The sequence below is a fragment of the Bufo gargarizans genome, chromosome 4 (assembly GCF_014858855.1).
Source record: "Bufo gargarizans isolate SCDJY-AF-19 chromosome 4, ASM1485885v1, whole genome shotgun sequence".
NCBI classification, from domain to species: domain Eukaryota; kingdom Metazoa; phylum Chordata; class Amphibia; order Anura; family Bufonidae; genus Bufo; species Bufo gargarizans.
In genome coordinates, this window is record NC_058083.1 from 202,505,597 (window position 1) to 202,566,544 (window position 60,948).

At 42.1% G+C, this 60,948-nt stretch overlaps 1 protein-coding gene and 1 long non-coding RNA gene across 2 annotated transcripts; both read left to right on the forward strand.

Moving 5' to 3' along the window:
- Positions 1 to 11,688: 11,688 nt before the first annotated feature.
- On the forward strand, positions 11,689 to 58,633 carry LOC122936309 (receptor-transporting protein 3-like). Its single transcript, XM_044292460.1, has 4 exons — positions 11,689 to 11,730; positions 42,275 to 42,370; positions 52,364 to 52,549; positions 57,800 to 58,633. The coding sequence occupies exons 3-4, from the start codon at positions 52,368 to 52,370 to the stop codon at positions 58,146 to 58,148; spliced, it is 531 nt and encodes a 176-aa protein (XP_044148395.1). The 5' UTR covers positions 11,689 to 11,730; positions 42,275 to 42,370; positions 52,364 to 52,367; the 3' UTR covers positions 58,149 to 58,633.
- Positions 28,416 to 32,901, forward strand: LOC122936310. The gene is made up of 4 exons (XR_006388908.1): positions 28,416 to 28,474; positions 29,038 to 29,108; positions 31,224 to 31,268; positions 32,842 to 32,901. It is a non-coding gene; the product is annotated as an uncharacterized LOC122936310 (long non-coding RNA).
- Positions 58,634 to 60,948: the final 2,315 nt, after the last annotated feature.

Genomic DNA, 60,948 nt, shown 5'->3' on the forward strand with positions numbered 1-60,948 from the left:
GGTGAAAGTAGTGTAGTGCAGAAGTGTAAAAAGTGCTCTGGTCATGAAGGGGGTTTCAGCTAGCGGGGCTGAAGTGGTTAATACCGGTGTAACGTCTCTGTTGAGGTCATCCCATTCATACCAGCCCATTGTTCAACTGTGGATAACATGGACCCTACAGTATTATGTTAACAAGGGCCATCTATCAAGAGAGGTAGTGGAAAAACGCACAGTGGAAATCATCTAGGCCACTATAAGCTCCCCCCTGACCCTGAACCGTGAAAACATGTTGGCATATAAACACACACACTGTGAGGCAGCAGAGGGGTATACGTTACTTTGATGCTTTCAACGTGGTAGTGCCGCTGTCTGTACTCTCCTGGAGCAGAGGTCCCCTTGTTGATAGTGCCCCCAGACTTTACCAATTGTGCAACTATCTGTGGAAATAAAGCTGAAGTTAAAAGAATGTATAAATCAGAAATTCATACATACATCTCAACCAACGGTGGTTGGGTACATCACTTTAATAAAACAAATACTAGGATTATGTATAATAGTCCTATCACAGTGTGGAGGAAAAACAAGTCTCTGTTCAGTCAGTATAGTGTGCCTATTTTAAATTCTCTGTTAAGGCCTTTGGGTTCAAGTGTTTGCAGTTCAAATATCCACCTTAGGCTACTTTCACACCTGCGTTCAGGTGTCCGCTCGTGAGCTCCGTTTGAAGGGGCTCACAAGCGGCCCTGAACGCAGCCGTCTGGCCCTAATGCATTCTCAGTGGAGGCGGATCCACTGAGAATGCATCCGTCTGCCAGCGCTCAGCCTCCGCTCCGCTCAGTGAGCGGACACCTGAACGCTGCAAGCAGCGTTCGGGTGTCCGCCTAGCCGTGCGGAGGCGAGCGGATCCGTTCTGACTTACAATGTAAGTCAATGGGGACGGATCCGCTTGAAGATGACACCATATGGCTCAATCTTCAAGCGGATCCGTCCCCCATTGACTTTCAATGTAAAGTCTGAACGGATCCGCTCAGGCTACTTTCACACAGTTATAATGCAGACGGAGCCACCGTCTGCATTAATATGAGCGGATCCGTTCAGAACGGATCCGCTCGAACGCTAGTGTGAAAGTAGCCTTAGTTCTAACTTTTTCAATAGTCTTTCTCTATCACCTCCTCTTCTTTGTGGTAATATCCCATCAATCACCCGGAACCGAAGTTGGGAAACATTGTGTCTATGTTTCAAGAAATGTTCTGGTACCGGTTGTTCATTTTTCGGGGTGTCCTCCTGTCTCTCTCCTGAGAGTAGTTTACGTATAAGGTAGCGATGTTGGTTAACCCTATTCCTGAGTTCCTGCGTAGTCTCTCCTACATAGAGCAGCCCACAGGGACACTGTAGTGTATAGATTACGTATTCTGACCTGCATGTGTAATAGCCCTTTATCTGGTATACCTTGCCTGTTCTAGGGTGTGTAAAGCTGCTACCTTTAAGCATACAGGGAGTGCAGAATTATTAGGCAAATGAGTATTTTGACCACATCATCCTCTTTATGCATGTTGTCTTACTCCAAGCTGTATAGGCTCGAAAGCCTACTACCAATTAAGCATATTAGGTGATGTGCATCTCTGTAATGAGAAGGGGTGTGGTCTAATGACATCAACACCCTATATCAGGTGTGCATAATTATTAGGCAACTTCCTTTCCTTTGGCAAAATGGGTCAAAAGAAGGACTTGACAGGCTCAGAAAAGTCAAAAATAGTGAGATATCTTGCAGAGGGATGCAGCACTCTTAAAATTGCAAAGCTTCTGAAGCGTGATCATCGAACAATCAAGCGTTTCATTCAAAATAGTCAACAGGGTCGCAAGAAGCGTGTGGAAAAACCAAGGCGCAAAATAACTGCCCATGAACTGAGAAAAGTCAAGCGTGCAGCTGCCAAGATGCCACTTGCCACCAGTTTGGCCATATTTCAGAGCTGCAACATCACTGGAGTGCCCAAAAGCACAAGGTGTGCAATACTCAGAGACATGGCCAAGGTAAGAAAGGCTGAAAGACGACCACCACTGAACAAGACACACAAGCTGAAACGTCAAGACTGGGCCAAGAAATATCTCAAAACTGATTTTTCTAAGGTTTTATGGACTGATGAAATGAGAGTGAGTCTTGATGGGCCAGATGGATGGGCCCGTGGCTGGATTGGTAAAGTTCAGAGAGCTCCAGTCCGACTCAGACACCAGCAAGGTGGAGGTGGAGTACTGGTTTGGGCTGGTATCATCAAAGATGAGCTTGTGGGGCCTTTTCGGGTTGAGGATGGAGTCAAGCTCAACTCCCAGTCCTACTGCCAGTTTCTGGAAGACACCTTCTTCAAGCAGTGGTACAGGAAGAAGTCTGCATCCTTCAAGAAAAACATGATTTTCATGCAGGACAATGCTCCATCACACGCGTCCAAGTACTTCACAGCGTGGCTGGCAAGAAAGGGTATACAAGAAGAAAAACTAATGACATGGCCTCCTTGTTCACCTGATCTGAACCCCATTGAGAACCTGTGTTCCATCATCAAATGTGAGATTTACAAGGAGGGAAAACAGTACACCTCTCTGAACAGTGTCTGGGAGGCTGTGGTTGCTGCTGCACGCAATGTTGATGGTGAACAGATCAAAACACTGACAGAATCCATGGATGGCAGGCTTTTGAGTGTCCTTGCAAAGAAAGGTGGCTATATTGGTCACTGATTTGTTTTTGTTTTGTTTTTGAATGTCAGAAATGTATATTTGTGAATGTTGAGATGTTATATTGGTTTCACTGGTAAAAATAAATAATTGAAATGGGTATATATTAGTTTTTTGTTAAGTTGCCTAATAATTATGCACAGTAATAGTCACCTGCACACACAGATATCCCCCTAAAATAGCTAAAACTAAAAACAAACTAAAAACTACTTCCAAAAATATTCAGCTTTGATATTAATGAGTTTTTTGGGTTCATTGAGAACATGGTTGTTGTTCAATAATAAAATTTATCCTCAAAAATACAACTTGCCTAATAATTCTGCACTCCCTGTATTATTGCAGTTGCAGCAGCTCAAACAGGGGAAACAGCCTCTCTTCTTTACTTTGGGTAATACTGAGGGTTTTGTGTTGGCATGTATCAGTCTGTCCCCTAGATTATGCGACCTTCTGTACAAAAGGAGGGGAGTGTTGCGGAATTCTTCAATTCCAGGGAATGTCTGTGACAATATGTGCCAATTCTTTTTAAGGACCTGTGCTATTTGTGTACTTTGTGCCGTGTACGTGGAGACGAAGGGAATCCTTCTGTTTTCTTTTTTAGGTTTATTCTCATTCAGTAGTTCTTCACGTTTAGAGTTATTCACCCTATATTTATGCCTCTGTACCATTGCTTTTGGGTAACCTCTCTGTTCGAATTTGTTGATCCAATCTGGTCTCCAGTCTATCTTCCTCTGATACTATTCGTTTTACCCTCAGTAGTTGACTGTAGCGCAATGACTCCTTCATAAACTTAGGGTGGTCACTTTTAAATAGGAGCATGTTGTTCCTGTCCGTGGGCTTTACAAAAAGCTCAGTCCGTAATGTACCTTCGCTACCGTATACCGTAGTATCCAGGAATTGTAATCCTGTCTGTGTATGTACAGATGTAAATTGTAGCTCATCATATATAGAGTTAATATAGTGTCTGAACTCAAGGAGTCCCTCCAGTGTACCGGTCCATATGAAGAAAATGTCATCTATATACCTCATCCAGCCCTTCACTGAGGTGAAGTGGCTGGATGGGTATATGAAAGTCTCCTCAAACTTGCTCATATAGACATTAGCGTAAGTTGGGACCACATTAGATCCCATTGCGGTCCCCCGCTGCTGGACATAGAATGTATCCTCAAACATGAAATAGTTGCAGGTGAGTACTATTTCCAGAAGGGAGAGGATGAATAGTGCTTGTTCTTTTTCAACTTTGTCCTGATGTAGGGCCCACTCCACCGCTTCTAAGCCCTTTGTATGGTCAATGCTTGTATATAGACCTACAACATCAAAGGAGACCAGGAACTGGCCTTCTTCATATTGTAGTGTTTGTAGTCTCTTGAGGAAGTCGATGGTGTCCCTCACGTATGAATTAGCTGACAAGGCATACTTCCTGAGGTATTTATCCAAGAAGGTTGCTGGTGGAGAGAATACTGAGTTGATCCCTGATACTATTGGGCGTCCAGGAGGGTTTTCTAGGCTTTTGTGTATTTTGGGTAACACGTATAGTATAGGGGTGACCGGTCGTTCCACTAGTAGAAATCTGTGCAGTTTCTCATCGATCAGGTCTGTGGCAAAGGCATCATCAACAAGCAGTTTTATTTTGCGCATATTGGCAAATTTAGGGTCAGAGTCTACGGGTCTGTATACCTCTACATCATTCAGTTGTCTCTGTTTTTCTGCTTTGTATTTTGCAGTATCCATTATGACAATAGCCCCTCCCTTGTCAGCTTTTTTAATTGTAATGTCCTTCCTACTGCAAATCTTTTTAAGTGCCATCGTCTCACCCTTACCCATATTCTTTTTAATGTTGTGTGTGCCTGTTTGTAGTCTAATTTCCTCCACCCCTTTTCTCACTAGATTAATATAAGTGTTGATAGAATCTTTGACTATTAGGGGTTGAAAATCACTCTGTAAGTACAGTCCCATATCTGTTCATTTCAACATCCTTGGGTCACCAGTCTCCTGAGTACTGTTAGGTACGGTTGTCGCAGGTTTATCACCAAAGAAAACTTTCAGTTTGATAAGTCTGAAAAATTTGTGAAGGTCAATTTCACAGTTAAACCAATCTGTATCAGCAGTTGGACAAAAAGAGAGTCCCTTCTCTAGCAGAGATAATTCATCATTGGACAAATCTATAGAGGATATATTTACCACCAGTGTAGAATCTTTTCTCTCTAGTTCCGTTGTCCTTGTCTCTCCTGTTGTCTGGAGGTCCCCTGTACATCCCTGTTGTCCATTGGCGGTTTCCTTGACCTTGTCATCCTTGTGGCCTCGTTTCCTTTCCCTATGGTGCTTGCGTCCTCCTCTCCTGGTCGTTCTTTGCCTCCTTGGGCCGCCTTCTGTTCTAAAAAATGCCGTTCCTCGCTCATTTCTCCGGATGATTCAGTATCAGTGTTGTAGGGTTTTCTTCCCCGCTGTTTGGTGAACCTCTGTCGCCCCTGAGGTCTTTTCCTTTGGCTTCCTTCTATTGGGTTTTTATTATATATATCACCTTTCAGGTAGTCATCTTGGTCACGAAACCATTTCTGTCTTTTAGACGCCTCAATGTTTACACGGTAGCCCTGAAGATCCTTTTCTGATTGTTCTTTGGTTATGGTGAAGTCCTGGGTCGTCATCAGGGCTCGCAGTTGTAGTTCTAATCCCTCTATCCTTTTCTTACTTTCAATCAGTTCTTTCTGGAGGTATTCCATATTTAGTAATATGATGTCCATTGAGTAGCGGTTTGAGATCTGTTCAAATTTAGTACAAAATTCCAGATTCTTAGGTAATAAGATGGGTCTCAGGTATGTTCTTAAGCCTCTAGGTATTCGTTCAGCCATGTAGTATTCTCTCAGGGTAGAGAGATGTAGTTCATGACGCATCCAAGGGGGAACTTCTGACTGGCTCCCAAAACGGCTGGCACCACCACAAGATAAGACTTTAATTTTTCGTTGTGCTGCTATACGCATTTGTTCATATGGGAAAAGGTCTTATGGTCTGATGAAACCAAGGTTGATCGTTTTAGCCATAATTCCAAAAGATATGTTTGCTGCAAAAACAACACTGCACATCACCAAAAGAACACCATATCCACAGTGAAGCATGGTGGTGGCAGCATCATACTTTGGGGCTGTTTTTCTTCAGCTGGAACTGGGGCCTTAGTTAAGCTAGAGGGAATTATGAACAGTTCCAAATACCAGTCAATATTGGTACAAAACCTTCAGGCTTCTGCTAGAAAGCTGAACATGAAGAGGAACTTCATCTTTCATCATGACAACGACCCAAAGCATGCATCCAAATCAACAAACGAATGGCTTCACTAGAAGAAGATTATTTTGGAATGGCCGAGCCAGAGCCCAGACCTGAATCCGATTGAAAATCTGTGGGGTGATCTGAAGAGGACTGTGCACAGGGGATGCCCTTTCAATCGGACAAATTGCGAGTGTTTTTACCAAAAAGAGTGGGCAAATCTTGCCAAGTCAAAATGAGCCATGCTGATAGACTCATACCCAAAAAGACTGAGTGCTATAATAAAATCAAAAGGTGCTTCAACAAAGTATTCGTCTCAGGGTGTGCACACTTTATGCAACCATATTATTTTATTTTTATATTTTTTCTTTCCTCTACCTAAAAGATTTCAGTTTGTTTTCAGTTTATAGTTCACATTAAAGGTGGAAAAAGTTCTGAAATGATTTATCTTTGTCTTATTTTTTACATCACAGAAACCTGACATGTTAACAGGGGTCTGTAGACTTTTTATATCCACTGCATATATATATATATATATATATATATATATATATATGTGTGTATATATATATATATATATATATATATATACACAGTCTCTCACAAAAGTGAGTACACCCCTCACATTTTTATGTACTTCATACTAGCTTGTGTTAAGATATGACACTTTGATACAATGTAAAGTAACCAGGGTACAGCTTGTACAACAGTGTAAGGGCTCTTTCACACTTGAGTTCTTTTGTTCCGGCATAGAGTTCCGTCGTCGGGGCTCTATGCCGTAAGAATCCTGATCAGGATTATCCCCATGCATTCTGAATGGAGAGAAATCCGTTCAGGATGCATCAGGATGTCTTCAGTTTAGGACCGGAACGTTTTTTGGCCGGAGAAAATACCGCAGCATGCTGCGCTTTTTGCTCCGTCCAAAAATCCTGAACACTTGCCGCAAGGCCGGATCCGGAATTAATGCCCATTGAAAGGCATTAATCCGGATCCGTCCTTAAGCTAAACGTCGTTTCGGCGCATTGCCGGATCCGACATTTAGCTTTTTCTGAATGGTTACCATGGTAAAGTGTAGTGGGGAGCGGGGGAGCAGCATACTTACCATCCGTGCGGCTCCCGGGGCGCTCCAGAGTGACGTCAGGGCGCCCCACGCGCATGGATGAGGTGATCGCATGGACACGTCATCCATGCGCATGGGGCGCTCTGACGTCATTCTGGAGCGCTCCGGGAGCCGCACGGACGGTAAGTATACTGCTCCCCCGCTCCCCACTACTACTATGGCAACCAGGACTTTAATAGCGTCCTGGCTACCATAGTAATACTGAACGCATTTTGAAGACGGATCCGTCTTCAAATGCTTTCAGTTCACTTGCGTTTTTCCGGATCCGGCGTGTAATTCCGGCAAGTGGAGTACACGACGGATCCGGACAACGCAAGTGTGAAAGAGGCCTTAATTTGGTGTGCCCTCAAAATAAATCAACACACAGCCATTAATGTCTAAATGGCAACAAAAACACCCCTAAGTGAAAATGGCCAAATTGTCCCCAAAGTGTCAATATTTTGTGTAGCCACCATTATTTTCCATTTAACTCTCTTAGACATGGAGTGTATGCTTGATGGGTTGAGATCTGGTGATTGACAACCTTTGCAGAATACTGTATTCTACTTCTTTGCCTTAGAATAAACTCCTGGGTTGCTTTCACAGTATATTTTGGGTCATTGTTCATCTGTACTGTGAAGCATGTCCAATCAACCTTGCTGCATTTGATTATTTCTGAGCATTTCTCTGCATTTGATTATTTCCTTAGGTTATTCATCCCATTATAATGGGACAGGTTGATCTTAGTTTCATCTGTCCAAAGAATTGTGTTCAAGAACTGGGCTGGCTTCTTTAGGTGTTTTTTTGGGGCAAAGTCTAATCTGGCCTATTTTTTAGGCTGATTAATGATTTGCACCTTGTGGTGAACCCTCTGTATTTTCTCTTAGATACTAATACACCTACTGACCCAGGAAGAAGTACAACAGCGACTTAAAAATATTAAAATAGACAAATCGCCAGGACCGGATGGCATACACCCTCGTATCCTAAGGGAATTAAGTAATGTCATAGCCAGACCCTTATTTCTGATATTTGCAAACTCTATACTGACAGGGAATGTCCCACAGGATTGGCGCATAGCAAATGTGGTGCCAATATTCAAAAAGGGTCCAAAAACAGAGCCTTGAAACTATAGGCCGGTAAGTTTAACATCTGTTGTGGGTAAACTGTTTGAAGGTTTTCTGAGAGATGCTATGTTAGAGCATCTCAACGGAAATAAGCAAATAACGCCATATCAGCATGGCTTCATGAGGGATCGGTCATGTCAGACTAATTTCTATGAGGAGGTAAGTTCTAGACTTGACAGCGGCGAATCAATGGATGTCGTATATCTTGACTTCTCCAAAGCATTTGACACTGTACCAAATAAAAGGTTAGTATATAAAATGAGAATGCTCGGACTGGGAGAAAATGTCTGTATGTGGGTAAGTAACTGGCTCAGTGATAGAAAACAGAGGGTGGTTATTAACGGTACACACTCAGATTGGGTCACTGTCACTAGTGGAGTAACTCAGGGGTCAGTATTGAGCCCTATTCTCTTCAATATATTTATTAATGATCTTGTAGAAGGCTTGCATAGTAAAATATCAATTTTCGCAGATGACACTAAACTGTGTAAAGTAATTAACACTTAAGAGGACAGTATACTACTACAGAGTGATCTGGATAGACTGGAGGCTTGGGCAGATAAGTGGCAGATGAGGTTTAACACTGACAAATGTAAAGTTATGCACATGGGAAGGAATAATGCAAGTCAACCGTACATACTAAATGGTAAAACACTCAGTAACACTGACATGGAAAAGGATCTAGAAATTTTACTAAACGGCAAACTAAGCTGCAGCCAAGGCCAATAAGATAATGGGCTGCATCAAAAGGGGCATAGATTCCCGTGATGAGAACATAGTCCTATCACTTTACAATTCATTAGTCAGACCACACATGTGTACAGTTCTGGGCTCCTGTGAACAAGGAAGACATAGCAGAGCTGGAAAGGGTCCAGAGGAGGGCAACTAAAGTAATAACTGGAACGGGGCAACTACAGTATCCTGAAAGATTATCAAAATTAGGGTTATTCACTTTATAAAAAAGACGACTGAGGGGAGATCTAATTACTATGTATAAATATATATATCAGGGGTCAGTAGAGAGATCCCATCATCTATTTATCCCCAGGACTGTAACTGTGACGAGGGGACATCCTCTGTGTCTGGAGGAAAGAAGGTTTGTACACAAACATAGAAAAGGATTCTTTACGGTAAGAGCAGTGAGACTATGGAACTCTCTGCCTGAAGAGGTGGTGATGGTGAGTTCACTAAAGGAATTCAAGAGGGGCCTGGATGTATTTCTGGAGTCTAATAATATTACAGGCTATAGCTACTAGAGAGGGGTCGTTGATCCAGGGAGTTATTCTGATTGCCTGATTGGAGTCGGGAAGGAATTTATTATTCCCCTAAAGTGAGGAAAATTGGCTTCTACCTCACAGTTTATTTATTTTTTTGCCTTCCTCTGGATCAACTTGCAGGATGACAGGCCGAACTGGATAGACAAATGTCTTTTTTCGGCTTTATGTACTATGTTACTTCCTGGATAGTGTTCTTCACTTGGGTTGATGTTGTGAAGAGTTTTTCTTGACCATGGAAAGGATTCCACGATCATCTATCACTGCTGTCTTCTGTGGATGTCCAGGCCTTTTTGAGTTTCCACTCTCACGTTGCGCACTTTTTACCAGTAAGCACCAAACTGTTGATTTGGCCACTGCTAACATTTCCGCTCTCTCTCTGATGGATTTCTTCTATAGGGCAGAAGACCACCAAGGCTAGTGATTAGGTGGAAACGGCAAGGAACTTAATGGTACATATACAAACCGGATTCCCAAAAAGTTGGGACACTATACAAACCGTGAATAAAAACTGAATGCAATGATGTGGAGATGGCAAATGTTAATATTTTATTTGTAATAGAACGTAGATGACAGATCAAACGTTTAATCCGAGTAAATGTATCATTTTAAAGGAAAAATACGTTGATTCAAAATTTCACGGTGTCAACAAATCCCAAAAAAGTTGGGACAAGTAGCAATAAGAGGCTGGAAAAAGTAAATTTGAGCATAACAAAGAGCTGGAAGACCAATTAACACTAATTAGGTCAATTGGCAACATGATTGGGTATAAAAAGAGCTTCTCAAAGTGGCAGTGTCTCTCAGAAGCCAAGATGGGTAGAGGATCACCAATTCCCGCAATGTTGCGCAGAAAGATAGTGGAGCAATATCAGAAAGGTGTTACCCAGCGAAAAATTGCAAAGACTTTGCATCTATCATCATCAACTGTGCATAACATCATCCGAAGATTCAGAGAATCTGGAACAATCTCTGTGCGTAAGGGTCAAGGCCGTAAAACCATACTGGATGCCCATGATCTCCGGGCCCTTAAACGACACTGCACCACAAACAGGAATGCTACTGTGAAGGAAATCACAGAATGGGCTCAGGAATACTTCCAGAAACCATTGTCAGTGAACACAATCCACCGTGCCATCGGCCGTTGCCAGCTGAAACTCTACAGTGCAAAGAAGAAGCCATTTGTAAGCCAGATCCACAAGCTCAGGCATTTTCACTGGGCCAGGGATCATTTAAAATGGAGTGTGGCAAAATGGAAGACTGTTCTGTGGTCAGACGAGTCACGATTCGAAGTTCTTTTTGGAAATCTGGGACGCCATGTCATCCAGACCAAAGAGGACAAGGACAACCCAAGTTGTTATCAACGCTCAGTTCAGAAGCCTGCATCTCTGATGGTATGGGGTTGCATGAGTGCGTGTGGCATGGGCAGCTTGCATGTCTGGAAAGGCACCATCAATGCAGAAAAATATATTCAGGTTCTAGAACAACATATGCTCCCATCCAGACATCATCTCTTTCAGGGAAGACCCTGCATTTTTCAACAAGATAATGCCAGACCACATTCTGCATCAATCACAACATCATGGCTGCGTAGGAGAAGGATCCGGGTACTGAAATGGCCAGTCTGCAGTCCAGATCTTTCACCTAGGAGGAAGGTGCAACAAAGAAGGCCCAAGACGATTGAACAGTTAGAGGCCTGTATTAGACAAGAATGGGAGAGCATTCCTATTTCTAAACTTGAGAAACTGGTCTCCTCGGTCCCCAGACGTCTGTTGAGTGTTGTAAGAAGAAGGGGAGATGCGACACAGTGGTGAAAATGGTCTTGTCCCAACGTTTTGGGGATTTGTTGACACCATGAAATTCTGATTCAACATATTTTTCCCTTAAAATGGTACATTTTCTCAGTTTAAACTTTTGTTCCGTGATTTATGTTCTATTCTGAATAAAATATTAGAAGTTGTCACCTCCACATCATTGCATTCAGTATTTATTCACAGTTTGTATAGTGTCCCAACTTTTTGGGAATCCGGTTTGTATATTATTTTATTATTTTTGCACATAATTTGTGACTAGACAAAGACAAATCCAAAGGTACCATATCTTAGAATTGTAATGTTGTGCTGTGTTTTCTTCTAGTTCTGACTATTTGCTTTAATGACATTCTGCACTATCATTGTTTCAGTTTCTATTCTCCTCTAGAGCTGTACTGTATAAAAGCAAAACAAGATAGATCAGAGTTCGAAGTCCTTCTGAGGGAAGCTTCACTCCTTCACTCCAGGTATGCATAACATATCTGTGCATTGTTTTTGACTTCTGTTCATTTGAGTACCGTAATATATTCTTGTTTCTATGTCGTATAGGCCATGTATCATATGAAGAAATGGTTTGCTGACTGAAAGATACACTGTACATACCTAAAAATGCAACACAATGCTCCCAGTATCATAGTCAAGAAAAAATTCTCAATTTTATGTAATAAGTAAAGATCTGTAGCACCATCTGAATGATGCAAACATCTTGATAACCTTTAGCCTATATATCATTTTCTAAAGATGTTAGATATTTGGAAATAAGTATGCTAGCAGGGAATAGAGATTTTATATGGCTTGTGTGCTGTGTTTGCATGGATCAGAGCATTTTACACTTCTCATCCTTTTATCTCTAGGAGTTTACTCACCACTAGAGTTGAGCGAACACCTGGATGTTCGGGTTCGAGAAGTTCGGCCGAACATCCCGGAAATGTTCGGGTTCGGGATCCGAACCCGATCCGAACTTCGTCCCGAACCCGAACCCCATTGAAGTCAATGGGGACCCGAACTTTTCGGCACTAAAAAGGCTGTAAAACAGCCCAGGAAAGAGCTAGAGGGCTGCAAAAGGCAGCAACATGTAGGTAAATCCCCTGCAAACAAATGTGGATAGGGAAATGAATTAAAATAAAAATTAAATAAATAAAAATTAACCAAAATCAATTGGAGAGAGGTTCCATAGCAGAGAATCTGGCTTCCCGTCACCCACCACTGGAACAGTCCATTCTCAGATATTTAGGCCCCGGCACCCAGGCAGAGGAGAGAGGTCCCGTAACAGAGAATCTGTCTTCATGTCAGCAGAGAATTAGTCTGCATGTCATAGCAGAGAATGAGGCTTCACGTCAGCCACCACTGCAACAGTCCATTGGCATATATTTAGGCCCAGCACACACACAGGCAGAGGAGAGAGGTCCCGTAACAGAGAATCTGGCTTCATGTCAGCAGAGAATCAGTCTGCATGTCATAGCAGAGAATCAGGCTTCACGTCAGCCACCACTGCAACAGTCCATTGTCATAAATTTAGGCCCAGCACCCAGGCAGAGGAGAGAGGTCCCGTAACAGAGAATCTGGCTTCATGTCAGCAGAGAATCAGTCTTCATATCATAGCAGAGAATCAGGCTTCACGTCACCCACCACTGTAAGAGTCAATTTTCATAAATTTAGGCCCAGAACCCAGGCAGAGGAGAAAGGTCCCGTAACAGACAATCTGGCTTCATGTCAGCAGAGAATCAGTCTTCATATCATAGCAGAGAATCAGGCTTCACGTCACCCACCACTGTAAGAGTCAATTTTCATAAATTTAGGCCCAGAACCCAGGCAGAGGAGAAAGGTCCCGTAACAGACAATCTGGCTTCATGTCAGCAGAGAATCAGTCTTCATATCATAGCAGAGAATCAGGCTTCACGTCACCCACCACTGTAAGAGTCAATTTTCATAAATTTAGGCCCAGAACCCAGGCAGAGGAGAAAGGTCCCGTAACAGACAATCTGGCTTCATGTCAGCAGAGAATCAGTCTTCATATCATAGCAGAGAATCAGGCTTCACGTCACCCACCACTGTAAGAGTCAATTTTCATAAATTTAGGCCCAGAACCCAGGCAGAGGAGAAAGGTCCCGTAACAGACAATCTGGCTTCATGTCAGCAGAGAATCAGTCTTCATATCATAGCAGAGAATCAGGCTTCACGTCACCCACCACTGTAAGAGTCAATTTTCATAAATTTAGGCCCAGAACCCAGGCAGAGGAGAAAGGTCCCGTAACAGACAATCTGGCTTCATGTCAGCAGAGAATCAGTCTTCATATCATAGCAGAGAATCAGGCTTCACGTCACCCACCACTGTAAGAGTCAATTTTCATAAATTTAGGCCCAGAACCCAGGTAGAGGAGAAAGGTCCCGTAACAGACAATCTGGCTTCATGACAGCAGAGAATCAGTCTGCATGTCATAGCAGAGAATCAGGCTTCACGTCAGCCACCACTGCAACAGTCCATTGTCATAAATTTAGGCCCAGCACCCAGGCAGAGGAGAGAGGTCCCGTAACAGAGGATCTGGCTTCATGTCAGCAGAGAATCAGTCTGCATGTCATAGCAGAGAATGAGGCTTCACGTCAGCCACCACTGCAACAGTCCATTGGCATATATTTAGGCCCAGCACACACACAGGCAGAGGAGAGAGGTCCCGTAACAGACAATCTGGCTTCATGTCAGCAGAGAATTAGTCTGCATGTCATAGCAGAGAATGAGGCTTCACGTCAGCCACCACTGCAACAGTCCATTGGCATATATTCAGGCCCAGCACCCAGGCAGAGGAGAGAGGTCCCGTAACAGAGGATCTGGCTTCATGTCAGCAGAGAATCAGTCTGCATGTCATAGCAGAGAATGAGGCTTCACGTCAGCCACCACTGCAACAGTCCATTGTCATAAATTTAGGCCCAGCACCCAGGCAGAGGAGAGAGGTCCCGTAAAAGAGGATCTGGCTTCATGTCAGCAGAGAATCAGTCTGCATGTCATAGCAGAGAATCAGGCTTCACGTCAGCCACCACTGCAACAGTCCATTGTCATAAATTTAGGCCCAGCACCCAGGCAGAGGAGAGAGGTCCCGTAAAAGAGGATCTGGCTTCATGTCAGCAGAGAATCAGTCTGCATGTCATAGCAGAGAATCAGGCTTCACGTCAGCCACCACTGCAACAGTCCATTGTCATAAATTTAGGCCCAGCACCCAGGCAGAGGAGAGAGGTCCCGTAACAGAGGATCTGGCTTCATGTCAGCAGAGAATCAGTCTGCATGTCATAGCAGAGAATCAGGCTTCACGTCAGCCACCACTGCAACAGTCCATTGTCATAAATTTAGGCCCAGCACCCAGGCAGAGGAGAGAGGTCCCGTAACAGACAATCTGGCTTCATGTCAGCAGAGAATTAGTCTGCATGTCATAGCAGAGAATCAGGCTTCATGTCAGCCACCACTGCAACAGTCCATTGGCATATATTTAGGCCTAGCACACAGGCAGAGGAGAGGTTCATTCAACTTTGGGTAGCATCGCAATATAATGGTAAAATGAAAATAAAAATAGGATTGAATGAGGAAGTGCCCTGGAGTCCAATAATATATGGTTATGGGGAGGTAGTTAATGTCTAATCTGGACAAGGGACGGACAGGTCCTGTGGGATCCATGCCTGGTTCATTTTTATGAACGTCAGCTTGTCCACATTGGCTGTAGACAGGCGGCTGCGTTTGTCTGTAATGACGCCCCCTGCCGTGCTGAATACACGTTCAGACAAAACGCTGGCTGCCGGGCAGGCCAGCACCTCCAAGGCATAAAAGGCTAGCTCTGGCCACGTGGACAATTTAGAGACCCAGAAGTTGAATGGGGCCGAACCATCAGTCAGTACGTGGAGGGGTGTGCACACGTACTGTTCCACCATGTTAGTGAAATGTTGCCTCCTGCTAACACGTTGCGTATCAGGTGGTGGTGCAGTTAGCTGTGGCGTGTTGACAAAAGTTTTCCACATCTCTGCCATGCTAACCCTGCCCTCAGAGGAGCTGGCCGTGACACAGCTGCCTTGGCGACCTCTTGCTCCTCCTCTGCCTTGGCCTTGGGCTTCCACTTGTTCCCCTGTGACATTTGGGAATGCTCTCAGTAGCGCGTCTACCAACGTGCGCTTGTACTCGCGCATCTTCCTATCACGCTCCAGTGCAGGAAGTAAGGTGGGCACATTGTCTTTGTAGCGTGGATCCAGCAGGGTGGCAACCCAGTAGTCCGCACAGGTTAAAATGTGGGCAACTCTGCTGTCGTTGCGCAGGCACTGCAGCATGTAGTCGCTCATGTGTGCCAGGCTGCCCAGGGGTAAGGACAAGCTGTCCTCTGTGGGAGGCGTATCGTCATCGTCCTGCCTTTCCCCCCAGCCACGCACCAGTGATGGACCCGAGCTGCGTTGGGTGCCACCCCGCTGTGACCATGCTTCATCCTCATCCTCCTCCACCTCCTCCTCATCCTCGTCCTCCTCGTCCTCCAGTAGTGGGCCCTGGCTGGCCACATTTGTACCTGGCCTCTGCTGTTGCAAAAAACCTCCCTCTGAGTCACTTCGAAGAGACTGGCCTGAAAGTGCTAAAAATGACCCCTCTTCCTCATCCTCCTCCTCCTCCTCCTGGGCCACCTCCTGTTCCATCATCGCCCTAAGTGTTTTCTCAAGGAGACATAGAAGTGGTATTGTAACGCTGATAACGGTGTCATCGCCACTGGCCATGTTGGTGGAGTACTCGAAACAGCGCAACAGGGCACACAGGTCTCGCATGGAGGCCCAGTCATTGGTGGTGAAGTGGTGCTGTTCTATAGTGCGACTGACCCGTGCGTGCTGCAGCTGAAACTCCACTATGGCCTGCTGCTGCTCGCACAGTCTGTCCAGCATGTGCAAGGTGGAGTTCCACCTGGTGGGCACGTCGCATATGAGGCGGTGAGCGGGAAGGCCGAAGTTACGCTGTAGCGCAGACAGGCGAGCAGCGGCAGGATGTGAACGCCGGAAGCGCGAACAGACGGCCCGCACTTTATGCAGCAGCTCTGACATGTCGGGGTAGTTGTGAATGAACTTCTGCACCACCAAATTCAGCACATGCGCCAAGCAAGGGATGTGCGTCAAATTGGCTAGTCCCAGAGCTGCAACGAGATTTCGCCCATTATCACACACCACCAGGCCGGGCTTGAGGCTCACCGGCAGCAACCACTCGTCGGTCTGTTGTTCAATACCCCGCCACAACTCCTGTGCGGTGTGGGGCCTGTCCCCCAAACATATGAGTTTCAGAATGGCCTGCTGACGTTTACCCCGGGCTGTGCTGAAGTTGGTGGTGAAGGTGTGTGGCTGACTGGATGAGCAGGTGGAAGAAGAGGAGGAGGAAGCCGAGAAGGAGGAGGTGGCAACAGGAGGCAAAGAATGTTGCCCTGCGATCCTTGGCGGCGGCAGGACGTGCGCCAAACAGCTCTCCGCCTGGGGCCCAGCTGCCACTACATTTACCCAGTGTGCAGTTAGGGAGATATAGCGTCCCTGGCCGTGCTTACTGGTCCACGTATCTGTGGTTAGGTGGACCTTGCTACAGATGGCGTTGCGCAGTGCACACTTGATTTTATCGGATACTTGGTTGTGCAGGGAAGGCACGGCTCTCTTGGAGAAGTAGTGCCGGCTGGGAACAACATACTGTGGGACAGCAAGCGACATGAGCTGTTTGAAGCTGTCTGTGTCCACCAGCCTAAATGACAGCATTTCATAGGCCAGTAGTTTAGAAATGCTGGCATTCAGGGCCAGGGATCGAGGGTGGCTAGGTGGGAATTTACGCTTTCTATCAAATGTTTGTGAGATGGAGAGCTGAACGCTGGCGTGTGACATGGTTGAGACGCTTGGTGACGGAGGTGGTGGTGGTGGTGTTGGTGGTACATCCCCTGTTTGCTGGGCGGCAGGTGCCAACGTTCCTCCAGAGGCGGAGGAAGAGGCCGAGGCGGCAGCAGCAGAATAGGCCGAGGCGGCAGCAGCAGAAGAGGTAGCAGGGGGAGCCTGAGTGACTTCCTTGGTTTTAAGGTGTTTACTCCACTGCAGTTCATGCTTTGCATGCAGGTGCCTGGTCATGCAGGTTGTGCTCAGGTTCAGAACGTTAATGCCTCGCTTCAGGCTCTGATGGCACAGCGTGCAAACCACTCGGGTCTTGTCGTCAGCACATTGTTTGAAGAAGTGCCATGCCAGGGAACTCCTTGAAGCTGCCTTTGGGGTGCTCGGTCCCAGATGGCGGCGGTCAGTAGCAGGCGGAGTCTCTTGGCGGCGGGTGTTCTGCTTTTGCCCACTGCTCCCTCTTTTGCTACGCTGTTGGCTCGGTCTCACCACTGCCTCTTCCTCCGAACTGTGAAAGTCAGTGGCACGACCTTCATTCCATGTGGGGTCTAGGACCTCATCGTCCCCTGCATCGTCTTCCACCCAGTCTTGATCCCTGACCTCCTGTTCAGTCTGCACACTGCAGAAAGACGCAGCAGTTGGCACCTGTGTTTCGTCATCATCAGAGACATACTGAGGTGGTATTCCCATGTCCTCATCATCAGGAAACATAAGTGGTTGTGCGTCAGTGCATTCTATGTCTTTCACCGCTGGGGAAGGGCTAGGTGGATGCCCTTGGGAAACCCTGCCAGCGGAGTCTTCAAACAGCATAAGAGACTGCTGCATAACTTGAGGCTGAGACAGTTTCCCTGGTATGCATGGGGGTGATGTGACAGACTGATGGGGTTGGTTTTCAGGCGCCATCTGTGCGCTTTCTGCAGAAGACTGGGTGGGAGATAATGTGAACGTGCTGGATCCACTGTCGGCCACCCAATTGACTAATGCCTGTACCTGCTCAGGCCTTACCATCCTTAGAACGGCATTGGGCCCCACCATATATCGCTGTAAATTCTGGCGGCTACTGGGACCTGAGGTAGTTGGTACACTAGGACGTGTGGATGTGGCAGAACGGCCACGTCCTCTCCCAGCACCAGAGGGTCCACTAACACCACCACGACCATGTCCACGTCCGCGTCCCTTACTAGATGTTTTTCTCATTGTTATGGTTCACCACAACAACAAATATATTATTTGGCCCAATGTATTGTATTCAAATTCAGCGGGATATAAATTTGAGGCCTAGTATTTAGGCGCTGGGTGACCGGTATGGATTTAGTGACAGAATTAGACTTGGAAATGCACAGAAGCGTGTGTGTGAAGTTATTCTGAATGACCCTATGTGCACCTTCAATATTATATACCCTTTTAGGGATAGATTTCAAATAGCTCTGATATAGCAGAAACCACTAAATTATGAAATTGCTAAATTGGGAATTGTACTTCAACCCAGAACAAAAATGTGCTTTGACGGACACTAAATATCTTGCCCAGCAACAACAGTACAGCGGTGGGTAACGAGAGATTTAGAGGGATTTAAATTTGAGGCCTAGTATTTAGGCGCTGGGTCACCGGTATGGATTTAGTGACAGAATTAGACTTGGAAATGCACAGAAGCGTGTGTGTGAAGTTATTCTGAATGACCCTATGTGCACCTTCAATATTATATACCCTTTTAGGGATAGATTTCAAATAGCTCTGATATAGCAGAAACCACTAAATTATGAAATTGCTAAATTGGGAATTGTACTTCAACCCAGAACAAAAAATGTGCTTTGACGGACACTAAATATCTTGCCCAGCAACAACAGTACAGCGGTGGGTAACGAGAGATTTAGAGGGATTTAAATTTGAGGCCTAGTATTTAGGCGCTGGGTCACCGGTATGGATTTAGTGACAGAATTAGACTTGGAAATGCACAGAAGCGTGTGTGTGAAGTTATTCTGAATGACCCAATGTGCACCTTCAATATTATATACCCTTTTAGGGATAGATTTCAAATAGCTCTGATATAGCAGAAACCACTAAATTATGAAATTGCTAAATTGGGAATTGTACTTCAACCCAGAACAAAAAATGTGCTTTGACGGACACTAAATATCTTGCCCAGCAACAACAGTACAGCGGTAACGAGAGATTTAGAGGGATTTAAATTTGAGGCCTAGTATTTAGGCGCTGGGTGACAGGTATGGGTTTAGTGACAGAATTAGACTTGGAAATACACAGTAGCGGGTGTGTGTGAAGTTATTCTGAATGACCCTATGTGCACCTTCAATATTATATACCCTTTTAGGGATAGATTTCAAATAGCTCTGATATAGCAGAAACCACTAAATTATGAAATTGCTAAATTGGGAATTGTACTTCAACCCAGAACAAAAAATGTGCTTTGACGGACACTAAATATCTTGCCCAGCAACAACAGTACAGCGGTGGGTAACGAGAGATTTAGAGGGATTTAAATTTGAGGCCTAGTATTTAGGCGCTGGGTCACCGGTATGGATTTAGTGACAGAATTAGACTTGGAAATGCACAGAAGCGTGTGTGTGAAGTTATTCTGAATGACCCAATGTGCACCTTCAATATTATATACCCTTTTAGGGATAGATTTCAAATAGCTCTGATATAGCAGAAACCACTAAATTATGAAATTGCTAAATTGGGAATTGTACTTCAACCCAGAACAAAAAATGTGCTTTGACGGACACTAAATATCTTGCCCAGCAACAACAGTACAGCGGTAACGAGAGATTTAGAGGGATTTAAATTTGAGGCCTAGTATTTAGGCGCTGGGTGACAGGTATGGGTTTAGTGACAGAATTAGACTTGGAAATACACAGTAGCGGGTGTGTGTGAAGTTATTCTGAATGACCCAATGTGCACCTTCAATATTATATACCCTTTTTGGGATAGATTTCAAATAGCTCTGATATAGCAGGAACCACTAAATTATGAAATTGCTAAATTGGGAATTGTATTTCAACCCAGAACAAGAAATGTGCTTGAACGGACACTAAATAACTCGCCCAGCTACAGCACTAGGGACAGATTTAGCTGGATATAAATTTGAGGCCTAGTATTTAGGCGCTGGGTGACCGGTATGGATTTAGTGACAGAATTAGACTGGGATATGGCCAAAAAATAAACAGACTATTGCTGGTTAAATGCACTTGGTGTGACAGCTTCACCCTGATGTAGGCTTTAGCCAAAAAACAACCACACCATTGAGGGTTAAATGCACTTGGTGACAGGCGCAGCTTGCCCCTGATTTTGTATATGGCCAAAAAATGAACAGAATATTGCTGGTTAAATGCACTTGGTGTGACAGCTTCACCCTGATGTAGGCTTTAGCCAAAAAACAACCACACCATTGAGGGTTAAATGCACTTGGTGACAGGCGCAGCTTGCCCCTGATTTTGTATATGGCCAAAAAATGAACAGACTATTGCTGGTTAAATGCACTTGGTGTCACAGCTTCACCCTGATGTAGGCTTTAGCCAAAAAACAACCACACCATTGAGGGTTAAATGCACTTGGTGACAGGCGCAGCTTGCCCCTGATTTTGTATATGGCCAAAAAATGAACAGACTATTGCTGGTTAAATGCACTTGGTGTGACAGCTTCACCCTGATGTAGGCTTTAGCCAAAAAACAACCACACCATTGAGGGTTAAATGCACTTGGTCGCAGCTTGTGCTGGCGCACCACAAGACACAAAATGGCCGCCGATCACCCCAGAAAAATGAGACTGACAAACGGTCTGTGCAGCCTAAAAACAGTGAGCAATTGAGGATCAGCAGCTCAATGATCCACAGCTGCAGATCGATCAGTTAATCAAGTCCTTTGGAGGAGTTAATCTGCCTAATCTCGCCCTACTGTCGCAGCCGCAACCTCTCCCTACGCTAATCAGAGCAGAGTGACGGGCGGCGCTATGTGACTCCAGCTTAAATAGAGGCTGGGTCACATGGTGCTCTGGCCAATCACAGCCATGCCAATAGTAGGCATGGCTGTGATGGCCTCTTGGGGCAAGTAGTATGACGCTTGTTGATTGGCTGCTTTGCAGCCTTTCAAAAAGCGCCAAGAAAGCGTCACAAAAGCGCCAAGAAAGCGACGAACACCGAACCCGAACCCGGACTTTTACGAAAATGTCCGGGTTCGGGTCCGTGTCACGGACACCCCAAAATTCGGTACGAACCCGAACTATACAGTTCGAGTTCGCTCATCCCTACTCACCACAGTTCTGGCGTCACAGTAACCCTTGGTTGAAGTGATGCACAAACAATATATTTTTTCTAACCATATATACTATGTAACACATTGTAACTATTACAAAGGGCATTGTAGCACAAACAAATGACAAGTCGCTATGCAAGTGTGTGAGGCTGTAATTAACCCCTTATGACCAACATTTTTTTATCGTTCTGTCCCCTCTGCATTTCAACAGCCATAGCTTTTTTATTTTTTCATTGACATGGGTTGAGGCCTTGTTGGTGCTCAGGGCTGCAGAACGCATGCAAGCTGACGTTTGGTGCGTTGGTGCAGACACTGCAGTATAAAAATTTACTGCAGATATAAAAAAAAAGAACATTAGCTAAGAATTAACATATATATATATATATATATATATATAATAAAAAAATTCCACAGCACATCCAAGGTGTAAAAAAGTAGAAAACGGCTTTATTCACCAGACCCGCGACGTTTCGATCCGCTTTCTTGGATCTTTCTCAAGCACTGGTCACTGCTTGAGAAAGATCCCAGAAAGCGGATCGAAATGTAGCGGGTCTGGTGAATAAAGCCGTTTTCTACTTTTTTACACCTTGGATGTGCTATGGAATTTTTTCATTTTATCTTTATTGGAGGTGGATCGCCCCCACAGCCACTGGCACTCCGACTGTACTCTATAGACAGCTGTGCTGCCCACACCTTTCTACCTATATATATATATATATATATATATATATATATAGTAGATGAAAAAAGTCCAGTGGGAGCACCACCAGAGTACGGGTGCAAAGTCCAACACAGGGCAGTGGCAAACCCCAAAATTGTATAAAGCGAAGAAGTAGGACTGCACTCCAAAATGTAGTAAAATAGCAGTGATTTATTCACCCATAATATGGCAAGTCTTGCGACGTTTCGGCTCACAAGAGCCTTCCTCAAGCATAGTAACAGTGAAAGTCAGAACATATAAAGGCATTTACAAAGTGTCCAACCCACAAAGGTGTGGTCACAATCAATTACAATTACATACATCTGGTTGAGATCAATAAAGTGCAAATATATAAAGTGACAAGTGCTAAATAATGTACAACTCTAGGGATGCCTTACCCTCAGCGAGAGCCAAAATGTGTACAATACTTTGTATAGGTAGATTCACAATTAAATAAGTGACTTATTGAATGGGGATCACAGAAACACGGCCTTCAGTGGCGATGGGGCCCACATATACCATCGCGTTCGTTGCGGATCTTCAACTCATCAATGCGCATGTTCGCACTGACCTCATGGTGTGCGTCATAGTGTAAAGTTCGCGCGCATGCGCATGAGCGCAAATACGCGCGCACGCGTCTGCGCGCAAATTCGCGCGCACGCGTTCGCGCGCAAATTCGCACGCATGCGTATCATGCGATCGGCGCAAAGGCACCATTTTACTTAAGGGAATCCACCCTACAATTCTATTTGTATTATATGTGACTGTTATATAAGTAGGAACGTTATATAAACATGCGACCGCTGTAGGGATCTCCTACAAAAGCCAGCTTCTGGACCGGGATCCCGACCTTACGAGCGAGACACCTGACCAGGAGGCCGTGAATGCCAGGGGAGCGCATTTCCATGATCTCTGCCGGCAGTCTAGGCCCATTGCTGGTAATTAAAGCAGTCATGAAGAGATACTCACTCCCAAATAAACAGTCATATCATATAAATATAAAGGTACAGATGTATATCTGAAGTGACGCATGGATGTAAAGACGCAAAGACGCAGATGTCCACGCTGGGCCGCATCGTCCACAAAGGCAAAAAATTCCAGGATCCACATCCAATAGTGTGAAAATATATAAAAAACCTAAAAACAAAGAGAGAGGAATAAATATTTCCAAATATAGTACAGATATATATTGATCTTTTCACGGTTATCTTACACCAATATACCGATATAAGGAGGACAGGAACACATATATGCGATTGGACTAAGAACGACCCGCAGATCCACAACACTGTCACCTGAACTCGATGTTGAGACCCTTAGGGTGCAAGCTGTCAAGATCATAAATCCAGCGTAATTCTCTTTTTTTCAAGAGAGTTAAGCGATCACCACCTCTTCTAGGGAGCCTAACCTGATCGATGATCCAACATCTTAGATCCCGCTCGCAGTGTCCTAGGGATCCAAAATGTCTGGATACTGGTAGATCAGTGCGTTTCTTCCTTATTGAGTTCCTATGGTTATTCAACCTAACTTTTAATTCTGTAGAAGTTTCCCCAACATATAATAAGTTACAGGGGCAGGCCAACACATATATCACATATGACGATGAACAGTTTAAATGGAACTTAATGGGGTATTCTTTATTTGTGAACGGATGTACAAAGGACTTAGCTTTGCAAATATGTCGACAATTGACGCAACCGAGACACGGAAAACATCCGAGGCCCGGCTGCGCCAATGTCCGCTGCACACTGATCTTCTTCGGACCTATATCAGCCCTGACCAATTGATCTTTAAGGTTTTTATTTTTACGGTACGATAGAAGAGGAGGGAATTTAAATTCCGGAACATCTACAATGGACCTGCTTAAGATACTCCAATTATTTTTGAGGATACGACCTATCTCCAAAGAACACTCAGAGTAGGTAGACCTGAATGGTATTCTCTGAGTTTCCTTGGGGGTAGTTGATATTATTTCAGTATTCGTATCTAGAATTTTATTCTTGTGTGTATCTAATAATTTACGGGGATAGCCCCGGTCCCTGAATTTACAAGCCATCGTTTCCAATGTGTCTAACAGTTCAGTATGGTCAGAGACAATGCGTTTCGTACGTAAAAATTGTGAGTAAGGGAGGTGTTTCACTAAACTGCGTGGGTGATTACTTTCGTATCGCAAAATAGTGTTCCTATCGGTCGGCTTAACATACAATCCTGTACCAATTGTACCATCGACCAATTTCACATTGGTATCCAAGAATGATAATTGTGTCTTGGAGTATGATACAGTGTATTGAAGATCCGGGTCTATATTATTAAGGTATGCATGGAACTCACTCAATTGTGATTCCGTACCAGACCACAGGAGGAAGACATCATCTATGTATCTCCACCACCTAATCACATGTTCAAAGTGGTGGGACACATAGATAAAGTCTTCCTCCATGTGTCGCATGTAGATATTTGCGTACGTTGGGGCCACATTGGACCCCATCGCCACGCCACGTTTCTGATTATAGAAAATGTCTTGAAACAAGAAGTAATTGTTTTCAAGAATTAGTCTCAGTAGAGTATTTATAAAACATTTTGCATTCTGTGTTACGGGCGAGTCATCCAGATATTTGTTGACCGCACTAATGCCCTTCTCATGCCCTATTGATGTGTATAAAGACACAACATCAAAGGATACGAGAATCACAGTCTGCATGTCACTGATGTCCACAGCCCTCAGTTGTTCTAGAAAATCGCCTGTATCCTTTATATAAGACTTTCCAGCCATTGAAAATTCTCTGAGTAACCTGTCTAGAAAAATGGATATCCTACTGAAGACAGAATCAGAGCCAGACACGATGGGGCGGCCGGGGGGGTCCACCAAGCTCTTATGGACCTTAGGTAATATATATATGACGGGAGTAATGGGAGTAGTGATCGTCAGATACTCCCTTAATCCCTCATCTATAATACCCCCTGCCACCGCATCGGATAGGCTCTTGTTGATAATGGCCATAATGCGAAATTTAGGGTCACCTTGCAATACACCATACACATTTATATCACTCAGTTGACGTTCGATTTCCTTAATATACTTTTGTGTATCAAGGACAACTACCCCACCGCCCTTATCGGCCGGTTTAATAGTTAACTGGGGGTTGTTCTTGAGTTGGGATAGGGCCTCTATTTCAGCAGATATTTCTTCTATCGTACCGTAAAAATAAAAACCTTAAAGATCAATTGGTCAGGGCTGATATAGGTCCGAAGAAGATCAGTGTGCAGCGGACATTGGCGCAGCCGGGCCTCGGATGTTTTCCGTGTCTCGGTTGCGTCAATTGTCGACATATTTGCAAAGCTAAGTCCTTTGTACATCCGTTCACAAATAAAGAATACCCCATTAAGTTCCATTTAAACTGTTCATCGTCATATGTGATATATGTGTTGGCCTGCCCCTGTAACTTATTATATGTTGGGGAAACTTCTACAGAATTAAAAGTTAGGTTGAATAACCATAGGAACTCAATAAGGAAGAAACGCACTGATCTACCAGTATCCAGACATTTTGGATCCCTAGGACACTGCGAGCGGGATCTAAGATGTTGGATCATCGATCAGGTTAGGCTCCCTAGAAGAGGTGGTGATCGCTTAACTCTCTTGAAAAAAAGAGAATTACGCTGGATTTATGATCTTGACAGCTTGCACCCTAAGGGTCTCAACATCGAGTTCAGGTGACAGTGTTGTGGATCTGCGGGTCGTTCTTAGTCCAATCGCATATATGTGTTCCTGTCCTCCTTATATCGGTATATTGGTGTAAGATAACCGTGAAAAGATCAATATATATCTGTACTATATTTGGAAATATTTATTCCTCTCTCTTTGTTTTTAGGTTTTTTATATATTTTCACACTATTGGATGTGGATCCTGGAATCTTTTGCCTTTGTGGACGATGCGGACCAGCGTGGACATCTGCGTCTTTGCGTCTTTACATCCATGCGTCACTTCAGATATACATCTGTACCTTTATATTTATATGATATGACTGTTTATTTGGGAGTGAGTATCTCTTCATGACTGCTTTAATTACCAGCAATGGGCCTAGACTGCCGGCAGAGATCATGGAAATGCGCTCCCCTGGCATTCACGGCCTCCTGGTCAGGTGTCTCGCTCGTAAGGTCGGGATCCCGGTCCAGAAGCTGGCTTTTGTAGGAGATCCCTACAGCGGTCGCATGTTTATATAACGTTCCTACTTATATAACAGTCACATATAATACAAATAGAATTGTAGGGTGGATTCCCTTAAGTAAAATGGTGCCTTTGCGCCGATCGCATGATACGCATGTGTGCGAATTTGCGCGCGAACGCGTGCGCGCGAATTTGCGCGCAGACGCGTGCGCGCGTATTTGCGCTCATGCGCATGCGCGCGAACTTTACACTATGACGCACACCATGAGGTCAGTGCGAACATGCGCATTGATGAGTTGAAGATCCGCAACGAACGCGATGGTATATGTGGGCCCCATCGCCACTGAAGGCCGTGTTTCTGTGATCCCCATTCAATAAGTCACTTATTTAATTGTGAATCTACCTATACAAAGTATTGTACACATTTTGGCTCTCGCTGAGGGTAAGGCATCCCTAGAGTTGTACATTATTTAGCACTTGTCACTTTATATATTTGCACTTTATTGATCTCAACCAGATGTATGTAATTGTAATTGATTGTGACCACACCTTTGTGGGTTGGACACTTTGTAAATGCCTTTATATGTTCTGACTTTCACTGTTACTATGCTTGAGGAAGGCTCTTGTGAGCCGAAACGTCGCAAGACTTGCCATATTATGGGTGAATAAATCACTGCTATTTTACTACATTTTGGAGTGCAGTCCTACTTCTTCGCTTTATATATATATATATATATATGTATATATGCTTCTAACTATTACTTCTTAAAAAAAAAAAAAAAGAACAGAGAAAAATGTATCTACACCAAAAAAATTAGCCCAGGTGCTGAACAGTGGATTACAGTCTGATCAGCGCTTGGCGTTCACAGCTTGCACACAGAAAAATGGGATGCAGAGCAGTAAAAAAAAACAAAAAAAAAAAACCCAGGCAAAATCAGGCGGGAAGGTTGGGGGGTTGGGGGAATAGGGACAGGGATTGGAAAGGGAGGGTGGATTAGGGATCTGGAACCTTTGCTGCTGCTGCTGAAATAAATAAATCACTGCAGCAGATGTTTCAGATGTTCTTCTTTCTTCTTCTTTACAGGTACCAATAAAAGCAAGTCCCAGCAGATACAGCACAGAGGGGCACATGTCCACTCTGTATGCAGTCTCCAGCTAGAGTGGCTACATGCAGAGGGATTATTCCTGTTCCCTCTGCTTCTGTAGCGCTGCCGTTGGCTGGAGCGTTGTTCCAGCCAATCATAGTGTTGGCAGGGACGCCAAACACTGAAGTCCCCTGCCTGACATCGGAGGAGAAATGTGCTGACTAGTTCAGCATCGGTCACCTCCACATGACCCCCCCATCCCGGCCCCCCTGCAGCTCCATGCTGCTTCCGGCACTGCGATGTGCTTCTCTGCATTGGCCGGCCAATCACAACGCTTGGAGCTGCAGGGGGTAGAAATACGCAATGCTGCTCTTACCCGGCATAGATGCCTGTCGGTAAGAGCAGCCATCATGCTACGGTTTCCTCACGATCATGCTCCAGAACCCGGTGGACCCGGTGGTCCTTAAGTCACATCCAGCTGAGCCGTACACTTGTACGGCGTGGGTCCTCTATGGGTTAAACAATGTGGACACTGTTCAGTTAGATAACTTTGTGCCCTACACAGCGATTGATTCAAAGCGGGCTGTCTCTTATAGATCCCTTCAGCTTCAGATTACAGAGCTGTGCACTGTTCCTGCACTGTCCCTGCAGTCTCCCTATGCTCTCCCTATGCTCACCCTACAGTGTGTAGAAACTCTCCTTATGATGTCATACGCTCCAATTCACAAAATAGAATAAATCATCACTCAAAATAGAATTTAAGCAAATATCTTTATTTATTTAGTTGGGTAATTAAAGGCCGCAATGCTTATTACTTAACCAATTAATTATAATCTGGTTAATCCAATTTATTCTCAAATATAAATAAGTAAATATTTAAACCAATAAACCATATAACACTCAGTCCACTCAGAGAGTGACTTAACCCCCGTCAATAAGCAAAGCGACAAAATAAATAGGGAAGGGAGGGAGGGAACTTGAAAAATACTTACGTGAATGAGCCAAAATCGTTATTTTCTGTTCTTTTATAGGTTCTCAAACTGGCAGTTAAAGTGATCTCCAATCAAATTTGAAGATATCAGCGCAAGCACCCACAGCATCTGGGTTAACCCATTCTTCACATAGGTAAGTAAATAATATAATCAACATATTAACTGTAATGTTAGGTGCCATGTCATCATGGCTCACCACACTGAATTTATCAGTATGGTTCGCTCCATGATGTCATACGCTCCAATTCACAAAATAGAATAAATCATCACTCAAAATAGAATTTAAGCAAATATCTTTATTTATTTAGTTGGGTAATTAAAGGCCGCAATGCTTATTACTTAACCAATTAATTATAATCTGGTTAATCCAATTTATTCTCAAATATAAATAAGTAAATATTTAAACCAATAAACCATATAACACTCAGTCCACTCAGAGAGTGACTTAACCCCACAACGCCACATAAAAACAAGTGGCCCAATAAACATTGCAAGCCTTTAATAAAAACCATTATCAATTATGTTCTGCAAATCTGAAATGAATATATCACATCCAATATCAGAAAGCTGATCATCCTTTTCTTGGTAAAGTCCTCTAACGAATCCTTCTAATTCAACATGTCTGTAATTGCCATGACCAATTTCCTTCAAATAAATCTCCATTTTTTTATTAATTCTTTTCCTAATTGTTTCCAGAAAGGATAACTCAGAATTGAACCAAGAAAATTTTGGGATGATGTCAGAAAATACGAGTACAACACCATCAAGTAAGTAGCATATTTTACATAACAATTCTTTTAATTCATAAATTAACAAATGCGTTTTGATTTTTCCCAAATCAAACGAGCCAATATGTAAAATAAACAGGTCAGGTTTCGACATTTTTGAATATATAAGGCTGACATTCTTGAAGATATCAGAAATTTTAAGGTCAGCAAAGGAAAACCAGTTTATGGAAAATTCTGCTGAATAACCTAAATTAACAGTAGAATGTCTAAAAGCAGATCTTCTCTCAGCCAATTGAATCAGTTCATCACCAAAAATCCATACAACTTTTGAAGGTCCTATATCAATAATGGGGGATTTGAGATTTTATTGTCTGCAGCAATCTCGCTTAATCTTAGAGCAGCAAAGAAAGCTATAGAAAATGCTGCAGAAAATAAATTGGTTTCATATTCCGAAGAACAAACTAATACTAAATTACATATGACCTTTTGTAACAATTCAATAGATAAAGGGCTGGTCTTAACATTGTGGACTGACTTTCTTTTGATACCTTTAATCATTTGTTTAATGATAAAATTATTCAGAATAGAGCTTTCGCCTTTTAATTTAAAGAAAAAAGAAATGCCCGATAATTTTTTAGAAATAGAATCGGCTTGTAAACCGTTGTTGTAAAGATATATAATAAATTTGATAAAATTCCCTAAATTAAAATCAATGTAAGAAATTTTTTTGAGATATGCAGAAAAGCTTCCAATCCAACCATGCGGCAGAATATGCTGCCCATGTATTCTTGGCTAATGAACCAAAAATAAGTTCATTAGTTAATCCTCTGATATCTCCCAAAGATGAGTTGGACAAGGAATTCCCATTCGGGAAGCTCGAGGTGTCATTAAGAAGAATTCCTTGAAGCGCTGTCGGGACAAATAATCAGCAATATAATTAGTTTTCCCAGAAATAAATCTAGCTTTTATCCAAATGTTAAATTTTAGACATTGAAAAACTATCTTACGCAATAATGAAGAAACTAACGGAGACTTTGAAGTTAAACAGTTTATGGAAAAAACTACTCCCATATTGTCCAACCTTAGCAGAATTCTCTTATTCTGAAACACTGAGGACCAAATTGTTAGAGAAACTAGAACTGGAAATAATTCTAGAAAAACCAAATTTTTTGAGTACATGTTATTACTAATCCAATTTAAAGGCCAACGTTCGGCAGACCAAAAGTTGTCAAAATAAGCACCATATCCAATAGCACCAGACGCATCTGTATAAAGAGACAAGAATATGGGATCGAGGTGAGGACTTACCTGATGTGGCAGCATACAATCTTTTAGAAAAGACCCTTCCCATGGGAATCACACGAGAAATAAAATTAAGAGAACCTAAAAGAGACTGAAGATGTTTAAGCGTAATTTTTTCTTTTTCGGATATGCGAGTTAATTGTTGAACAGTATTCTGGATTTTTTTCATTGGTATGCTAAATTCCATTCTTACTGTATTTATATCTATGCCCAAAAACTTTAGATTCGTAGTAGGATAGACAGTTTTATCTACAGCTAATGGAATGCAGAAATATTTAGCTATACCAATGAATCTATTCAGAAGATTCATACAAACATCCGAATCTACACGACCTATAAATAAAAAGTCATCGAGATAATGTAGTAAAAATCCACTACCTGAGTCAATATCCATAACCCAGTGTAGAAAAGTTGAAAACGCCTCAAAATAAAAGCAAGATAGGGTGAATCCCATGGGAAGGGCCATATCATAAAAGAATTTATCGAGAAAATAAAAACCCAAAGAATTATAACCGATGGGGTTTATAGGTAGTAGTCTGAAAGCAGATTTAATGTCAGCTTTGGCAAGAAGAGAATTGCGGCCTGCTTTTTGTAAAAAAGACAAAGCTTGATCAAATGAGGAGTATTTCACACTGGCTTTATTTTTTTCCATCTCATCGTTTAAGGAACTGAATTTAGGATAAGATAAATTGTGAATAAGACGAAAAGAATTTGGTTCTTTTTTAGGAACTAAAGCTAAAGGAGATATACGAAAATTCAAGAAGGGGGGAGAATCAAAGGGACCAGCAATCCTACCTGCCAAAATTTCAGATTCAATTTTTTCTTTAACAATGTCAATATTTTGTTTTACAGATAACGCATTTTCAACTAGAATGCAACCTGGACCCACAAATTCAGGTATGAAAAACCCATTGGTAAAACTGTCAATTAATAAATTAGCCATCTGAATGTTTGGGTAATGACCTAGCCACTGAATTATTATTGGCAAATTCAGCGGAGTCACCTTGTTTAAACGATTGAATTTCCTTGTTAGAAATTGGGAAGTGAATACCTTGTTTTTTAAAACATTTTGAGGCTGAATGAGAACCGGCACAGAAAGAACACTCGTGTCGGTATTTGCAATTATGTTGCCATCTGCAATGCGACTCGTTAAATGCGAAACAGATACCTTTTTTGACGTTAATGAAATTGGGTTGACGAAAAAGATTGTTTTTGTTAGGGAGCATTAAATTCAACCAAAGCCCGACATCTTTACTACCCCAATTTAGATTCGGATATACTGCAAGTTTCTGACGAAAGGATTCGTCATACAGACACCAACCCATTCCGCCAAAATTTCTATATGCCTCCAAAATAGTATCTACATGGTAAAATAAACCAGTACAAAGACTAGGAAATTTTTCACCCAAAACTGCTGCGTATATATTAAATGCTTGCAGCCAGTTAAAAAAGGATTTCTGGTGTAATTTTCTATTTTCTTCAGAATCTGATTTTTTGTCTTTCAATAATTCACTTTTTAAATTCTCACTAGATGAAGGAAGAAGAGAAAAAATTTCAACATATTCTTTTCTCCAAATTTTTTCTTTCACGCTCAAGGGTAAATGAAACCCTAATGGAGAAATTTGACACGCCAGAACTTCTTTAACAGATGTCTCTTTTATACCTGAGTTAAATTCAAGCTCAGGAATTACTGCCATTTCAGGGTTAATATTGGACATTTTAGGTACATTAGTGAACGGTTGAATGGTTGAATTAGCAGCAGTCAGACTATTAAGGGTATTAACTTGACTGACATCTGCTAATCCAGACCAAACATTTTTTGGTGATTCATCCTTTTTAGATAGGTAAAGTAAAAATTCATCAAACAACTGAATCTTCAATTTAGAAGAATCAATGTCAAGTGAATTAATCTCTTGATTAATAGTGCCCTGCGGTTTGCAGTCACTTAAAAAGTTATAATTCAGCTCACCAGAAGCAGATGATGTAGGAGGATGATCAACTGTTGAAGCAGGTGATGGCTCCTGAGTGACAGTTGAATGCTGTTGAAAATGACGCCGTTGAATTTTCCTGCTGGCTCGGCTTGAAGATAAGTTGGTTTTCTTGGTCTTAGAAGGAGGCGCATATTGTGAAGGGGAATATGCCCTCTTGTCTCTCCGCTGACGTTTTTTAATCGGCGAGCGGGTCTCAGGTTTTTCGCGCATGCGCAAAAAATTATCGCAGGGAGGATCGATCAGTTCGGCGCTCGCGCCAGGTACTGCGCAGCAGACGGGATTAGAAGATAAAAGAAGCTCTTCTTGCTGGTCCGGTCCTTGCTGTAAGCACTTCCTCAGCCATTCTTCTCCCCCTTGGCTTTCTGCTCTGAAAATAAGTTGTTTCAACAGATCTTCCATGACACAGATGAACGCAGGTCTGTCTCTTGAAAAATACTTACGTGAATGAGCCAAAATCGTTATTTTCTGTTCTTTTATAGGTTCTCAAACTGGCAGTTAAAGTGATCTCCAATCAAATTTGAAGATATCAGCGCAAGCACCCACAGCATCTGGGTTAACCCATTCTTCACATAGGTAAGTAAATAATATAATCAACATATTAACTGTAATGTTAGGTGCCATGTCATCATGGCTCACCACACTGAATTTATCAGTATGGTTCGCTCCATGATCTCCCTACACTGTCCATGCACTCTCCCTATTTAATATTCCACAATTAAAGACTTCTTAAACACTGTCTCTAGTGCTTGTCACGTCTCTCCCTATGCTCAGCTCACAGTCAAATGGCTGACACAGCACGGGATAAGGCTTTTATAGGGCTGTGGCATCACAGAGGCTGTCTGTCTGCATGGCACTATGGCTGATCTCACACTCCCAGGCTTCTGACTTTTACTTTGTAACACATGTAGCCACCATTTTAGGAAAAAAATGATATGTTACCATGAAGCACTAGGAAATTGGGATTTTTTGAGAATCAAATTTTTCCTAAACTTCAGATCGAATTCCCCTTCGGATGCTTAGATTTGCTCAACACTAATGGGAATTGAAAAAATTTAACACAATTACCAAAATTCTGGAAATTCTAAAAAAAGTTATGTTTTTTATTTCTTCATTTCTTTAATGCGAACATGATTTTAAAAAAAATTCTGTCATTTTCTGATGACACATTGTGGGAGATCTATCAAACTGTTGTAAAGTAGAACTGGCTTAGTTGCTCATAGCAACCAATCAGATTCCACCTTTAATTTTTCACAGCTCTATTGGAAAATGAAAGGTGATATCTGATTGGTTGTTCTGGGCAACCATAGCTGGCTATAGTATCAAGGCTGTACTGCACATGCACCAATTCCCCAAGCACTGGCACATGCGTGAAATCACAGGGCCAGGCATTTTTCATCTCCCCTGCCTGGTCCTGTTACTGAAAGGAGGGGGGATGGGGCTGGCCAAGATAATGTGCTGTTCTTTTGGTGTGATAAGGTGGAATAGTGATAGTAGCAGCTAATGATCATATCACAGAATCAAGGATTTCTCAGGGATGTGGGCTCTGATCAGAATTGGGGAAACACTATTTTAATCAGGAGAACTGCGCACACCTGGCGCTGTACTTGGATAACTATGGAGGTATGTAGTGCCATATTTCCTTTTAAAAATGCAGATCCATAATTGACATGCCTGTGATTTTCTTAATTGAAGTCTTGAGCAGCGTGATTCTCAGTACTACTTAACTATAACTCCTGGTATCTGACTGCAGCCTGTTTTCTGGATTATCCTCCAGTCTACTGTTTTGGGTTCTTCTGATTATTCCTGGTATCCTTCCTGTGTCTTGTCTTTGGATTCATCTCTCGCCTGCTGATTTTGCTCTAACCGCCTCTCCTGGTTTTGACCCTGCTTGTCGACTACTCTTTGCATCGACAGTCATTCTGGTCTGCTCTTAGTGAACTCGCACCAGTTACCCGCAACCTTACTTCTCAGACATAACCTGGATACATAGCAGCCAAGTCTATCATGCCTTGCAGCGTGCTCTGGTGAACAGCTAGATTTAGCCTTAGCTTTCTTATGACCAGGCTACGGACAACTGTCAGCAGTTTATGAGTTCGCTGGCTGTGGTTCCGGATAGTGACCATAGGGTATCTGACACACTGATGTTGGACAAGAGTGCCTGTCTAACACTCTCTGTTCTCGTTTATCCCTATGGTGATTGATGGGGTTCAGGTTAGGGCTCTGTACCAGCTAGTCATGTTCCTCCACACCAAGCACAGCTAACATGCCTTTATGTTTGTTGTGTGCACTGGGACACAATAAGAAAAGTACTTGCCACAAACTGTTTCCACAAAGTTGGAGTGTACAATTGTCTAAAATGACTTGGTATGCTGAAGCATTAAGATTTGATTTAACTGGAAGTAAGGGGGCTTTGGCCAACCCCTGAAAACCAACCCCATAACATTATCTCTTCTCCAGCTAACTTTACTGTTGGCACAATGCAGTAAGACTGGTAACTCTTTTTTGGCAGGTGCCAAACCCAGACCCATCAGACTGCCATATAGTGAAGCGTGATATGTCATTCTACAGAACACATTTCCACTACCACAGAATTCAGCTGCAGAGTGCCTTACACCACTTCACACCACCGCTTGGCATTGCTCTTGTTGATGTAAGGCTTGCATACAGCTTCTTGGCCATGAGAATCTATGTCATGAAGCTCCATCCTGCATAGTTTTGTGCTGATGCTTAAAGGGGTTGTCCAGCCTTGTAACTGAAAACCCCTAGGGTCCTAACCTGTGCCCCCTAACATCAAAAACCCCTCTTAACAGTCAGCGCTGCACTAGCAAGCCACGTGACTGACAGTTACAGACCTCAGCGGTCACTTTGACTTGATCTATGCCAGAGGAGGTTTGGATATCTGCAGTGACAGAGCCAGCAGAGAACTGGCAACTTTTATTCACTATACACTTCAGCACTTGGTGACCCCATTTTGTAACTTTAAATAATTGTTCCTTTAAGAGTTATGGTGGTTCCTAAATGTTTCCACTTAGCAATAATACTACTCACATTTCATTGTGGAATATCTATAAGAGAAGACATTAATTTCATGAACTGACTTGTTGCAATGGTGACATCCAATGCCATGCCCTAATTCAGTGAGTTCTTTAGATTGACCAATTCTTTCACAATTTTTGTGTTGAGGCAGACTGAAAGGCTAGGTGCAGGACTTTATACACCTATTGAAATGGGACTGAATGACACAACTGAGTTCAGTGATTAAGAGTTGTGCCCAACACTTTTTCCATATGTGGTAATATATATATATATATATATATATATATAAAAATATATATATATATCTACAGTACAGACCCAAAGTTTGGACACACCTTCTCATTCAAAGAGTTTTCTTTATTTTCATGACTATGAAAATTGTAGATTCACACTGAAGGCATCAAAACTATCAATTAACACACGTGGAATTATATACATAACAAAAAAGTGTGAAACAACTGAAAATATGTCATATTCTAGGTTCTTCAAAGTAGCCACCTTTTGCTTTGATTACTGCTTTGCACACTCTTGGCATTCTCTTGATGAGCTTCAAGAGGTAGTCACCTGAAATGGTTTTCACTTCACAGGTGTGCCCTGTCAGGTTTAATAAGTGGGATTTCTTGCCTTATAAATGGGGTTGGGACCATGAGTTGCGTTGTGGAGAAGTCAGGTGGATACACAGCTGATAGTCCTACTGAATAGACTGTTAGAATTTGTATTATGGCAAGAAAAAAGCAGCTAAGTAAAGAAAAACGAGTGGCCATCATTACTTTAAGAAATGAAGGTCAGTCAGTCCGAAAAATTGGGAAAACTGTGAAAGTGTCCCCAAGTGCAGTCACAAAAACCATCAAGCGCTACAAAGAAACTGGCTCACATGCGGACCGCCCCAGGAAAGGAAGACCAAGAGTCACCTCTGCTGCGGAGGATAAGTTCATCCGAGTCACCAGCCTTAGAAATCGCAGGTTAACAGCAGCTCAGATTAGAGACCAGGTCAATGCACATAGAGTTCTAGCAGCAGACACATCTCTAGAACAACTGTTAAGAGGAGACTGTGTGAATCAGGCCTTCATGGTAAAATATCTGCTAGGAAACCACTGCTAAGGACAGGCAACAAGCAGAAGAGACTTGTTTGGGCTAAAGAACACAAGGAATGGACATTAGACCAGTGGAAATCTGTGCTTTGGTCTGCTGAGTCTAAATTTGAGATCTTTGGTTCCAACCACCGTGTCTTTGTGCGACGCAGAAAAGGTGAACGGATGGACTCTACATGCCTGGTTCCCACCGTGAAGCATGGAGGAGGAGGTGTGATGGTGTGGGGGTGCTTTGCTGGTGACACTGTTGGGGATTTATTCAAAATTGAAGGCATACTGAACCAGCATGGCTACCACAGCATCTTGCAGTGGCATGCTATTCCATCCGGTTTGCGTTTAGTTGGACCATCATTTATTTTTCAACAGGACAATGACCCCAAACACACCTCCAGGCTGTGTAAGGGCTATTTGACTATGATGGAGAGTGATGGGGTGCTGCGCCAGATGACCTGGCCTCCACAGTCACCGGACCTGAACCCAATCGAGATGGTTTGGGGTGAGCTGGACCGCAGAGTGAAGGCAAAAGGGCCAACAATTGCTAAGCATCTCTGGGAACTCCTTCAAGACTGTTGGAAGACCATTTCAGGTGACTACCTCTTGAAGCTCATCAAGAGAATGCCAAGAGTGTGCAAAAAGCAGTAATCAAAGCAAAAGGTGGCTACTTTGAAGAACCTAGAATATGACATATTTTCAGTTGTTTCACACTTTTTTGTTATGTATATAATTCCACATGTGTTAATTCATAGTTTTGATGCCTTCAGTGTGAATCTACAATTTTCATAGTCATGAAAACAAAGAAAACTCTTTGAATGAGAAGGTGTGTCCAAACTTTTGGTCTGTACTGTATATATATATATATATATATACTGTATATATATATACTAGCTGAAGGACCCGGCTTTGCTTGGGTATATTTAATCTATTTTGTTTAATGTTTGTATGTGTCGTTAAAAGATATCAACATTATCCACTATAACAGTGACATCTACTGCCCCATAACACTGACCTCCATAGCGGACCATCCCCTTAACTGTGACCTCCACAGCAGCCTTCCCCTAGGGTGGCCAGAGGTCTGGTTTTAGGCCGGACAGTCCGGCTTTCAGACTCCCTGTCCTCCGTCTGGCGCAGGGCCTGAATGGACACAAGGATGTCCTTTTGAACAGCTCACTCTCAGACAGCAGCAATGTGCTGTCTGAGTGTGAGTTGCAGGAAGAAAGTCACCGTTCATCCCACCCCTGCAGCTGACAAAAGTTGATTTTTAACTTCACTTTTCAATCCATGTGGGCTGAGGAGTAGGAGGAGGCGTGGCTTAGCAGGACCTAGAAGTAGATTTTTAACTTCATCTTTTCAATCTCTGTTGGCTGAGGAGTGTGGGGGGGCATGGCCTAACCAGATCAGGGGACGTGTCCTTTTAAACAGCTCACTCTAAGACAGAAGCCCTGTGCTGTCTGAGTGAGAGCTGCAGGGAGAAAGTCACCCTCCCTCCCTCCCCTGCAGTTGACAGAAGTTGATTTTTACATTCATTTTTTCAAAAAGTGGGAGGGGGTGTGGCCTAACCAGATCAAGAGCATGGCTTAGCAGGACATGGGGGCAGGGTTTTAAGTTTGTCGTTTGAGGGTGGACACATTGTGGCAGGGGTGTGTCTGGGCTCCTTCCTGCAAGAGTGACACCCCTCTAGGCACCTGTCACCACAGGTGGGTAAGCGGGGAAACAACCAAACACAGGGAAAATCAACAGGAAAAATGACTAGGCCAAAAAGCTAGGGAGAAAAGGGTCACCTCCTAGCAATCCCTAAAAGCTGTCCCTAGACTGCTTTGCCCATGTGCATACACTTAGGGTGGATATGCACATGCCCTCGTGCCTAAATATGAACACCCTGGGCAAACCCTAAGCAGCAGGGAAAAGGGAAGAGGCAGCCTGCTTCTTCCAACCAGGAAGAAGCAAGCGTCTCCCTAAAGGCCTAGATAACACACACAAAGGGAAAGAAAGGAGAGGACTTATCTTAAGCAGAGCTGGAGCAGACTATCCACTACAAATCAAGAGCTCCTAGAAAATAACTATAACCCGCACAGTCCACTGAGGGAAGGAGGGATAAATAGCCTCACTAACGATAACGAAACCCAGTACACCTGAGGGAAAGTGGATCCAGCTCAAATCCAAATCAAAACAAACCAAGAAGTCAGACATGTGCAGCCAGTCTGACAGATCTCCGCACATTCACAGGGCAAGGCGTGACAGCACCTTACTGGCTCATTTGCATACCAAATAAAATGGATTTTCAGAGGATAAAAACATCTATTGCTGGAAAAAAGACACATCTTGAAATAAGGTACTAAGTGCTATTAGGCCATGATTTTACTTCAATAGCATTTTTCCTGGTGACAGATTTCCTTTAAAGCTCACCTACAGCAGTGAAGAAAAATGGCTGGGTTGTTATGGAAAATTGGTGTAAAGCTGTGTATGTGGAGGCTAACGGCCTGTGAGCTTCTATTGGCTGATAAGGGTCATATGACCAAGCTTCTATTGGCTAATGCATTTTTTTGGGAATATCTCAGGAATTAGAGAGCTGAGACCTGGTCTAAAACCTTCCTGGACACCTGATGTACCTGTGTGCCAAATTTTGTGATTGTAAATGCGACGGTGCGGATTCCTTTAGCGGACATACATACATACACACACACACATACACCATACACTCAGCTTTATATATTAGATATAATATATAAATATATATATTGAATATATTTTTATATATATATATATATATATATATATATATATACACTACGTGCAGAATTATTAGGCAAATGAGTATTTTGACCACATCATCCTCTTTATGCATGTTGTCTTACTCCAAGCTGTATAGGCTCGAAAGCCTACTACCAATTAAGCATATTAGGTGATGTGCATCTCTGTAATGAGAAGGGGTGTGGTCTAATGACATCAACACCCTATATCAGGTGTGCATAATTATTAGGCAACTTCCTTTCCTTTGGCAAAATGGGTCAAAAGAAGGACTTGACAGGCTCAGAAAAGTCAAAAACAGTGAGATATCTTGCAGAGGGATGCAGCACTCTTAAAATTGCAAAGCTTCTGAAGCGTGATCATCGAACAATCAAGCGTTTCATTCAAAATAGTCAACAGGGTCGCAAGAAGCGTGTGGAAAAACCAAGGCGCACTTCGCTCCACGAGGCAGAATCTAAAAGTACGCACGGGCGCATCAGGCACAGGCCTGTGCGCACGCGCGGGATCTTTGAAAAGGAGGAGGGGGCACTGAGGAGAGCCGGAGGCGGATTTCATTACATCGAGGTGGCGCTGAAAGGATCATGGGAGGAGCTGGGCACCAACGGCGGCGGCGGAGAGCGGCAGATTCAGACCTTCAGAAACGCCCTGGGCACCTTATCAAGAAGATTGGCAGGTTAGATAAAAGCGATTTTTATCAAAACTACACGGCGGATTTATCTTATAACAACAGCTTTGTAATGACAAGGGCACCATGGAGAGAACAATAGTTTTAAAAGGGGGGGTTAGAAACTGGTGACAGAGTCCCTTTAAGAAAGGTTCTATTGTTGAGCTGAAACGTTGCTGTTATCACATGGGTGACTAAAGGACTTCATGTTTCTTTTTAAAAGTGCTGCCCCTTTTTCTCTTTCTCTCTCTTTCATATATATGTATATATATATATATATATATATATCTATATATATATGTGTATATATATATATATATATATATATCACACAAAAGTGAGTACACCCCTCACATTTTTGTGTACTTCATACTATCTTGTGTTAAGATATGACATTTTGATACAATGTAAAGTAGTCAGTTTACAGCTTGTATAAGGTGTGCCCTCAAAATAACTCAACACACAGCCATTAATGTCTAAACCAATGGCAACAAAAGGGAGTACACCCCTAGGTGAAAATGGCCAAATTGTCCCCAAAGTGTCAATATTTTGTGTAGCCACCATTATTTTCCAGCACTGCCTTAACTCTCTTGGGCATGGAGTGTATGCTTGATGGGTTGAGATCTGGTGATTGACAACCTTTGCAGAATATTCTACTTCTTTGCCTTAAAATAAACTCCTGGGTTGCTTTCACAGTATATTTTGGGTCATTGTTCATCTGTACTGTGAAGCATGTCCAATCAACCTTGCTGCATTTGATTATTTCTGAGCAGAAAGTATATCCCTTTACACTTCAGAATTCATCTGTGTTCAGTTGCATCATCAATAAACACTAGAGACCCAGTGTGACTGGAAGCCATGCATGACTATGCCATCAGAGTGCCTCCACCTTGCTTTACAGAGGATGTGGTCTGCTTTGGATCATAAGCCGTTCCAAACCTTCTCCTTAGGTTATTCATCCCATCATAATGGGACAGGTTGATCTTAGTTTGATCTGTCCAAAGAATGCTGTTCCAGAACTGGGCTGGCTTTTTAAGAGTTTTTTTTTTGCAAAGTCTAATCTGGCCTATTTTTGAGGCTGATTAATGATTTGCACCTTGTGGTGAACCCTCTGTATTTTCTTTTAGATACTAATACACCTACTTCCTGGATAGTGTTCTTCACTTGGGTTGATGTTGTGAAGAGTTTTTTCTTGACCATGGAAAGGATGCCACTATCATCCATCACTGCTGTCTTCCATGGATGTCCAGGCCTTTTTGAGTTTCCGTGCTCATGTTGCGCACTTTTTACCAGAATGTACCAAACTGTCTATTTGGCTACTGCTAACATTTCCACTGTCTCTATGATGGATTTCTTCTATAGGGCAAAAGACCACCAAGGCCAGTGATTAGGTGGAAACGGCAAAGAACTTAATGGTTCATATATATTATTTTATTATTTTGCACCTTTAAAGGGGTTGTCCAGGTTCAGAGCTGAACCTGGACAGCCCTCCATTTTCACCCAGGCAGCCCCCCTGACATGAGCATCGGAGCAGTTCATGCTCCGATGCTCTCCTTTGCCCTGCGCTAAATTGCACAGGGCAAAGGCATTTTTCTGAGTTCCGGTGACGTACCGGGCTCTCTATGGGGCTGACAGGAACCCCGTTGACGTCACCGGCACTGATGGGCGGGATTTGGCTCTGCCCTAGCCAGTAAAACGGCTAGGGCAGAGCTAAAGCCCGCCCCTCAGAGCCGGTGACGTCACCGAACACACTGCTGGGCGGAAGTTACCGCCCGGCAGTGTGTTATTGAAAACACAAGAGCCTGTGCCCTGCGCGATCTAGCGCAGGGCACTGGAGCGCATCGGAGCATGAGATGCTCCGATGCTAGGCTCAGGGGGGCTGCCGGGGTGAAAATAAGGGTATGTCCGGGTTCAGCTCTGAACCTGGACAACCCCTTTAAGGGAACTGGTAGAGTTTTCTTATAACTTGGAATGGATTTCCTTTTTGTTTTGGCAAATACTCTTGGTTTGGTCAATATCCTTAGTCATCTATTCTATAAGTGCCTGAACAACAAGGTTGTACATTGACTATAAAGTAGCTACCTCCATTAGGTGGCACTACAGAGACAGCTTTCAATGGCCTATAGGACTCCCTACACCAGCTCTGGTTCTCTTCACAAGTACCAACAGTTCCCTCTAGACAAGAACATATTTTTTTTACCTTATCCTGGAGGGTCACTTTAGGACTACTTGACAAAGTCTATATTGGACTTCTGTACATAAGTTGTGACTAGACAAATCCAAAGGTACCATATCTTATAATTGTAATGTTGTGCTGTGTTTTCTTCTAGTTCTGACTATTTGCTTTAATGACATTCTGCACTATCATTGTTTCAGTTTCTATTCTCCTCTAGAGCTGTACTGTATAAAAGCAAAACAAGATAGATCAGAGTTAGAAGTCCTTCTGAGGGAAGCTTCACTCCTTCACTCCAGGTATGCATAACATATCTGTGCATTGTTTTTGACTACTGTTCATTTGAGTACCGTATTTTCTTGTTTCTATGTATCAAACAGAGTGTCGTATTGGCCATGTATCATATGAAGAAATGGTTTGCTGACTGAAAGATACACTGTACATCCCAAAAAATGCAACACAATACTCACAGTATCACAGTCAAGAAAAAATTCTCCATTTTATGTAATAAGTAAAGATCTGTAGCACCATCTGAATGATGCAAACATCTTGATTATCTTTAGCTATATATCATTTTCTAAAGATGTTAGATATTTGGAAACAGTATTCTAGCAGGGACTGGAGATTTTATATGGCTTGTGTGCTGTGTTTGCATGGATCAGAGCATTTTACACTTCTCATCTTATTATCTCCATAGGAGTTTACTCACCACAGTTCTGGCGTCACAGTAACCCTTGGTTGAAGTGATGCACAAACAATATATATTTTCCAATCATATATACTATGTAACACATTGTAACTGTTACAAAGGGCATTGTAGCACAAACAAATGACAAGTCACTATGCAAGCGTGTGAGGAGGTAATTAACCCCTTATGACCAACATTATTTTTTAGTTCTTTCCCTTTTCAACAGCCATAGCTTTTTTATTTTTTCATTGACATGGGTTGAGGCCTTGTTTTATATTGGGAGAAATGTTATTGTTTTTTGGCGTTATTAGGAGGTACATTTAAATTACAGTGTAATTTATATGATTTTTGTTCCCTGTAGAAATATAGAAAACATCAATTTCTGGGATGGTTCTTCTTTTTTTCTTTTTGATGATAAAATTAATTCTTCAGGTCACTATGGTCATGTGGATACGCAATATGTGTACGTTTTTTAAATTATTATTCAGTGTGCACAATAAAATATATTCATAAAAAAAAAATATATATTATTTTTGCGTTTATTTGCAGGCATGAGCGGGAGGTGCCTTATTAGATTTTGCGATATTTGTCTTATATTCGTCGATAATCGAATATTCTTCATTCTATTTATCACGAATATTATGCGATTTAATTATTTGCTTATTGCGATATATTTTCTTTTAACTGTATAAGGCAACTTTCCTATTGGTTGGCTATGGCTATTCTAATATGTGTATTTTATGAATATTCGCTATATTACTATATATTCTTGTTTTAGAATATTACGAATATTCTAAAATACGAAGTTATAGCAATATAGCGAATATTCGTAAAATACACATATAGACTGCAATTTAGATAATATAGTGCTATAGTATTTTTTTTAAATAGTGTACATTTTTTCCAAAAGTTCAGAAGAGAAAAAGAATTTGACTATAAAAAAAAGATTATAGCACTATATTAGCTAAGTTGCAGTCTATATGTGTATTTTACGAATATTCGCTATATTGCTATAACTTTGTTTTTTAGAATAAGATGAATATTCTAAAAAATGAAGTTATAGCAATATAGCGAATATATTCGTTTTTTAGAATATTCGTCATATCTTATGGTATTTTCTAACCCACAGGCGTTCCCATGGTGACTGTGACGCTTGTCGGGGAGGAGTATGTGAACAACTGTACAGATTGGGGGAAAAAAAGGCGAATATTCTAAATAACGAATATATTCCCTATATTTGCATATATTCATTTTTTAGAATATTCGTAATTTTTTTTCCATATGAAAACATGATTCCTCCCTGCTTAAGTTGACGAATATTCAAAATAACAAATATATAGCACTATATTCAAAATATTCGCGAAGGTGCGATATTCACGATTAATATTCGCTATTCAAATATTTATGCTCAACACTATTTATTTGTACAGTTTTTTTTATTACATTATTTAGAAAATTTGTAGCCAATTATGGAATTACTGTTTGTTTTTTTTTACTTTATTTCAAACTCATAATGTATTACTCTTGCATGATAATACCTTATTCTCTCTGCCACTATTACACAGACTACAGCAATAAAAGGATTAACAGCTGGGATTGGAGCTTCTGTTTACCCTGGCTGTAATGCAGGGGCATGCACTAAGCTGTTAGTAACAGCCGGTTCTTAGTGCTGGAGTTTTTCGGGACCTGTTAACTCCACTCTGATTTAGCAACGCCAAAAGATGGCACTGAAGACTGAGGTCCTGCACTACCACAAGACAGTAGGGGTTGTAAAGGGGTTAAAGTAGAAAGGAGGTTTTCATTGTATGTTGCATAGGGATATGTAGGTTAGGTTTGATTAATATGGCTGTATTCATTTTTTTTATTTTTTTATTCTATTATGGAAGTACTGACTAGTATGCAGAAGGCGTGGGGAATGAAGAGCTGCCTGTACTCACCTCTCCCTGATCTTCTCTGGGTCTGGGTGCACTATGACCCGACATTGTACACAGTCAGGTGACAGTGCAGCACGGGCCCGGAGAACATCAGGGACCGCAACTGCAAGAGCAAACTGAGGACCTGCAGAATAGTGGTGGAGCAGGAGAGGTGAGTGAATTTATTTATTTTGGGTCTGAACTGAGGGCTGATGGGGTCTAACATGGAGGTCTAAAGGGACTCTGATCTGAAGTCTAAAATAGGGGTCTGACATGGAGGTCTAAAGAGGCTTTGATCTGATGTCCAAAATGGGGGTATGATACAGAGGTCTAAAGGAGCTCTGATTTGAGGTCTGATATGGGGGTCTGATATGAGGTCTGGTACAAGAGTCTAATCGGAGGTGTAAGGGGGAATGTAAGAGGTTATTTATTGTACTGGCACATATTATAGGGGGGTATTGTTTGCACTGGTGCACATTATAAAGGTATTTAATGTACTGGTGCACATTATAAGGAGGTATATTTTGTACTGGCACACATTATAAGGCGATCATTTTTGTACTGGAACACATTATAAGGGGGTATTTTTGTACTGGCCGAACTTAGGGGAACATTTTTATACTGGCACACATTATAAGCAGAATTATTACTTCTGGGTGACTATGGGGAACATGATTACTATTATGGGCACAATGGGGGTATTATTACTAATGGGGGCACTGTTAATACTATGCACTCTGGCAGATAATTATTTCTATTGGTGGGACTATGCAGTATTACTATGAGGGGTATCCTGCCACAGTATCAGCTTAGTACTATTATTTGTGGGGGACATTATGTTTACAATATTAGTATCAGGGGCACTATTTGCTGGGCAGTTATTTTTTAGGGCACTGTGTGCCTATGATTATTGAAGAGGGCATTATCTGTGTGGTACTAGTATTTTCAGAGGGACTGTTTCTGCAGTATAGTTTTGGGGAGCACAGCGGGCACAGTATTGGGGTGGCAGGATGGGGGTTCAGAAGGTTGGAGGATGATGGAAAAAGTAGGAAACTGAGATGTATTTTTGTTAAACTGTGCAGAGACAAGAGATGGTTGAAAGAAATCCTCATGGCGGTCTGGTCCAAATATAAAAGATGAGGAAAGAAAACATCTACATTGTAGAAGTCACTGGATGTAAGAGGTATGTGGCACTGTATTACCCTATGTAATGTTTTTCAAGTATGTTTTTAACAGTAGGGCTGAAGGGAAGGGGTTAGGTTGAGAATTTGGCATGGGGGGGTGCCGTTTCAATTTTTGCCTCAGGCAGCAGAAAGGCTAGGTGCACCTCTTCTCCTTGCCATGCCACAAATCACTGAAGGAAGGTGGGGGCAAGCTGAACTCTTGTACCAGGGCATATGAGCCTTTAAGCTACTCTCATGGTCAGTCATGTACCTTGGGTAGGATGTGATGGAGTATATATGGTGGTTACTAATGGAAAGAATACGTCAGAAGGTTTGAAAATGGAAGTGACTGGTAAAGAGAAGCTGCCTAGTCCATGCATCCTGAATGCAACCCTTACTTTCGTGTGAATCAGCCCTAAAGTGAATATTTAACTGAGTTGACAGATTTTCCATATGTTATATGAAAATAACTTAGAAGTTAGAACCACCTCATAGCCTGTCAGAAAAATGTATATTTATATTGACAGTTGGCAGAGAAATAGGCAGAGTGGCATTGATGAAGTAACAGAGTTTCTGAAATGACCAATTTGTGCCAGTGAAGAGACCCATAGGAGTTGGAGGACTATATCTATGGTTTAAACTGTGAATTGATTTTTGAGGAACTGGGTGGTAGACCCAGGTTGTTGTAGTGAGGGAAAGTACTGTGTGTTTAGTGGGCAGACCATATGTTTTGTAGTGTACTGTGTTGTGACTACGGTATCTGTTGGAAGGGTGAATGAAGAATAATACAGCTGGTTGTGGCCTGTTTGAAGCCAGAATCTACTGTGCCGGAGTAGCTTTTTGATTTGTACCAACTGTCTTACTGAGGAGATGGCTATCCCAGAGGGTTAAGTGACCATCCTGACCTTTTCGAGATATCCTAGGATAGATAGCATGAAATGATCACCTTTGAAGAAAAAAAATTGTTACTTTTTTGGGAGTTATTAGAAAAAAATTATTTTTTCAGAGTTGGTCATCTTGCAACATATCATGCTGACAGATTCTCTTTAAAGAATATGGTGCCAATTTGTGCATGCCTTTTTGCCTTTTTAGTGAAAAGGTTTTATGATAGCCTTCTAGGAGAATAACATGAATCATGTATTGTATGTAGTATACAAGACTGCTTAGTATGCAACTTTTCTAGAAACAAATAGGAATCCAGGGAAATCCGAGCAAAAATGTTTTTCTGATAATTCATATATACATGTGAGAACATCCATTTGATGAAAACATTGATTTGTTTGGCAATGTACTTAAAATGTTGCTTTATTATTAACCTATTATAATTATTTAAATTATGAACCTATTTCCTCTAAACGGCATGAAAGGGGTTTATAGTTATTGTAAAGAGAATAACTTTTCTCTAGTAGGAGGGTTGGAATGCAGGTTCTGCCTATCATTATGCATATTACTATATCCATTGTGGTGATTAGGCCTTAGTGATGTTGCATCGTTAGTGATGTAAATTTCTGTGACTGTATTTTCCAACTGCTATTGCATAAGGGTATGTCACTGCAGAACAGTGATGGCGAACCTTTTAGAGACCGAGTGCCCAAACTGCAACCAAAAACCAACTTATTTATCGCAAAGTGCCAACACGGCAATTTACCCCGAATACCAATATAGTATATCTTCCATGTACTTTATCATTTAGCTATAATAGTCTGTCTACATTCAGTGCGCTGCCTGTGCTGTTCATAGTAAGCCCTGCGCTGATGAATGGCAGAAGTCTAAGGCATATTGGTACACTTTATGGTAGACTTTTTCCAGGATGTGGGTGCCCACAGAGAAGGCTGTGAGTGTCACTTCTGGCACCCGTGCCAAAGGTTCACCACCACTGCTATAGAGACACATAATCATTGGTTGGCAAGGGTATGTGAGATTACCACACTGTGGACATACTAAGACCTATCATCACAGGCTACAGAAGAAGACTGGCATTAAGAAACAGAAGACGAATGCATATAAATACAGTATAATACCAATTATTTATTAATTTGAACTTTTACAGGCTCTAGGAGTTTTTGAAAACTGTACCTGAATTGTAAATAAAGCCAGTCCATATAACTCACTACATTAACTTCTATTGTAAAAGTTACAATGTAAAAAGTACACAAGTTAATATATGTTAGATTTTGGAAAGTTTAAAAGGGTTTTAGAAATACTTTTATCCTATTTAGTTATGGCCCCTATCCTGTATGACCTGCTGAAGACTCATACTTACAGTGTCGGACTGGGGTGCCTAGGGCCAACCAGTAAAATTTATTTTGGGGGCCCACAATACGGATGCATTCAAATATTACCTGCTCACACAGAAGCAAGATGCTTCCAGATGAGTGAATATGCAGCAACTGCAGCAACTTTGAGAAGGTACGGTAGGTCCTGAGGAAAAGAGGACACTGGTAGCTTTCCTCTATACCTAGAAGTCATCTCAGCTCTGATCGTTTCTATAATAAACTTTGGAGTTTCTTTAATAATCTATCTAAGTTACTTATATGAACATAGGCTGGTTGAGGTGCTGTACATTGAATATATGTACGTAGTGCAGTAAGTCTACTGTTATGTGCCACTTGTGCAGGGGGTGGGAGACTAGGGGCCCATCTTCCTCTGGGGCCCATCGGGGGATTTCCCTGTACCCTTGTGGTCCAGTCTGAGCCTGCATACTTACCTGCACCTCAGGTTCTGAGCCCTGGCTCTGATTTGTTCATCTTTTGTATTAAAGAAGATGGGTCGGCACTGGGGTTTGCACGTGGTGCTCGCGGCCAGGGAAGGCGTCCCACTGGTATATAGCAAAGTAGGACCGGTACTTACTTTCTTGACCATATGAAGAGACTTTTACTCAAAGAATAATAGCATCATCAGTGACTAGTTTCGGCTCAAGCCTTTTTCAAACTGCAATACTCCATTAGTGAGCAAGACAGGATTTAAACACATACACTCTGCTGAGTGATGTCATCATGTTACCATGATAACCAGTAAACAGTGTGAATAATCATAAGGTGTCAGAGTGAAAACAGCAGACATGGCAATGTAGTAACCATAGGCAACCTATCCAGCAAATTAAGCATATGTATAAAAACGGGCACTCAGGCCATAGGGAGTTGCATCAAAAATGTAAATTTAATATACATACCATAGAGAGAACTTCCAAACTACCTTAAACTTCATTTCGAATTGATCTTAGGAAGATGACATAGTTAGTTCTCTCCAAGAATAAAAACAATTTCAATTTATTTTTATTTTTTTAATTTCTCGAAGTATTCCCGAAAGAATATGGTAAAGAGACTGCCTGCCTTCTTTCTATATGTTCGCCTGCTATACAAGATTCTCATATTTATATGGTAATTATACCAAGCCATGAGTGGTTATACACTTTATTAATGAGAATATAAACGGTCATATACGTCACCACTGGGAACAGAATCCGGAGGACTTCTATACTTATAATTATATTTATGTGGTTTCTTCAATTATTCGATGTGATCCACCAATCGATTTTCTTGATTATTCACTCGATTTACTGTTCGATCATCCATCTCCACCAGTCGACTATTTAACCAACTATTCGATATTGTTCGATTATAACATGAAATAATTTGTTTTTAACGCTATATGTTTAATGGTATGTACAGTACAGACCAAAAGTTTGGACACACCTTCTCATTCAAAGAGTTTTATTTATTTTCATGACTATGACAATTGTAGATTCACACTGAAGGCATTAAAACTATGAATTAACACATGTGGAATTATATACATAACAAAAAAGTGTGAAACAACTGAAAATATGTCATATTCTAGGTTCTTCAAAGTAGCTACCATTTGCTTTGATTACTGCTTTGCACACTTTTGGCATTCTCCTAAAGAGCCTCAAGAGGTAGTCACCTGAAATGGTCTTCCAACAGTCTTGAAGGAGTTCCCAGAGATGCTTAGCACTTGTTGGCCCTTTTGCCTTCACTCTGCGGTCCAGCTCACCCCAAACCATCTCGATTGGGTTCAGGTCCGGTGACTGTGGAGGCCAGGTCATCTGGCGCAGCACTCCATCACTCTCCTTCATGGTCAAATAGCCCGTATACAGCCTAGAGGTGTGTTTGGGGTCATTGTCCTGTTGAAAAATAAATGATGGTCCAACTAAACGCAAACCGGATGGAATAGCATGCCGCTGCAAGATGCTGTGGTAGCCATGCTGGTTCAGTATGCCTTCAATTTTGAATAAATCCCCAACAGTGTCACCAGCAAAGCACCCCCACACCATCACACCTCCTCATCCATGCTTCACGGTGGGAACCAGGCATGTAGAGTCCATCCATTCACCTTTTCTGCGTCGCGCAAAGACATGGTGGTTGGAACCAAAGATCTCAAATTTGGACTCATCAGACCAAAGCACAGATTTCCACTGGTCTAATGTCCATTCCTTGTGTTCTTTAGCCCAAACAAGTCTCTTCTGCTTGTTGCCTGTCCTTAGCAGTGGTTTCCTAGCAGATATTCTACCATGAAGGCCTGATTCACACAGTCTCCTCTTAACAGTTGTTCTAGAGATGTGTCTGCTGCTAGAACTCTGTGTGGCATTGACCTGGTCTCTAATCTGAGCTGCTGTTAACCTGCGATTTCTGAGACTGGTGACTCGGATGAACTTATCCTCCGCAGCAGAGGTGACTCTTGGTCTTCCTTTCCTGGGGCGGTCCGCATGTGAGCCAGTTTCTTTGTAGCGCTTGATGGTTTTTGTGACTGGACTTGGGGACATTTTCAAAGTTTTCCCAATTTTTCGGACTGACTGACCTTCATTTCTTAAAGTAACGATGGCCACTTGTTTTTCTTTACTTAGCTGCTTTTTTCTTGCCATAATACAAATTCTAACAGTCTATTCAGTTGGACTATCAGCTGTGTATCCACCTGACTTCTCCACAACGCAACTGATGGTCCCAACCCCATTTATAAGGCAAGAAATCCCACTTATTAAACCTGACAGGGCACACCTGTGAAGTGAAAACCATTTCAGGTGACTACCTCTTGAAGCTCATCAAGAGAATGCCAAGAGTGTGCAAAGCAGTAATCAAAGCAAAAGGTGGCTACTTTGAAGAACCTAGAATATGACATATTTTCAGTTGTTTCACACTTTTTTGTTATGTATATAATTCCACATGTGTTAATTCATAGTTGTGATGCCTTCAGTGTGAATCTACAATTTTCGTAGTCTTGAAAATAAAGAAAACTCTTTGAATGAGATGGTGTGTCCAAACTTTTGGTCTGTAATGTATATTAAATTTACATTTTTGATGCAACTCCCTATGGCCTGAGTGCCCATTTTTATACATGTACTTATCTTGCACTTGTTTATTGGGGCAAACATATACGTGAGCACCTGACTCCATTCGGTCTAGAGGTGAGCCGCCTGTTCATTTTCTACACATATCGAGCAAATTGTACCAAAGTGATTCAAAAGTTCATAGTGTTATTCTTCTTAGTCCAGCTGCACATCTTTGCAACATTTTGTCTTCTTAAAATGAGGGAGTTAAAATAAATAAATAAAGGGCAATTACAAAAAGCTATTTAGTTCATAATCTCTATTCAGACCCATAGGCTCCAGTGTCTGCAGCCTATGGATCCAGTATGCTTGCCTTTTTTTAGTAGCTGTATGCGGTTTCCACCTTTACGTGGTTGGGGTACATGGTTGATAATCTGAAATTGTAATTGTGGTATTTTTTTGTTTGCAAGCATCAAAGTGATAGGGTATGGGATAAAGTAAATTATCTTTGCGGATAGTCGATTTATACTTGCAAAACCTATCTTTCATCCATGCGGTGATCTCTTCCACATATAGCAGGCCACAGAGCATTCTAAAATATACACAGCAAAGCTGATGTCACATGTATAATCCCCCTTAATTGGGATTTGTTCTCCTGTTCGTGGGTGGGTCAGGTTTTCACCTTTAATCACACTGGATCAGTGTATACACTGTAGGCACGGGAAAGTACCCCTCCTTTGGGCAGTCAATAGGGATTGTCGGCACTTCTCCCTTCTGCCCCCCACGTCTGCTCTAACAATTTTGTCCCCGATATTCTCTGATCGTTTATGCTGTAGCACACCATTGGTGGGGATTGGAAACAAGATGTGCAATCAGTGCAGGATAGGAGCAACAGAAGTAGGTAACTATGAATCTTTCATTAAGTCACACATGCTAGGAGCTACAACCAATTAAGGAAGAATTTCTGGAAAACTCCTTTAAGCACTTTTGTAATAAAATTTGGCTTGTATGTTAGTTTTCATACAGATCTTTAAATTCGCAAATAACCACAGTTAACATATTCCCTACAATTATCAACATAAATGTATATAACTCAGATGGTGTCTGAATTACATAGTCATTTATCAAGTGGTGGTGCTTTTGATGGCATATGATTAGAGCATGACGTAAAGAAGATGGTCATATCTTGGGACTGCTTGTTATCCAGTTCTGTAGTTATTATCATTTATTATCATGTATTTTAGAACAATGGCTGGATTATCATCTGGAAATATCTGGATTGACACATTTCAAAGTCTGCAAAAGAAAGATTTAGAAGAAAGATATAGGAAAAAGTGGATTCTACAGTTCAACTATAAACTGGCGGACATTTTGACTGAAGAGCAGAGAAAGAAAGGGTGGAAGATCTCACAAACCACAAAGTTTGCCAGGTAAAAATACCATTTCCTAAATCTGCCAAAATATCAATGGGGTCATTTACTATCCAGAAATACGCCTATATAAGACGTATTTATTGCACAGATTGCGGTGCAAAGGTTATTTGCGGTGCAATCTGCGACTGTTCCCCTCTCACGCCAGGTCTAAAAAAGTGGGGGTAGCGTGGGCAGGGAAGGGGAAAGGACGGAAGGCTCGTCTCATTCATCATTTTCTATGCCTGTTTTAAGCGTAGAAAATGATTTAAATTCCCTGCTGGCGCTGTTCCAGTACAGCTCTGGTCCACATTGCTCTCTACGTCCTGGTTCCAGCTCAACACACTGGAAATAGCTGTGAACCCCATTCAGTCAAACACTATGTGTGAGGAGAAAAAGAAGAAAGAAAGAAAACGAGGCGTTTCGATTAACTTGATGTGCCTGCATTATCACCTGCGCTCATGAGTATAACAATACGAGTGTTTGTCAGCATTGAGTCACAGTGCTTCACTATTAGTGCGATTTCTGGTATCCCACAGGAATATCTAGTGGAAAAGGATACCTGTGGGACCTGATGTTTTTCCTATATACACTAAAGTGGATGGTTTGAGCTTAAAGAGGTTTTCTCCTGATCGGATAGGGAACGCGCGGTCCTGTAAAACGCATTGACGGAACTGTGAATTGTGCCCACCTCATCTTTGGGACCTGCAACTACAAACGCACCTAGAGGCTAATTAGCATATTATAAAAGTTAGATTTCTGGACTAACGGAGGAATAGATAAGAGTAGGAATAGGCTAGTTAGGTTCAGCTGATATTAGCACATCGCTAATGTCAGCTAGTTTAATAGGGTTAATTCTGGTGACAGAAACCCTTTAAGGGAACCTCAGTGGCTTATGACCCTGATCAATTTATTTTCCCCAACTCCCTAGTAGCTGCAACAAGGAACACACAGAAGAAAATGTATATGAACTATATTGATGTGGTATCTCATCCCATCTAGACAATAAAAAACTCTGAAAAAATTTAATAGAGATGTTTTCTGGAAGTGCCTAAGAGATCCCAGAATGGCCATAAATATGACTCCAATTCCAAAAATGCTATTCCTGAGTATTCAACTCTCTCCAATGCCAAAGTATATGATCTAGAATCCCTGCATAACCTATTAATCTTCCCCATGTGAAAGATCTAAACTGCTCTGGTCTTTACCAACTATGTGTGTTATCCCTCACCCATCCCCAAAACTGTGGTGTTAACATTTAACATGTAAATGTAATTCTACTATTTATTTCCTACTGTAAGTAGCCCCCCTTTCAAGTTTTTACACTCAACAAACCCTTCTGTAACTTCATCAACCTCAATATGATGGCCAATATGCATTTTTTTTTTTTACTTGTTAAATAGATATAAAAAAAATAAACAAAACACACATTCAGTAGAAAAAAACATTTCCATAACATCAGCAGCCCCATAGATTGACCTTTACCCAAATGATTTTGGCAAGGTAAGTCATTGTTAAAGGGCTTCTCTGGGAATTTTATATTGATGACTATCAATCAATATCAGCTATTTGGGGTCCATCTCCCAGGACCTCTGCCGCTCTATGAGTGCTTGGCCCTCTTCCTAGGCTAGTGACATCTCTGTTCCTCCACCGGTCACGTGGCCTAAGCACAGCTCAGTACCACTCAATACCATTCACTGGTCTTAATCTCTCTGCTGCTTGCATCAAATGCTCTAAGATTATTAAGAGGTGCACACCTCTCATCTATGCAGACCCATGCGCAAAAGTGGAGATCTACTCTAGCAAGGAAGCTGGTGTAGGTTTTTCCTGACATAGATTAGAAAAGATTTGATGGACCACCAAAGCTGTCCCTACACCACTCACTGCCTTGAAAGTGGTGAACGCTGTATAAAAACCCTAAAAAGTAGCACAATTTTTTGCAACAGCATGCTCCACGCTTTGCGGCTTTTTGGTGCCCGTTTTCAGGCACAAAGAAGATGGTACTTTCTCCTAATGTCTGTATAAATACACCTCTGGGAGACCAAATACCAATATATGGTGTCAGTCATCAGAAGTATGTGTGTTAGTTTAGCTACTAAGCAACTCCATGAGGCTGAGCCAAGCTTGTGGAGACATTTGACCTGCATACGAACAATTCTTAGTATGACACATGCAATGCTTTTGTAACTCCTGGAGTGAAACCAGTTCCACTTCATCTTTCGAGTTCTTACTTTATCATTGGGTTGGGTCCTTGCCTTGGCATAGTGGGTAGAAGGATTTGTGTGCTTCTTGTGGCTACATTTTTTTTAAAATAAAAACTACCTGATGGTTTAAAAATGAAAAATAAAAATAAAATAAATTCTTCCTTGTGGCAGCTAAGATACTGGACCAATATCTAGTCAAATGTGTGGAAGCCGGGCACCACTTTAAATTGTATCCACATCCTCGGGACCCAGATACAGTTGAATACAGCGGTGAAGCAGGTCCTCCATTTACCCTGTGGTTTGCAGCTGGTAGGAGCGATGAAGCGACATTATATGAAGCGACAATGTTCGTTGAAAGAACGTAGGCTAAATGAGTTTTCATTTTGGAGGCAATAAAAGGCCGTAATATCGTATTGGGAGTACATGAGGGCTTTATTCAGTGTTGTGGGTATATAAGAGGGAATCATATTGTGTGAGGAGCACATAAGAGGGATCATTCTGTGTTGGGACACATAAGGGGCAATAGCAGAACAAATCAGCACATCCTGCAAGATAAAGGAAATGCACAGGTGCACATGGCCATAATTAAAAGGGAAGATAGAATATATAGTATATACTGTAACAGCACTTGGTAAATATGTAGAGGCTGAGAATGGTAGTGGCGCTGATGAAATGTTGTGCAGCCATCTCCTGAGAATCCGATGTAGAGGCTGGGAGTGGTAGTGGCTCTGATGAGATGTTTTGCTTTATCAGGGCCACTTCTTCTATTGGCTAATACGGGTGATGTAATAATGCCATAATTGCATTTTTTGGGAATATCTTGTCCTAGAGAGCAGAGACCTTTATGAAAGCCTTCCCAGATACCCAATCAGTGTAGATCTTATGTGGATAACAATATGTATAAAATATGAATTTACATAACCATGTTTGTTGTGTACCTCATCGACTGTACTATTTGTAAAGTGCGGTGCACCACCAATGCCTTGAAAGTGAGGATCTGCAGACACCTACCAGATAAAAAAATAACATCACTGCAATTAACCCTTTGACAGTTTTAATTATAGGTTTTAAATTTAGTGGAATAGATAGGGTAATCAGATCATTCAGGGAGGGGGGTCGATCTGAGAAAGAGACGCTTATCCAGAGAGGCTTATTACATTTCACTGAATGTGAAACAAGATGCAATTCTCCAATATTGATATTTATTTAATACTGTTTTGCTTGCATTGAACTAATTTATGATATATGATATGATACAACTTTATTAATCCCAGAGAGAAATTACAGTTTGCCATTTCTTCAGTTGTACCCATTGTAAGGGTTCGCTCTTTCACAGGGGGTCGGCAATGACAGACTGCTCACCAAACAGGGGGTTTTCAAGCTCAAACTGTGCTTTATTTGTCACACAGCATATCACACTTCCAAGTTTGGCGTCACTTGTCACAATGAAATCACAGCTTCACGTCACAACGTGTTACATCAACACAAAACAACAAACGCTTGCCCGGCTAGGCACTCACTATACAGAGGTTTTGCCTAACTCACCTCAAGCTCAGTGTTCACACTGTGGTATTTGGCTTCGGTCAGACAGCCTCCTAGATGTGACCAGTGCAACCCACCAGTCCTCCTGGTGGAAGCAACAAAATACCTTGGGGGGATATGGTCCAGCAGTCCTCCTGACTGACTGTGCAAAACCTCTCTTCTTCAGGCGTCGTTGGGTCCCCCAAACTCGGGCTTTCTCAGCCTTGTGGCCGGCTAGCCCTCCTGGCTGGAACCACACACAGCCTTGGCAGGCTTTCATCTCAATTCCCTCACACTCACGCTTCCTCAGCCTTGTGGCCACCCAGCCCTCCTGGCTGGGACCACACAGGCCCTCTCCAGGTCTGTTCCCTGGGGCCTAACTCCCTTCTTTCACACACTGAGGATTGAGTTAAGTTGAGTTTAGGCCAGGTGATTGTCGGGAAAACACCACAAATCCTACCATACATCTCCTCTAATAGGTTTCCTGCACCATTCTAGGAGACACATACCTTCCCTCATATACCTTCCCTGTCACTGACTCACACCATACATTTATCTCTCACTAGTTCTTTTAATAATGAATGGATGAATTGAGTCTTATGGATAAGATGACAACCAAATGCTTTCCGTACCTCCTCCATGTTTTGAATTGTGTCAGATGTTTTCACTTTCAAATATTAATTCTTACTGGTATTTAAAAAAAAAATTTAATGTTAGTATGCTTTGAGAAAGTGTAGCCGAAAACATGTAAGAGTTACTTTTATCCCCTGCTAAAATAAAGTTCCTGTTTTATGGAGATATCACAATGCTGGATGTAAGGTTTGAATTTCTGTGTAGTCCAAACTCGGATTGTGCCACACCACTCTCCGAGAGACAAGAGGAGGGGGTTCCTAGGGTAAATGTAATTTATAATCTGATTAATGCTAATGATGATGATGAATGATGGGAATAAAATTTAAAGGGTTTGTGTCACTTCAGCAAATGGCATTTAATGTACTGTGATTGTCTATATTGCCATCTTTGCTGGCTTAATTAATATGTCCATCACTTATAGACACATATAGACTAGTACTTTTTCCTATAGTGTGCAAGCACGACCGACCACCTCTGATGGATTGCAGGGTGGTCATAACCATGGAAACAAGCAGTGTATAATGTGATGGAAAAATGAATCTAGCCAGCAAAAGAAGCAATATGGACAATCACAATACATTAGTAAGTGGCTTGTATTAACTTTCTCTACATGATAAATGCTGTTTGCTGAAGTGAGACACCCCCTTTAAGAATTTGAAAAAGCAATAGACCTTAGTGTCAAGTGATTGGTTCAGGAGTCAAATATGGCTGCCTTCTGCTGGACTTTCTGTTTAAATTCTTTTTTTATTCGAATTTTAGGTTCAAAGAACAAATTAAAATTACTTTCTGGGTGCATTATTGTTTCAGAGTCTGGAACTTCAGAGCACGATCAACCCTGAATACAGTAATAGTGTACAGTAAAGCTTTACTACAATAACCACAGTTGTTATAATTATTCATGTTTCTTTTGTAGTTTCACCTGCCCAAAATGCTCTCATTTTTGGAACTCTGGCCGAGTCACTCTTATCTTTCACTACTGTCTCGGGAAAACCAAGAGAGGCACTGTCCTCTTACACCCCTGTGGCCAGATGTGTCGGCAATGCAGCAATGATTCCTTCATCAATCCCACGTTTAAAGATGAAAATGTTGAAGCCATTCTGGAAAATCTCATTTTAAAAATCAGAAAAAACTGTTATCATGAGAAGATTGACAGCAATATACAAAATATAAAGCAACGGATAATAAGAACCAAACCTCATGAGAGTGATCTGTGTGAAGCTTGCATGATGGGTATATGCAATAAAGACCAGGAAGTATTTTAAATATAGAGATTATTATATCAATTGGTCCAACCTGCAAATCCCTGCACAGGTTTAAAACTGTATATTAATAAATGAAGCATCCTAGTACTGAGTTCACGGGCTTGGAAATCACTAAATAATTTTCTCCATAAAAGGTGCCGTCCAGGATCATAAAAACACGGTGGCTTTATTCCAGAAACAATCCCACACCTTTACATGGGGCATAGGTGGTTTTGCAGGTGAGCTCCATTGATAAATTTTTATTCCAATTTTAACTGTACAAATAAATCAGGCAAATAATAGCTAGATCCTAAAACCATTTCTCAAACTTGAGATTTAACAGGTAATGACAAGAACAGAAACACAGTTAATCAAGGGGGAAAGGGCTGTAGAGGTCACTGTTAAGGGGGCGGGAGTTGTGTAGGTCACAATTTAAGAGAACAGAGCTCTGGTGAGGTCACTGTTAAGGGGGCGGGTTATTGTATAAATCACTGTTAAGGAGACAGGGGTAATGTGGAGGTCACTAATAAAGGGGCGGCCGCTGTGGAGGTCACTGTTAAGGGAGGAGGGGACTGTGGAGGCCACTATTAAAAGGGCAGCGGGGTACTGTGAGGTCACTGCTAAGGGAGGCGAGTTATTGTGGAAATCACTGTTAACGAGACTGGGTACTGTGGAGGTCACTAATAAAGGGGCGGCCGCTGTGGAGGTCACTGTTAAAGGGGCAGCGTACTGTAGATGTCACTGTTATAGTGGATACTGTCGATATCTTTTAACGACACACACAAACATTAAATGAAATAGATAAAATATGCTAATACGAAGCCGGGTCCTTCTGCTAGTATATATATATATATATTTAAAGGTGGGTGATGGAAAGTAGAAGGTTGGTCCCTTTGAGTACTTATTTATATTTAATAGATATACATTTATTGGGGTACATAATCAACGGTATATCAATAAATAAAAAGTAAATAAATAATAAATGATAGAAAAGAAATAACCACTTTCTAATAGTAATTCATTTAAGCTAATAAGATACTTAAGCAATTGATAAGGAGGATAAGACATGATGTCTGTCGCTTATTTGCTGTCCAATTAATGAACTCACGATTTCTAATTTTGTGGTATTCACTGTAATACATCTAGAATAATACTAGCGTTTTTCTTTTCCGGCATAGAGTTCCGTCATAGGGGCTATATACCGGGAAAAAAAAAGATCAGTTTTTTCCCCATGAATTCTGAATGGAGAGCAATCCATTCTGGATGCATCAGGATGTCTTTAGTTCAGTCTTTTTGACTGTTCAGGACAGAGATAATACCACAGCATGCTACGGTCTTATCTCCGGCCAAAAATCCAGAACACTTGCCAGAATGCTGGATCCGGCATTTATTTTACATAGGAATGTATTAGTGCTGGATCCGGCATTCAAAATACCTCAATGTCGGACCCGTCCATACGCAGACCGAAAAATATGTGAAAAAAATAAATGCCAGATCTGTTTTTCCGGATGACACTGGAAAGACGAATCTGGCATTTCAATGCATTTGTCTTACAAATACCATCAGTTGGCATACGTTTTGACGGATCCGGCAGACAGTTCCGGCGACGGAACTGCCTGCCAGATTCCTCTGCCGCAAGTGTGAAAGTACCCTTAGCTGCAAGAAGCTAAGTCCCCATACATGCGCAGGACTAGCTCAGCTGGGAGAAAACTATCTAAGTTGACGCACATGTGCCAGCCTCCGTGACAAGTGATTCAGCCGGAGAGATGCCGATAAGAATAAGTAAGTGGGCGGCACGCGGAGGTAAGGTGAGTGAATCACAGACTTACATTTCCACTAGTATTAACTAGGAAAGAGACTTTGCACTATTGGACCTCTATACTCTGAAATCAGCTACCAACCTAATAAAGGGTGGTCCCCGCCCCCACAGGCATACCTGCCCGATTCCCTGAGGACACCGATTTGCTGGCGAAAAATGTCGGGAGGCAATGTGTGTGTTTGTGTGTTTTAAGAGCAGTAGTAGATGCAGATACTCTCTATTAGGAAATAATGAATAGGGCATGAGCAGAGATTCAGTAAGCAATATGTAGCCAGTGGTAGCGCGCAACTAGCAGACTACATTGTTAATTAAGCATGGTGTTGCTGTAGAGAAATAAACAGTGACTCAGCTTACCCTTTATACACTAAATGGAATATAGGGAACAACTCTGCTGACTACTAAGATTTTTAATCAGTCTCACAGTTTATGTTTACCTACATGTTTCAAATATGAATTAGGAATAAAAGTTATGTTTTAACTATTGGAGCACGTGTAAAAAGACGTTCTATAGTCGGATGACTAAGTGTAATGCTTCCTCGCCATCACACAACTCCTCAGATTCCCTGTTAGCAGGAACACAGGAATCTCTGTAGAGGTGGGGCTTTATCTTTCCGTTCGCAAGCTGGGCGGATCTTTCTTTTTCTGCTCTGAAGGGGTCGTTGCTGTATAAGAAGCACATTTCTAAGATAGCCGATTAACCTCTTCTATACTGGAGCACAGCTTGTGGCACAGTTCTCTAAGTCTTAGAAGTAATAAAGTCATTTTTAGGGGTGTTAGACAACAACCAGCCAGTTGCATTAAGACACTGAGACCCCTCCCATTCATGACACCAGCATTGCATTGAAATACATATTAAGAATGCAGCAATTAAAGAGCCCAACAGTAGTACCCCTAATCAGGGGAGGGCTGTGCCCGGTGGGTGGGGGGTTAATGTTAAGGGCCGCCAGTTTCTGAGTGTGGCCCGTGCACTCAATTGTATCCGAGTCCACTGGACGCAGGTAC

Coding starts and splice junctions, on each gene's coding strand:
- LOC122936309 (XM_044292460.1), top strand. CDS start 52,368: ATGGCTGGATTATCATCTGGAAATATCTGGATTGACACATTTCAAAGT. Junction 52,550..57,799: donor CAAACCACAAAGTTTGCCAG/GTAAAAATACCA, acceptor TTTCTTTTGTAG/TTTCACCTGCCCAAAATGCT.